The sequence below is a fragment of the Camellia sinensis genome, chromosome 3 (genome assembly GCF_055761805.1).
Source record: "Camellia sinensis isolate YWXY chromosome 3, ASM5576180v1, whole genome shotgun sequence".
Taxonomy (NCBI): Eukaryota; Viridiplantae; Streptophyta; class Magnoliopsida; order Ericales; family Theaceae; genus Camellia; species Camellia sinensis.
The window spans coordinates 23,974,816-24,046,904 of NC_138963.1; the positions used below are offsets into that span (position 1 = coordinate 23,974,816).

The following is a 72,089-nucleotide window of genomic DNA, read 5'->3' on the forward strand; positions in this document are numbered from 1 at the left end:
GTTTTCGTGGACGATATCCTTATCTATTCGTCTTCTGAGGAGGAGCACGAGGCACACTTGAGAGTGGTGCTTGAGTTACTTAGAGCCCATAGGCTGTATGCCAAGTTTGGGAAGTGTGAGTTCTGGCTGGGGGAAGTCAAATTCTTAGGCCACGTGGTATCCGGGGAAGGGGTGTCTGTTGATACATCCAAGGTTGAGGCAGTGCAAGATTGGGCACAGCCTAAGAGTGTGTTTGAGATCCGCAGTTTTCTGGGATTGGCTGGGTATTACCGTCGGTTTGTGAAAGATTTCTCCAGGTTAGCGTCACCGTTGACTAGACTGACTCGGAAGGGAGTCAAGTTTGTGTGGAGTGAGACTTGTGAAAAGTCGTTCCAAGAGTTGAAAATTAGATTGACCACCGCTCCGGTGTTGATTATTCCGGAGAGAGGGTTGGGTTATGCGGTTTATTGTGATGCTTCACGAGAGGGTTTGGGTTGTGTGTTGATGCAAGAGGGAAAAGTGGTAGCTTATGGCTCACGTCAGTTGAAAATACACGAGAAGAATTACCCCACACACGACCTAGAGTTAGCAGCTGTGATCGTTGCCTTGAAAATCTGGAGGCACTACCTTTATGGTGAGAGGTTCGAGGTATTCTCGGATCACAAGAGTTTGAAGTATCTGTTTACACAGAGAGACTTGAATCTGAGGCAGAGGAGATGGATGGAGTTCATCGAGGATTATGATTTTGAGTTGCATTATCATCCGGGAAAGGCCAATGTTGTGGCCGATGCCCTTAGTAGGAAAACCATTAGTGATGTAGCTTGTATAGCCATCCGGGAATGGGTGATGTTGGGAGCACTTGGCGAGTTTGATTTGCTACTGGGCGAATCTGTTGAGGCTGCGGCCTTGTTTTCTGTTGTTGCGCAGCCTACACTTGTGACTAGAGTGTTAGAGGCACAGAGAGGTGACCTTGAGGTAGAATCCCTCCGAGAGAAGATCTCCAGTGGGAAAGTTGAGAAGGGTTTGACGGTGTATCCCGACCTGAGTGTGAGATACCGAGACCGTTTGTTTGTACCGGAGTCTTGCCGAGAGGAAGTACTCCGAGAGTTTCACCATTCGCGCCTTGCGGTGCATCCGGGAGGTACTAAGATGTATCAGGATTTGGGTCGCCAGTTTTGGTGGCGGGGTATGAAAAGAGATGTGGCTGTTTTCGTATCGAAGTGCCTTACTTGCCAGCAAGTGAAGGCCGAGCATCAGAGGCCAGCGGGTTTGTTGCAACCCTTGCCTATTGCCGAGTGGAAGTGGGAGCATGTCACTATGGACTTCGTTATAGGTCTTCCGAGGACTCAGCGGGGTAGTGATGCTATTTGGGTGGTTGTAGACCGGTTGACTAAGTCGGCGCACTTTATTCCTATGCGCGTGAGAGATTCGGTAGATCATCTTGCCGATTTGTATATTCGGGATGTAGTGAGATTGCACGGGGTCCCAGTGACAATCGTCTCAGATAGAGATCCTCGTTTTACTGCTAGGTTGTGGCAGAGTTTGCAGAGTGCACTGGGCACTAAGTTGACCTTTAGTACGGCTTATCATCCTCAGACTGACGGGCAGTCCGAGCGTACTATTCAGATCCTCGAGGATATGCTTCGGGGTTGTGTCCTGGACTTCAGTGGGACGTGGGAGAGGCACTTGCCATTGGTAGAGTTTGCCTACAACAATAGTTTTCAGTCTAGCATCGGTATGGCACCGTTTGAGGCCTTGTATGGCCGACCGTGTAGGTCTCCAGTTTGTTGGGCCGAGGTGGGTGATGCACCTTTGTTGGGTCCGGAGTTGGTTAGGGAGACGACGGAGAAAGTTGAGCTTATCCGTAGGAGGCTTGTTACAGCCCAGAGTCGACAAAAGAGTTATGCCGACCGTAGGAGGAGGCCTTTGGCGTTTGAGGTAGGTGATCATGTCTTTCTGAAAATATCACCTAGGCGAGGCCTGATGAGGTTTGGGAAGAGTGGGAAGTTATCCCCTCGGTTTATTGGTCCTTTTGAGATCCTTGAGAAGATAGGCGAGGTTGCTTATCGGTTAGCCTTACCGCCACAGTTGTCCGGAGTGCATGACGTGTTTCATGTGAGTATGCTTCGGAAGTATGAGCCAGATCCATCACATGTGCTGGATTGGAGCGATTTAGAGGTAGATGAGGATGCCTCGTATGAGGAGAGACCGGTTCGGGTCTTGGATAGGCGAGATCAGGTCCTGCGTGGTAAGACCATTCCTTTGGTGAAAGTCTTGTGAAAACATCACGGAGTGGAGGAAGCCACTTGGGAACGTGAGTTGGAAGTCCGTGAGAAATATCCGGACTTGTTTGTTGATGTGTGATCTTGTATTTAAATTTTACATTATGTTGAACTTAAGAGCTTTTATATATGTCTTAAGTTGTAAAACATTGAGAATGTTTTGATTATTGGAAGCATGTTTTGGAACTTGCCTCATATGGTAGTTGGATGTAACACTATATATGTTGAATATATTGTTGACATTGGAAAGTTAGTGCATAATGTTGGTGCATGTTAATAATACATATGTTGTTTACATATTGTGATATGTCTCTTGTTAAAGGGATGGGATGACCGGTAATGGGTCGAATTGTTGAATGTTAAAATGTAACATTGTTTAAAATGGAGGAAAACTTGTTTTTGAAAACTTGTGTTTAATTTCGGGGACGAAATTCTTTAAGGGGGGGAGGTTATAGCGATCCCGGGTTTACCCTTGTTGTATAGTGATCCGGACATGTGTCCGTGGATGTTGGTAGTTGTTTATTATCTTGTTTGCATCCTTTCTTACTTTGTATTTGAGTTATAGGATGTGTTGAGCGGGTTTGTTACAGGTTGGTTGAGTTTAGAAACCAAAACTAGTTGCCCAGATTTTTGGCCTGTACGCTCGAGCGGAGGTGTTGGCGCTCGAGCGTAGATTACACCCATTCAGTATTTTCCTGTGCAGCGTTGTACGCTCGAGCGTGGTATTGGCCGCTCGAGCGGAGTTGTCTGAGTGCCGCTCGAGCGTAGGGTTGGGAGCTCGAGCGGAGGCCTGGTTCTGCAAAAGTGCTGGGCGAGTGCATTCTGCGCTCGAGCGAGAGGTTGGCCGCTCGAGCGGAAGTCTGTGAGTGGCCGCTCGAGCGGGGTGTTTTACGCTCGAGCGGAGACCTGGGTTAAAGTCCCGAATTTGTGACTCTTTAAATCACTTTTTCACTTTATCTTCTCTCTCTTACTTTTCCAAAATCACCATTGTTGAGCCTCTCACTCTAGACTCTACCTTCTCTCTAGGTTTTGATCTAGTAGGAGTGATTTACTCACCTTTGGCCTTTACAAAAAAGTTGTTGATCGTCGAGGGCTTCATTTTAATCTGAAAATCTCGGGTTTTGGAGCACGTTGGGTTTTGTCGTCTTCTCCTTTGGGACTCCGAATTTGAGGTAGGGATAACCTACTCCTCTCTATGGGTTTTGTCTTTAAATTTTGGTATTTTGAGATGTTGGGCTTGGTTTGGTAATTTTGTGAAAGTTTGGGGCTTTTGTGTAATTTTACAAAAGTTGGGGTTTTATTCATAATAAACCTAGATGCATGTTTGGCATAGAAAAATGGAATGATTGTTGAATCATTGATGAAAATGGGACCTAAGGGTTGAAATGGTAATTATGGAAAATGGCCTAATTACATTGTTTAATTAATTGGGATAATTAATTGGTGAGAAATGAGGAAATGAAATGTTGATTGAATATCCATTTGTGCATTTATTTTCTGTTTTAGAAATAACTGCTTTGGGCTATCGGTGGAGGATAGTCGAGATTGTTGTAGACAATGCATGATGATTAGGTAAACGGAAACTAATCAATGGAATGTGTCATGGAACTTGACGGTTGATAGAATACATTAATTGTGTGTATTGTGTAATTGTATATAGAACCAATGTGTTTATATACGTTATGTGTAGAGGAGGAGATAGGGGATGTACTCCGCGATTTAGGGGAAGATAGGGGATGTACCTCTAAACCGGATAGGTATTGGGAGGAGATAGGGGATGAACTCCGTAGACAGAGCTCATATGCTTGTCTAGAGAAGTGAAGATAGAGCTCATATGCTTATCTTTGTGAAGTGTGGATACAGCTTGTATGCTTATCTGTGGATATTGTTGATATACATATCTGTTGAGAATGTGGATATAGCTTTTATGCTTATCTGAATGTGAGATATAGTTTTTATACATATCTGTGGAAATGATGATAGAGCTAGCATGCTTATCTGTTGAAAAAGGGAAAATGAAAAGTAATTGGGACTTGTAAGTCGTTGACATAAATATGTAATTTATGTGATTGTATCAGTGTTGACCAACTATCAATTGCTAATGTTTTAGTCATTGTCCATGGTTGGTTTAGTGTATTTCTACTGGGCTGTGGCTCACCCTATATGGGAATATCATTTTCAGGTACAGGAAGCATGCCACCTCCAAGGACATAGCTTGGGAGGCTAGAGGCGGACATAGTGTAGTTGTTTTACTTTTGATGTATTACATGTAACTTCAAGCCAAGGGCTTAATGTGTAAACGAGTTAGTACTCTTTTGTTGAAACCAAGTGTTAACTTGGAAAGCTGTAAGCCCGTAGGGCATTTTGTTTTGATGTTAACATGTAATACTTATGTAATGAAACTCAATGAAATAAAGGAATGTGGTTAGTTTATATGTAAATGCTTGTCTTATCTGATGGGTTTAATGTTATTATTTTGAGGGCGTTACAACGACCTTATTAATAAGTGTTCTTAACATTTAAATTATAAAAAATATAATATTTGAAAGATACGATTTCAATAGTTTTTCATTGATTTTAAAAGTTGTTTACATTTTTATTTATTTTGAAAATAATTTTGCGAAGAATTCTAATATTAAATAATGTTCTGTTAGGATTTAAGATTTGTGACTTTTAATATTTGTACAATAGTAACCTAATCACCTTGAGATAAGGAATGTTGTTAATGTGAATCACCTTCTTCCATATAGGAGAGTATATCTCTTGTTTAACCAAGTATTAAAAGCTTGTCTGTCCTGTTCTAGCCAGGAACTGGATTTAAGATGGCTACGATTATTTATTTGGTAGTTATACATTGTTAATTTTTACATTTTGACAAAAATTTATTTGTTGCAATCTTATAAAATGAAGTGAAATTTTCACTATATGTATGAATTGGAGATGATCAAGATCTATGATGACCTAACTATATGTATGAAATTTTTACATTTTGACAAAAATTTATTTGTTTCAATGCTGGTTTTTCAATCACGGTTTAGTGTTGATTCTGTATGTGGCTCAAAAGATGAAATTATATACCAAAGAAATAATCAAAATTAAAAAAACCACAAAAAGAGTACGCAAAAGCCATTTTACCAAGACAACTCGATACTCACCATTTTACCAAGCCGTGATACTGTTTTAGCTAATCATAATGTGTGTTTTGTTCATCGATTATTATATGATTGTATGATATTTGGTAATGTTTTTTCTATACTTATTAGTTACTCATGTCTTAATTTCTGTTGAGACTCAATTCATTTTAATATATTCTAATGTATAAAATATTAGAATTGTTGTTATGGTTAATTAATATGCATGTTCAGGTGTACAAAATATATATTTAGGAGAAGTAAACAAAATGGACAAGAGTTGGATTGATTTGCCAAATAGGATGTCGAGAGAATACATGAATGGGATCGACCAATTTCTAGTGTTTGCATACACCAATAGGGCTACAAGTTCGATGATTTGTTGTCCATGTAGGAAATGCGAGAATTGCTATCATCTTGTCCGAGATAGTGTGCGAGAGCACTTGATTTCAAATGGCTTTCTAAACAAATACAAACATTGGATTAATCATGGAGAGTCGTATACTTCTGTGCATGGTAACCGAGATAATAAAGCCTTAGTGAATGAAAACATTAGGGATGATATGGTCGGAATGATACACGATGTTACTGGTATTCTGCTTCCTAGTACAAATGCTGTAGGTGATGAACCACAAGCACCAACTAATTCCAATGTAGCAGAACCACTTGTAACTGATCCGCAGTTAGGTCCAGATGTAGAGACTGCAAATTATTTTAAACTTTTAGAGGATGCTCAGAGTGAATTGTATCCGGGTTGTCAGAAGTTCACATCTTAGTCATTTATTGTTCGACTTTTACATATGAAGGTGCTAAATCAGTGGAGTGACACTTCTGTTACCATGTTACTTGAGTTGTTGAATGAAGCTTTCCCTGAGGGTGCAAAACTTCCTAATTCTTACTATAAAGCTCAAAAAATCACTACAGATTTGGGCTTCACATATGAAATATGGGATGCATGCCCCAATAGTTGTATGTTGTTCCGAAATGAATACATCAATCTTATTGAATGTGTCATATGCAAAAATTCTAGGTGGAAACAAAATGGAGTTAATAGTTCAAATGTTCCTCATAGAGGCAGTAAACGGATACCCTCTAAACAGATGAGATATTTCCCTTTGAAGCAAAGATTGTAGAGGTTGTTTATGTCATCGAAAACGACCAAGCTCATGAGATGGCATGCAGAGGAATGACAAGATGATGGTGTCTTAAGACATCCTGAAGACTCCCTTGCATGGAAAGATTTTGACCGTCGAAATACTAACTTTGCAGATGATTGTTGAAGTATAAGGCTTGGGTTAGCATATGATGTTTTCAACCCATTTAGATTGATGAACATAGTTTATAGCACCTGGCCTGTTGTTCTCATTCCATACAACTTACCGCCATGGATGTGCATGAAACAACCATTTTTGATTTTGTTTACACTTATCGATGGCCCAAAAGGACCTGGTGACAAAATTGATGTGTATATGTAACTGTTGATTGAGGAGTTGAAGGAACTATGGACTGACAGTGTCTCTACATTTGATGCATCAACAAATCAAATGTTTCAAATGCACGCAGCTTTGTTATTGACAATTAGTGGTTTTCTAGCATATGCAAACTTGTTAGGATGGAGCACGAAAGAAGAATACATATGTCCATGTTGCAATAAGGAAGCTAGATCATGCTGGTTGAAACATGGTAGGAAACATTCATATTTAGGTCATTGCTGATTTCTATCTAGTGGTCATAAATTTTGAAAGGATAAAGTATCATTTGATGGTACTCGGGAATTGAGTCTCAAATTGAGATTGTTATCTAGATCAGAGATTTTGCTACAAGTAGAATCTGAGGGTATCTTAGAAGACAAGTGGAAAGGGAGAAAGCTGGACCTCACACTCATGGTTGGAAAAAAAAGAGTATATTTTTTGAACTGCCATATTGGGAGCACAATCTAATAAGACATAATCTTGATGTGATGCATATAGAGAAGAATGTGTGTGACAATGTATTGTGGACAATACTGGGGGTTGCAGGAAAATCCAAGGATAATGTCAATGCTCGGCACGATCTGCAAGAAATGAATATTAGAAAACCCTTACACTTGCAGTCAAGAGGGACGAATAAAGCTTATTTTCCACTAGCACAATTCACAATGACCAAGGATGAGAAATATTTGTTCTTGCAAATGCTTAAGGAAATTAGAGTTCCTGATGGGCATTCATCCAATATCTCTCGTCGTGTATGGTTACAAGATAGAGGCATTTCGGGTCTAAAGAGCCACGATAGTCATATTCTGATGCAACAACTCATTCCTTTGGGTGTACGAGGATTGTTGCCTAAGAATGTTGCTCAAGCCTTGATTGAATTGAGTAATTTCTTCAGACAATTGTGTTCCAAAGTAAATCATCAAACGGATCTAGGATATATCCAAGGTCGTATAGCACTAACACTTTGTCATTTGGGGAAAATATTTCCACCAACTTTTTTTTGATATAATGGAGCATCTGCCTATACACCTAGGTGATGAAGCATTGGTGGCTGGAGCGATTCAATTTCGATGGATATATCCAATTGAGAGATATCTTCTTACTTTAAAGCAATATGTACGTAATCGGGCTCATCCAAAAGGTTTAATGGCTAAAGGTTATCTTATGGAAGAATGCATGAATTTTGCGCTCAATATCTGAATGATGTGGAAACTAAATTGAATCGGCCTGTAAGGAACTACAATGGTGCGGATAATATGGGTCGTGCTGTTGGTGAACCCATAACTTTCAACCTTGGTCATACTTCTTATGTACAGTGTCATTGATATATCTTGTTCAATACGAGAGTAGTTGAACCATTCCTAAGGTAGGTACCTCATACTCAATATTTGTCAAGTTTTGTTTTTTCATTACATTTCAAATATTAATTTGTAATTGATAATTTTTCAACTTATATAGGAAACACCTTGAAGTACTTAAGATGAAAATGCCTCATGTTGATGAGCATCAACTCCAAAGTGAACATTTCAAAACTTTTCACACTTGGTTTAAAGAACACGTATGTACGGACAAATCTAGATATATATTACAACTTAGGTTGATTTGCGTTTTGAATTTGCTTTCATGTTTTAAATAGGTTCACACTTTGCAAAGGACTGATAACGCCACATTTTCTGAAGAGATTCATACATTGGCAAATGGTCCTCATAACGGAGCAAGAAGGTTCACCGGTTACATAACTAATGGGTTCCGTTTTCGGGTCAAGGCTATGGATGACCGTCGAGCTAGTCAAAATTCTGGTGTAGCTTTGAAAGCAGATACTATTAGTTATGTTAGCCGGAAGGACAAAAATCCTCGTGTGGGGGCTATGTACTATTATGGACAAGTGACAGATATCATTGAAATCCGGTACAGCAATGCAATGAAGTATGTATTGTTCAAGTGTGACTAGATTGACAATGTTCGGGGGAAGAAAGAAGATAATTTCAAGTTCACGTTGATTAACTTCAACCATTCGTTGTATCGAGATGATCAAATCACCAATGAACCTTTCATCTTGGCATCCTAAGCTAATCAAGTTTGGTATGTTGCAGACCTTATAGAATCAGATTGGCAAGTGGTTGTGAAGATGTCTCAAAGGGGTTTATTTGATATGTATTCTACTGATCCAGAAACTAAGCCATATATGAGTCAACAATTAGAAGAAAATATAATGGTTCGTGATGAAGAAGTTGGCTGGGTGAGGGAAGTCGCAGAAGGAGAAACTGTTGATGTTGAAATGAGAGAGGATTAAGATATTTTGTAATAATTGTTGGGATTCTGTAATGACATAGTAAATTTTCATGCTTTAATGACCTACATATTTGGGCATGTTACTTTATTTAACAATTTTATGTGCTTCCAATTTATTTATTATGTTTGTATTGTATTTATATTATTAACTCCAAACTATTCCCTATATTTTCAATTGTATTTCTTACAGATTGTTATGGCATGGAAGAGGAAGCTTAATTATCCCTCTCGTACTATGGCTGATGTTTTGTGTATGTAGACACAATCACCACCACCATCACAGCCACCACCACCATCACAGCCACCGATACAGCCACCACCACCATTACAGCGACCGATACATCCACCATCATCATCACAATTGTCTCGACCAATGTCGTCTTCATAGGCCACCAGGCATACAAATTTGTTATGTACTTAAATTATATTAATTAAATTATTTAATTTTCACTATACATAAACTTCCTAATTTCATATGCTAGGATCGACGACTTCTTCATATCCCACCCCAGGTACAAGTTTGCTTTCATGTATTTAATTTATGCTTTAATTTATATGTTGTTTATTATATTCTTACATAATTTGTTTATTCTTATAATGTGTTCCAAATCCAGCGGCCGATTCACAAGCCAACTCAGGTATAACAAATGGTTATGTATCTAATTACGTTAATTCAACTACAAGTTATTTATTATCAATTTCTATAATATGTGTTTTTTTTTCATAGTTCCTCACATGCCCTATAGTTTCTTTATCTTCCACTCGAGGTCGAGGATCTACGAAAGGCATTAAAGATTGGGGTACGAGCAAGAAGTTGGCCATTGATTTTGATGCCGACTTCAATCCTATGAGAGATAATCAGTCTAAGTTAACTAGCTAACTTGGGTTCATGATACGTAATCGGAACATTGTTTCTTTTATGTACGTTGATTGGACCGAAGTGTCTATTGATGTTCTTGAGTCAATATGGGTGGACGTTAAGATAAAAGCATATTTATTAAATTGTTTAATCATATTATTAATTGAACTAATGATTTAAATTGTACTATATGATAATTTACAAATTTGTCCGGAGGGGTACAAACCACGTTGCTTGAAAAAGTGCAATGACTTGTGGAAGGATCACAAAAACAAGATCAAGAATAAGTATTTTAAGCCTAACAAGGATCATCATAATATTAAAGACATGGTACCTCCGCAAATTGTTCCAGAACAGTGGTATGATCTTGTTGATTATTGGAAGACTAAGAAAGTAGAGATATATAAAATAAGTTAATTACAAAGCACATAGCTTTAGAAAAATTAATAACTTTGTATACTTGTGACTTACATTTATGGAAACTTTATAGGACATTGCAGTACACAATGCTAGAAGTCGTTCCTTTCGTTATACTAATCATACGACAGAACGTACTTCATTCACTCAGATTCGAAGGAAGGTATATATTATTTAGGTAGATATCAATATGCATGTAAATTACTTGGATAATAATTAATTTTTGAATTTTCAGATGATTGCTGAAGGGTTGCCCACGGATAAAATGAGTGTTTGGAAATATACACGCAATCAAACTGACACTGATGTCAGGCAAACCATGGTATTTTCAAATCCTTAAATTTGTATTTATATTTGATTTTGTTTGAACTACCTAATTATGTATATATACTTGTTATTTTAATTTATAGGATAAGTTTGAGCGCCAACTGTCCATGTTGCTTGAAGATTACCGTACTACTGAAGATGCTCGAGATAGTGTTTTCCACAACGTGGTTGGTGAAGATGGGCATGGATATTGTTGTACTTATAGCAAGGATGTGCCTTGGAGCATGGTGTATGGAGATAAATCTAAGTCATCACAGTCAGGATCTCAGTCATCGACTGTTGCTGAGATCACCAAGCAGGTTCGTATGGAGTTGAGACAAGAGCTGAGGGATAAGATTAGAGAGGAATTGAGGGAGGAGATGCGAGCAGAGCTTTCGACCCAGATACAATAAATGAAAGCTGAAATGTTGGCTATTGTGTCCCGCGAAGGGAGTACAAATCACAACAAACAGGTTTGCTGTAAATAAATGTTTTATAAATATCTAATTGTCGCACAATTGTATCATTGAATATAAATACGATTAACAAGGAATGTCACGAATATCATAGGTACCGGATGCATTGAGTGGCCACCGTGAACCTACGGATTATGAGGCCGATGAGAACCTATATACATCACCACCAGATGGTGAGGTGAAATTTTAAACAATTTGACAACTTGTCATTTGTGAAAACTTGTCGTTTAGTAACTTTTTTTAACATAAAACCTCCAAGAATATCCTCATGTTATAGGGCCTCTGTGTTGATTCCCTTTGTTTTTGCTCACTATGTGCCCAAATTTGCCTTCATTTTACTACACAATGAAAGCTTCACAAAGATAATAATTTGGTGCAACCATAAAATAGTTTATGAAACTTCACACGCGCAACATACTAGGCAAACATGACTTATATGAGAAGACGGGGCGCGAAATCGATTGCCTATTTTGAATCTAGAGCCTAATTTCCGTTTATGAAAACTAATTACTTAATAACTATTTTTCAAACCGATTGACACACTAAATACTCAAATGGATTCGGCTGTCAACGAAACTTGACACGCACAACATACTAGGCACACATGACTTGTAGGAGAAGATGGAACTCAAAACTGATCCCCGATTTTGAATCTAGAGCCTAATTTTCGTTTATGAAAACTTATTATTTAGGTAGCGTTTGGTAACGTTTACATTTTTTGTTTATGTTTACAAAATTTTTATAAACTGATTTTTGTTTATTTTTAAAAAAACATAAATTACAAACGCGTTTGGCTTGAACAAAATGTTTAAAAAATTTTAAAAACATAAACTAAAAACTATGTTTGTTCAGGCCTAAAATATTTATATATATTTTTATTACTTATGACAATAGGATCACACACATTATAATTGAAAAAAAATAATTTAAAAAAATAATTGAAAAAAAATTTAATTGGAAAAAAAACTAGTTTGAAAAAAAATTAATTGAAAAAAAATTAATTGCAAAAAAAATTATTTGAAAAAAAATTAATTGAAGAAAATAATTGAAAAAAAATAATTTGAAAAAAATTTAATTGAAAAAAAAAATTATTTGAAAAAATAATTAATTGAAAAAAAAATTGAAAACTGAAAATGTAAACTCATTTTTTGAGTTTACATTTTTTCCTCAAATTAATAAACTGAGACAATCATTTATAAACTAAAAAAATTATCAAACAAGTTTTTATGACAATATTTTAAATTTTTGTAAATATAAACCGAAAACTAAAAACAAAATGGTTACCAAACAGACCCTTAATAACTCTTTTTCAAATCGATTGACATACTAAAGTGCTCAAACGGGTTCGGATGTCAACAAAACTTGACACGCACAACATACTAGGCACACATGACTTATAGGACAAGACAAAACTCGAAACCGATTCTCGGTTTTGAATCTGGAGCCTAATTTCTGTTTATGAAAACTTATTCTTTACAAACTCTTTTTCGAACTGGATGACACACTAAAATGCTCAAACAGGCTCGGATGTCAACGAAACTTGAGACGCACAACATACTAGGCACACATGACTTGCAGGAGAAGACAGAACTCGAAACCGATTTTCGATTTTGAATCTAGAGCCTTCTTTCCGTTTATCAAAACTTATTATTTACAAACTCTTTCCGAACCGAATGACATGCTAAAATGCCCAAACAGACTCGGATGTCAATGAAACATGACATGTACAACCTAGTAGGCACACATGACTTGTAGGAGAAGACAAGACTTGAAACCGATTTCCGATTTTGAATGTAGAGTCTAATTTCTGTTTATGAAAACTTATTTCTTAATAATTCTTTTTCAAACTAGATGACACACTAAAATACTCAAACGGATTCGGATGTCAACGAAACTTGACATGCATAACATACTAGGCTCACATGACTTGTAGGATAAGATGGAACTCGAAACCGATTCCCGGTTCTAAATGTGGAGCCTAATTTCTGTATATGAAAACTTATTACTTAATGACTCCATTTCAAACCGGTTGACACACTAATATGCTTAAACGGTTTTGGATGTCAATGAAACTTGACAAGCACAACAAACTAGGCACACATGACTTGTAGGAGAAGACGAAACTCGAAACCGATTCCCGGTTTTGAATCTAGAGCCTAATTTCCGTTTATGAAAACTTATTCTTTACAAACTCTTTTTCGAACCGGTTGACATACTAAAATGCTCAAACGAGCTCGGATGTCACCGAAACTTGACAAGCACAACATATTAGGCACACATGACTTGTAGGAGAAGACAGAACTCGAAACCGATTTCCGGTTTCGAATCTAGAGCCTTCTTTCCGTTTATCAAAACTTATTCTTTAAAAACTCTTTTACGAACCAGATGACATACTAAAATGCTCAAACAGGCTCGGATGTTAACGAAACTTCACATGCACAACAAAGTAGGCACACATGACTTGTAGGAGAAGATGGGACTCGAAACCCATTCTCGGATTTGAATGTAGAGCCTAATTTCCATTTATGAAAACTTATTACTTAATAACTCTTTTTCAAACCAGATGACACACTAAAATGCTCAAACGTGTCCGGATGTCAACTATACTTGACATGCACAACATACTAGGCACACATGACTTGTAGGAGAAGGCAGAACTTTAAACCGATTCCCTATTTTAAATCTAAAGCCTAATTTCCATTTATGAAAACTTATTACATAATAACTCTTTTTCAAATCGGTTGACACACTAATATGCTAAAACGGTTTCGGATGTCAACGAAACTTGAGACACACAACATACTAGGCACACATGACTTGTAAGAGAAGACAAAACTTGAAACCAATTCCCGGTTTTGAACCCATAGCCTAATTTCCATTTATGAAAACTTATTCTTTACAAACTCATTTTCAAACCGGTTGACACACTAAAATGCTCAACCGAGCTCAGATGTCAACGAAACTTGACATGCACAACATACTAGGCACACATGACTTGTAGGAGAAGACGAAACTCGAAACCGATTCCCGGCTTTGAATCTAGAGCCTAATTTCTGTTTATGAAAACTTATTACTTAATAACTCTTTTCCAAACAAGATGACACACTAAAATGCTCAAACGGGCTCGGAGGTCAACGAAACATGACACGCACAACATACTAGGCACACAAGACTTCCAGGAGAAGACGAAAGTCGAAACCGATTCCCGTTTTTGAACCTAGAGCCTAATTTCCATCTATGAAAACTTATTCTTTACAAACTCTTTTTCGAACTGGTTGACACACTGAAATGCTCAAACAGGCTCAGATGACAACGAAACTTGACATGCACAACATACGAGGCACACATGACTTGTAAGAGAAGATAGAACTCGAAACCGTTTCCCAGTTTTGAATCTAGAGCCTTCTTTGCGTTTTTGAAAATTTATTCTTGACAAACTCTTTTTCAAACCGGTTGACACACTAAAATGCTCAAACGGGTTCGGATGTCAATGAAACTTGATACGCGCAATATATTAGGCAAACATGACTTGTAGGTGAAGACAAGACTCGAAACTGAATCTCGGTTTTGAATCTAGAGCCTAATTTCCGTTTATGAAAACTTATTACTTAATAACTCTTTTTCAAACTGATTGACACACTAAAATTCTTAAACGGGTTCAGATGTCAACGAAACATGACACGCACAACATACTAGGCACACATGACTTGTAGGAGAAGACGGAACTTGAAACCAATTTCCGATTTTAAATCTAGAGCCTAATTTCCGTTTATGAAAACTTATTACTTAATAACACTTTTTCAAACCAGTTGACACACTAAAATGCCCAAATGGGTTCGGATGTCAATGAAACTTGACACACACAACATACTAGGAACACATGACTTGTAGAAGAAGACAGAACTCGAAACCAATTCCTGGATTTGAATCTAGAGCCTAATTTCTGTTTATGAGATCTTATTCTTTACAAACTCTTTTTCGAACCGGATGACACACTAAAATGCTCAAACAGGCTCGGAGGTCAACGAAATTGGACACGCACAACATACTAGGCACACATGACTTGTAGGAGAAGACAGAACTCGAAATCGATTTCTGATTTTGAATCTAAAGCCTTCTTTCCTTTTATCAAAACTTATTCTTTACAAAGTCTTTTCCGAACCGGATGACATACTAAAATGCTCAAACAAGCTCGGGTGTCAACGAAACTTGACGTACACAACATAGTAGGCACACATGACTTGTAGGAGAAGACGAAACTCGAAACCGATTCCGGTTTTGAATCTAGAGCCTAATTTCTGTTTATGAAAACTTTTACTTAATAACTCTTTTTCAAACAAGATGACACACTAAAATGCTCAAACGGATTCGGCTGTCAACGAAATTTGACATGCACAACATACTAGGCACACATGACTTGTAGGAGAATACCGAACTCGAAACCAATTCCCGGTTTTAAATCTAGAGCCTAATTTTCATTTATGAAAACTTATTACTTAATAACTCTTTTCCAAACCGGTTGGCACACTAAAATGCTGAAACGGTTTCGGATGTCAACGAAACTTGACACGCACAACAAAATTGGCACACATGACTTGTAGGAGAAGACGAAATTCGAAACCGATTTCCTGTTTTGAATCTAGAGCCTAATTTTCGTTTATGAAAACTTATTCTTTGCAAACTCTTTTTCAAACCGGTTGACACACGAAAATGCTCAAACGGGCTTGGATGTCAACGTAACTTGACATGCCTAACATACTAGGCACACATGACTTGTAGGAGAAGACAGAACTCGAAACTGATTTCCGGTTTTGAATCTAGAGCCTTCTTTCCGTTTATCAAAAGTTATTCTTTACAAACTCTTTTCCGAACCAGATGACATACTAAAATGCTCAAACAAGCTCGGATGTCGACAAAACTTGACATACACATGATAGTAGGCATGCACGACTAGTAGGAGAAGACGGGACTCAAAACCGATTCTCGGTTTTGAATGTAGAGCCTAATTTCCATTTATGAAAACTTATTACTTAATAACTTTTTTTCAAACCAGATGACACACTAAAATTCTCAAACGAGTTCGGATGTCAACGAAACTTGACATGCACAACGTACTAGGCAAACATGAATTGTAAGAGAAGACGAGACTCGAAAACAATTCCCGGTTTTAACTCTAGAGCCTAATTTCCATTTATGAAAACTTATTACTTAATAGCTCTTTTTCAAACCGGTTGACACACTAATATGCTCAAACGGTTTCGGATGTCAGCGAAACCTGACACGCACAACATACATGGCACACATGACTTGCAAGAGAAGACTAAACTCGAAATCGATTCTCGATTTTGAATCTAGAGTCTAATTTTCGTTTATGAAAACGTATTCTTTACAAACTTTTTTTCGAACTGATTGACACACTAAAATGCTCAAGCGGGTTTAGATGTCAATGAAACTTCACATGCCCAACATACCAGGCACACATGACTTTTAGGAGAAGATAAAACTCGAAACCGATTCTCAATTTTGAATCTAGAGCCTTCTTTGCGTTTATGAAAATTTATTATTTACAAACTCTTTTTCAAACCGGTTGACACACTAAAATGCTCAAACAGGTTCGGATGTAAATGAAACTTGACAGCCACAACATACTAGGCAAACATGACTTGTAGGAGAAGACGGGAGTCGAAACTGATTCTCGATTTTGAATCTAGAGCCTAATTTTCATTTATGAAAACTTATTACTTAATGACTCTTTTTCAAACCGATTGACATAGTAAAATGGTCAAACGGGTTCGGATGTCACCAAAACTTGACACGCACAACATACTAGGCACACATGACTTGTAGGAGAAGACGAAACTCAAAACCAATTCCCGGTTTTGAATCTAGAGCTTAATTTCCATTTATGAAAACTTATTACTTAACTTTTTCAAACCGGTTGACATACTAATATGCTCAAACGGTTTCGGATGTCAACGAAACTTGACACGCACAATATACTAGGCACACATGACTTGTAGGAAAATATGATACTCAAATCTAATTTTTTGTTTTGAATCTAGAGCCTAATTTCCGTTTATGAAAACTCATTCTTTACAAACTCTTTTCCAAAGCGGTTGCCACACTAAAATGCTCAAACGGGCTTGAATGTCAACAAAAGTTGACACGCACAATATAGTAGGCACACATGACTTGCAGGAGAAGACGGGACTTGAAACCGTTTCCCGGTTTAGAATCTAGAGCCTAATTTCTGTTTATGAAAACTTATTCTTTACAAACTCTTTTTCGAACCGGTTGACATACTAAAATGCTCACATGGGCTCAGATGTCAACAAAACTTGACATGTACAACATGCTAGGCACACATGACTTGTAGGAGAAAACAGAACTTGAAACCTATTCCCGGTTTTGAATCCAGAGCCTTCTTTCTGTTTGTGAAAATTTATTTTTTACAAACTCTTTTTTGAATCGGTTGACACACTAAAATGCTCAAACGGGCTTGAATGTCAACGAAACTTGACACGCACAACATACTAGGCACACATGACTTGTAGGAGAAGACGGGACTCGAAACTGAGTCCCGATTTTGAATCTAGAGCTTAATTTCCATTTATGTAATCTTATTACTTAATAACTCTTTTTCAAACCAGTTGACACACTAAAATGCCCAAACGGGTTTGGATGTCAACGAAACTTAACACGCACAACATACTAGGCACGTATGACTTGTAGGAGAAGACGGGACTTGAAACTGTTTTCCGGATTTGAATCTAGAGCCTAATTTCTGTTTATGAAAACTTATTCTTTACAAGCTCTTTTTCGAACCGATTGACACACTAATATGCTCAAACGAGCTCGGATGTTAACGAAACTTGACATGCACAACATGCTAGGCACACATGACTTGTAGGAGAAGACAGAACTCAAAATTGATTCCTGGTTTTGAATCTAGAGCCTAATTTCCGTTTATGAAACTTATTACTTAACTTTTTCGAATTGGTTGACATACTAATATGCTCAAACGGGCTCGAATGTCAACAAAACTTGGCACGTACAACATACTAGGCACACATGACTTGTAAGAGAAGACAGTATTCGAAACTAAATCCCAATTTTGAATTTAGAGCTTAATTTTCGTTTATGAAATCTTATTACTTAACAACTCTTTTTCGAATCGATTGACACACTAAAATGCTCAAACAGGTTTTGATGTGAATGAAATTTGACACACAACATACTAGGCACACATGACTTGTAGGAGAACACGGGACTTGAAACCGTTTCCTGGTTTTTAATCTGGAGCCTAATTTCCTTTTATGAAAACTTATTCTTTACAAACACTTTTTCAAACCGATTTACACACTAATATCCTCAAACGAGCTCAGATGTCTACGAAACTTGACATGCACAACATGCTAGGCACACATGACTTGTAGGAGAAGATAGAACTCTAAACCGATTCCCGGTTTTGAATCTAGAGCCTTCTTTTTGTTTATGAAAACTTATTCTTTACAAACTCTTTTCCAAATTGGTTAACACACTAAAATGCTCAAACGGGCTTGAATGTCAACGAAACTTGACACGCATAACATACTAGGCACACATGACTTGTAGGAGAAGACGAGACTCAAAACCGATTCCGGGTTTTGAATCTAGAGCTTAATTTCCATTTATGAAATCTTATTACTTAATAACTTTTTTTCGAACCGGTTGACACACTAAAATGCTCAAACGGGTTCGGATGTCAACGAAATTTGGCACACACAACATACTCGGCACACATGACTTGTAGGAGACGACGGAACTCGATGAAAATTTCTTCTTTACAAACTCTTTTTGTGTTTATTCGATTATTTTTAGATTATAGCACTATGTGTACAATCGTTGCCTGTTTTTAATAGTATTATCATCATTGTATGATGTAATTAAAGTTTCTTTAGAGAGTTCTGTATTACCAAGAGTCCAATTGGTGGAGGGACTTCTTATTAGCGTTGATCCGTTGTGTGAAATTGATGGAGTTCTAATTGGCCCTGAATATTGCAAAGTTTTTGTCTTAAAAGCGAACAAGCCAAACGCTCTTTTAGAAACAACGTCCTGATGTCTAAGAACAATTGGAGAAGTTATGGGAAGATACATTGTGTGGCGCTCGATTCATGTATATGTTGCAATCTTATTTATTTATTTATTGAAATAAATATCAAATGTTTTACATTTTTAGTAAGCTTGAAATTAATTATATTGTAAATGATTTTTTTTTTTTTGGTTTTTTTTGCTGGTGCAATCCTTTTGAGTACGTGATGATATCTTCGCATATCGCTATTGGAGTTTACAATCTTATTTATTTATTGAAAAACATATCAAATGTTTTATATTTTCTGTAAGCTTGAAAATAATTACGTTGTAAATGATGATTTTTTTTTTGTTTCTTTTTGTAGATGCAAACCTTTTGAGTACGTGATATCTTTGCATATCGATATTGGAGCTTACTATTGATATCAAAACAAGCTACACTATATATGATTTTTTTTTTAATTTCCATTGCCAATACTAAAAATTTGAGTTCTTGAATATCAAAAATTATTAGCATTGTTAGAGGTTGTTTTATATATTTTTGTAAAGAATATTTGGTTGACAATTGTTACAAGGTACATATATATTATTTTTGGTATATAATTTTTTGAATGTGAATTTGGATGTGGATATGGATATGGATGCGGATATGGATATGGATATGGATGTGGATGTATTTTAGAAAATATTAATAATTTGTATAGGGAATATTTAATAAAATATGATTTTATAAAAAATAATTTTATCGCGACAATAATAAACCGTCACTAATGTAATCCACATTCCCTTATATTTTATTAGCGACGGGTTAACCTATCGCATATACATATTAGTTCCAATCTTTTGCGACGGTTTCAACAGTCGCAAAATAAATCTTTTGTGACGGTTTAAACTGTTGTCAATACAGTATTAATTTAATACTACTTTTTTGGAGACGTTTTAGACCGTCGCTAATAATACTTTTTGCGACGGCAAATACCGTCGCTAAAAAAGGTTTTTGGCAACGACAATCAACATCGTTACTAAAAATGACATTTTTTCCCCCTTTTTTGTGTCAAGAGAAACCGTCGCAAAAACCATTGATTAGTCGTCGCTACAAGAAAGCGACGATTTGTAACTGTCGGAAATACTTTTTGTCACGCCCCTTTCCGCCACCTCCCATTTTCCGTCGCTGCTCTGTCACAAAAAGTGTCACGACCCTATTCCACCCCTAGTAGAATGGTGCCGTGATGGCCAGTAATCCGAGATTACCGAAGGCCAACTTTCAAAATTCACACACAATCAGAGTATTACATATGGGGCTAACATGTGTGGAAGCAATATATATACAAATCTAATTAGTCCATAAGAGCTGTGCGTAAGTCAAATGAAATGGCATACATCTTTACATAGCTTTACAACTTGAATATGAGCAAAATAAAATACATATTACATCTTGACTAAAAGGCTTCTCAAGCCGACATATACAAAATACATAAACTACAAGTCAAGTAACATAATCTTCCAGATTGTCGACATCATCACTGCCAACATAACATACATACAAAACACACATCTCGGCGTAGCCGACTTCTTGCTTGTTACCTACATATATACATAGGGAGGGTGAGCTTGGATACTCAGTGAATGGTACAAGTAATAAAGGTTTTAAATGAATGATATCCGAGATCTTTGCAAAACATACATATCATAGCTTGTACAAAACATGAGATGAATCTAGTTCATCAAACTTGATCTTACAAAACTTACTTACTTACTTTGGATGTTAATAGCATCTACGTAATACAAGGGATGACATTCCGGACTTACAAAACCCACGCGGTAAACCGTCAGTGGCAAAATAAGACAAAGCAAGGGAGATATCTCAAACAATGGTGCAGTTGCATTATAGTCCCCTGGCACTAAGGACTCTCAAAACAAGATGTGCAGTTGCATTATAGTCCCTTGGCACTAAGGACTCTCAAAACAAGATGTGTAGTTGCATTATAGTCCCCTGGCACTAAGAACTTTCCAAGAATGTCATCAAAACAAGATAATACTTGATATACAAAATAGGGATAATCATTCATGCTTGATCAAATACTTTTCAAAACAAGGTAGAGCAAAGCTTATCAAAACATGATAACATAGCTTTATTAAAAATACCACTCACTTAGCTCTTCGGACGTCGAGATCAAGGCAAAGGTCCAAGTCCTACAAACACATGGCAAAGTCTACTGAACGTACTTCTCAAAACAAGTCTCACATGCATGCAAATGATCTCGGGGAAAACATGCTGGAAGTCAAAACACTGTTTTACATGTCAGGAGGACATGCTGGGTACCAAGCAGGTCTTTGTCGAGGTCCCACACCTCCTGGCCGAGGTGTGGTTACCTAGGCTTCAGCGTGCGGCTGCATGTCGAGGTGCGCACAAGACAAACTAAAGGTGTAAGTGATCATGCAAGGTAAGCCAAGGTGAGATACGATGCTTGGCCTAAGTGTGAGGTCTAAGCAAGAGTGATCTCGATGACTACACTTGGGAAAGTGAGGTCTGGAGATCTGGGTTTCCATCCGTGAAGAACAAGAGCATGAAGAACATGAAGAACATGAATGCTAAAATCATAACTTATTTATTACAAAATTTGGGATTTCATGCTATGAGTTCGAAAACATGGACCTGGGTTTCTATACTTGAAGATCATAAGGAAACAAACACAAAAACACGGATCTTGGCATGAACTTTCGGATCAAAACATGACTTTTCTTGAAGAACACATGAATACTATTTTCTCTTTCTAAAATCGAACTTCAAAGCAATGCATGGCTTACAAATCATATTTAATCATGCAATGCAATAACATGAACATAACGAACAACATGAGCAGATCAAGAATCTAACCTTAGAACACGGATCTAACGGTTCGATCTCTAGGGATCAAGCTTGGAAATCTACTCTCCCTCAAGAACTCCTCTTCCTCTCCTAGAGCTTCTCTCTCCTCTTCAAAACAAGGATATAACAAATGATAGGTTTCTCTCTCTGCCGGCTGATTTAACACTCAACTCGGACACGTGGCAACGGCTGGTTGGTTCTCCTAAAAAAGGTGATAGATTGACAAGACATGTGTAAGGCAAAGCGTATCTAACAAGCTACCTGGCAAGGCACTCCGACAAGTGATGACATCGGCTAAGGACAAAGCTTCGGCAACTAAGGTGGCGATGACCTCGGCTAGGAAGGACAACACTTGACTAAGCTGTGCCACACCTTGGCCTAGATGTGCCACACCTCGGTCTAGGTCATACCACTCCAGGACAAGATCACTTAGGTGCAAAGGTAACATCTCGGCCTAGATAATACACATCTCGGCCTAGATAATGACATCTCGGTCAATATGTCAGGGTGAAGGCGGAGGTCAAACAAAGTGGTTCCAAGATAAATTCTAGACTGAAGATGACCTCGGCTTGGAATGATCTAGGCTTAACATAACTTAGGCTTGAGACACCAAGGAAGGAACAAAGCATGCAAGCAACACATAAGCAAAACAAGACAAGATTCATGAATGCAAACTTAACAAGACAAAGTTATGTAAATGCACATGAACATGACTAAGACATGAATATGGGTTGTTACAAAAAGTCTTCTGCGACAATATATGGACCTTTTGCGACGTTTGAGATCGTCACAAAAAGTGCGATTTGTAGTAGTGTGATATGATAATTTATAATAACCTTTCAATTTTTTAACTAAAATATATAATTGAGAAACCCAGTTAAACTGGCAAAAACTAATAATCAAATCTGCCAAAAACTAAAAACTAAGAAAAAATCATCCCATGAACATGATGTCAGCGTCAAATTGGGATTAGGAAAGACTTAACTCAACGTATTTATCTTACTACTATAATATAAAAGCATTCTTAGCGGATTATCTAAATTTTATCTTAAAATATTATTGAAGAATTTATTTTTTATTTTAGGAAGTTACTTTTTTATCTACTTTTTTAACAAATTTTCTACTCTTTTTCTATTCTATTAAAATATTTTTTTAATTATGAATTTTGAAAAAAAAATTCCAAAATGTGTACAACACATAGTTAAAAAAAAAAAATTTGGAAGAGCTACGGTGACTCCCTACAAATATGGAGTCACTATAGCGAAAATTAATTTAGAAAATTGTTTGGAGAAGTTGATGGGCGTGTATAAAGGGCCTTCAACCTCCTAAAATAGGTAAGAAGTGGGTTTAGAGAAACTATTAGGAATGCTCTAAGTGGGAGTTGGGAGAGATATAGTAACCATGGCCCTCTTTTTACTTTTCGTTTTTGTCCCTCACCTTTATTCAACTCAACTTTTGGCCTCTTTTGACAAAGAGATTAAAAGTAGTTTTTTGATTTTTAATCTCTTTTGAGTCAAATTATTTCTTTACTTTTTTATACGTTTTTTTTTTTTAAAATAAAAAATTAATTTTTAACCTACTTCTTAAATATTTGAGATTTTCGGATTATTTGGTAAATTGACACTGCCATCCTTTAGAGCATCTCTAATGGTGTTTGCTAAAATAGCATTGTCATTATTATAATTTGGCAATGAATAGTGTTATTTTGCCAAATTATAGTAATAGTGTTCCAATGATCACATGTTATTTTGGAAAATCTCAACCAATTTTTCCTCCAAGTTTGTAGGTGTTGTTTAGATATAGGTTTTTTAGTATTTTTTTTTTAATTTTAAATTTTGTCTTTTGTGACCTTTTTTTAACTGCTTGTAAAAAAAATTAGAGAAAATTATTTATAAGTCCTATTAGGGAGACTTATGCTACATATGCTTCTGTTAAAAAAACTTATGTTTCCATAAGTCATGTGGGAAGTTTGTTGACACATTTACCCTCAGTATTAGTTGTTAATATCATAAATAATGGCAAAACCATATACAGAAAATTGAATGTTATCATAGATCATATCTATATGAATGTGAATGTGAATTTGAATTTCAAAATACACATTTACCCTCAATATTAGTTGTTAATATCATAAATAATGGCAAAATCATATATAGAAAATTGAATGTTACCATAGATCATATCTATATAAATGTGAATTTGAATTTCAAAATACACGAACAAGCAACATTTTCACATTCAATTTAAAAAATCAAAAACCTGGTAAGTTTGCAAAATGTAATGTGACATGTACGTAAACATTGAATATAATAACAACGTCACAACACAAATTCAAAGAAAAAATACAACCGAACGTAACACGCACAAAATATGACAACATTATAGATGTGGATTAACATTACAACCTAAATGTAACGTCATTGGAGGGTAATGAAAGTATGCCAATGTATGGATGTACCATTTTTCATAAACCAGTAACATTTTCACATTAAAGTAAAAAAATTAAAAACCCATTAAGTTTGTGAAACGTAATGTGACACATACATATAACAACATCACAACACAAATTCAAAGACAAATACAACCGAATGTAACACGCACAAAACATGACAATATTGTAGATGTGGGTTAACATTACAACCTAAATGTAACGTCATTGGAGGCTAATGAAAGTGTGCCAATGTATGGATGTACCATTTTTCATAAATCAACAATATTTTCACATTCAATTAAAAAAATTAAAAACCCATTAAGTTTACGAAACGTAACGTGACACCCACATAAACTTAACGTAATGTGACCATATCAAATGCAACATTCAGATGCAAAAAAAAAACACATTTGCATTGTAAAATGGTACATCCATACATTATCACACATTCATTAGCCTCCAATGACGTTATATTTAGGTTGTAATGTTAACCCATATCTGTAATGTTGTCATGTTTGTGCGTGTTACATTCAGTTGTATTATACCCGAGTAGACAAATATAAAAAATTTAAAAATTGGAAAAAAAAAAATTAAATACTCAAAATTGCACTAGAACATAGAAACGACATTGCAAATAAAGACTAAAAATTACATTAAAAAATAAATGACATTGCAAAATTAAAAAATACATTCTCCCATAATTATTCATCAGGAGGTAAGGGAAAATAATAATTTGGGTTGCTGACATTTGCTAACCACTAGGCAAAAATCTCATTTTTTTGCATTATGTAATACACTTTTGTCTGAGGGTCCAAATAAGAAATGTCTGTAATCATTATCAAATGTTCTTCCTTTTTGATTTCATCTTCTTGTCTTTTGATCTCAAGTTCTTTCATCTCCTGTAGTGCTTGAATCCTTTTTTCTTCTTTTTCATCTTTTTTCTTTTCCTTCTCAGCAGGGTGTTGGTTAAATGTCTCCAATTGTATGCTCATTTTTTGGACTTCAACTTCAATGACTTGATTTCTCCAAAATAATTCTTTTGCACCTTTCGTACCCATAGGCCTTTTACCGCTTGCAGAGACACTACCCTCACCAATTGCATTACTACCAACAGTTGGATTATTACCAACAGTTGGACTGCTGTCGTCTTCAAGAGAAATACAGTTATCCATAGGGGAATGGGGGCTGAATTAGGGAAAAATGGTATATGTATCTTTGACTTCACCGTGTTCGTAGGAATTACATCTTGCCACCTGATATTGTTTTGCAAGATTGGCCAACAATGTTCAAAAGAAAATTGTTTGTTTTCATCTTGATGGTATAACAATTTTGCTTGAAGCATTTGTATCAATAAAATATTAAATTTATTAATTAGTTAATTTTTGTATAAGACAAAAAGAAAAAAACTAACATAATAAATGAAGATGAAATCTTACTATATCAACTGGTGACATCCCACTTGGATATAGACTTTTGACTTACGCTAGACACCTGTGGGTGTTGATTTTCAACCACACAGCCAAACAGGGAACTCAGCTAGAGAGCACCGGCAGAATAGATTAAGCCCAACAACCTGTACAAGAAGATGAAAATCCGGTGGTGGTTCGTCCACCCGGGGGCACTTCGACGATCAAGTAAGTAATCAATATCTCTCAAAGATAGCAAATTGTGCTTAAACTCACAAGAAAGAACTTACCTTAGTCCCACGAGGGTGCCTTGCTTTTATAGCCAACAGTGATTTGATCCCATTAAAAGCCTCACTTCAATGGACTCAAGCTTAATGCTCATCTTGGACCTTAATCTAGATAGAGATAAACCCTTCTTGAGCCTTATCTATATCCAGACTAAGATCCTCTCCTGTTATAGGACTCGTGTCCCTTATCCGCTTATTTCGGATTTCGGTATGCAATTAGTGCCTCATACTCTGCTTCATTGTTTGAGGCCTTAAACTCCAAAGGAATTGACTGCTCTATCATTTGCCCATCTGGTGATACTAACATTGTTCCTGCCCCTGCTCTTTGCCGATTTGAGCTTCCGTCAACAAAGAACTAGAAGAAGTCTCTGATGTAAATATCACAGAGCTTTTGGCTTCTCTTCCTTCTTCTATTTTGCTGGAGTGGGGTCCTTTGGCTCCAGTTGGGTCTCTTCTTACTTCCATAGGCATCCCAAGCCGCAGCTCACCGGAGTCTGATGTGGGATTGCACCAGGGGTGAACTCAGCCATAAAGTCGGCCAGAACCTGGCCTTTAATTGCTGTTCTGGGCCTAAACTCCAAGTCATATTGACCCAACATTACTGTCCATCTGGCTACCCTACCTGTCAGATCTCCTTGCTACAACAGAGATTTCAAAGGATGCTCAGTCAGCACCATAATCTTGTGGGCTTCGAAGTAGTGATTCAGTTTTTTTGAAGCCATCACCAGGGCTAGTGTCAATTTCTCCAAGGGCAAGTACTTGGTTTCTGTAGGGTCTTACTTACATAGTATATCGCCTTTTGTTCTCCTTCCTCTTCTCAGAGTACTGTGCTTACTGTGTGTTCTGAAACTGCCAAGTATAGGAACAATTCTTCTCCAGGTACTTGATTTGACAAAACTGGAGTTGTTGTCAAGTACTTTTTCAAGTCGACCAAGGCGACTTCGTACTTTTCTGTCCACAAAAAATCTGTGGCCTTCTTTAACAAATTAAAAAATAGTTTACACTTATCTAAACTTCGACTAATGAACCTGTTTAAGGCTGCTGCCTTGCTGGTCAAAATTTGGACCTGTTTGGCTAACGTTAGGTTCTTTAAGTCAAGAATGGCCTCAATTTGTTCTGGGCTTGCCTCAATGCCCCTTTTGGTGACCAGGTATCCTAGGAACTTACCAGACCCGACTCCAAATGCGCATTTTGAAGAATTAAGTTGGAGCCAATATGTTCTTAGGATATCAAAAACTGCCTTCAAGTCGGCCAATGATTTCCAAGTTCTTTGGTCTTCACGACCATATCATCAATGTACACTTCTACTGTCTTGCCAATCAGATGTTTGAACATCTTGGTCACTAACCTCTGGTAGGTTGCTCCTGCATTTTTCAACTCGAAAGACATCACTCTGTAGGAGTACAACCCTTTTGGGGTGATGAATGCAGTCTTCTCCTCGTTGGGAAGATACATTGCTATCTGGTGGTATCCCATGTAAGTATCCAGGAAGCTCATCCTCCCATGCCTTGAAATGGAATCTACCAGCTGATCAATTTTGGACAGAGGGAAGCTATCTTTAGGACAAGCTTTATTTAAGCTGGTGAAGTCCATGTACACCCTCCACTTCTCATTCTTCTTTTTCACAACTACTGTGTTGGACAGCTAGGTTGGGTAGTTCACCTCCCAAATGGCCTTGGCTTCCAACAGCTTGTCCACTTCTTCTTTTATTGCCTCTACATGAATTAATGTCGGCCTTCTTACCTGCTGAATGATAGGCTTTGCCGACCTGTCTACATTGAGCTTGTGGCAGGTGACCTCGGGGTCGATGCTTGGCATCTCATAAGGCATCCAGGTGAACAGTTCTATGTTTGCTCGTAAGAAAGCTTCTAACTCATTTTCTTCCTCTTCGGCTAAACTTGAGCCAAGAAGAAAGAAGCGTTTTTCGTCACCTTCTTGAACCAGAATTTTCTTCAAAGCCTCCTCACTTTTGTCGGCTGGTTCTTTACCGATATCATCTAGGACCTCCATGTCCTCATCTTCAATTTCTACTATTTCTGCCTCTCGCACATTGTAAGTGGATTTCATTGCTACCATGGAGTAATTTTTTTCTTGCATTTGATCCCCTCTGACCTTCTCAATTCCATGCTCCATTGGGAACCGTAACAGCTGGTTCAGCGTTAAGGGAACAACCCTCATTGCGTGCAACCACAATCTTTTCAAGATAACATTGCAAGGGGAGGGGGTGTCAATGACTGCAAACTCTATGCTTATCTTCTTCATGCTTGCCTGCACCTTCAAATTCGTGGCTCCTAGAAGCTACGTCGGCGTTCCGTTGAATCCAACCATCAGGTTATTGGATTGTTCCAGATCATCTAGGTGGAGGCCAAGCTCCTTGTAACATCTAACATACATGATGTCATAAGAACTGTCTTGATCAACCAGTATGCACCTTACCTGGCACTCCTCAATTTTCAACGTTATCACCAAGGCATCATTGTGTGGATGTTGTACCATATCCAGGTCTGCCTCGGTAAAAGAGACCATTGGTCCCTGGTACTCATTGGTCCTAGGCTTCTTTTGTTGGACTTGGTACACATGCTGCAGGTACCTCACTCTCTGAGTCTCTCCACGCACCTCATTCTCATTGACCTTTGAGTGAATCATATTGATCACCCCGAGGTCTTTCTGCTTGCTATGGTGGTGGTGGCGGAGGTAGTGTTATCAGTGCCTGGGGCAACCTTGCCTACTTTTCCCTTGTTCTGGCCTCATTTACTAGGTCTCTTAGATGACCCTGTTTGACCAGATCCTCCAAGTGTGTCTTCAAAGCCCTGCACCCCTGAGTCAAGTGTCCATCCTCATTATGGTAGGCACAGTGCTTCCCAAGGCTTTTTCTCATAAACTCACCAGGGATCTTCTCTGGCACTCTATAATATGGCTGGTTCCTGATTCTTTCTAGAACTTTGTAAATCGAGATCCGAAACACAGTGGTGACTGCATGTGCAGCCCTCAAGCCTGTCTCCTACCTGTTAAAACCAGTGTTACCTTAGCCTCACTTCGGCAAGCCGTTTCTTTTCTTCTGCTTTGGTGCCTTTGCTCCGTGAGTATCTTCCTCTGCTCTGCCATATTTCTCAATTCGTGCCATGAGCTCTTTCATACTCTTTGGTAGAGTTTTTACAAGTGACTTTCGAAGCGGGCATTTATTCTCTAGGCCATTTTTGAAATATACGGCTGTCTGCTCCTGGTTGCATGTCGGTATTCGATTGAACACCTCATAATACCGTTTGACATAAGCCCTGAGGCTTTCGCCCTTGCTAATGTTCAAAGCCAACAGGGAGTCTACCCTTAGTGGATGCAATTTATTTGTTAGAAACCTGGCCACAAACATTTCGGCCAGGCCCTCCCAACTCTTCACAATCCCTTTTGACAACTTGTGGAACCAATCTGATGTAATTTCCCTAAAGGATGAAGGAAACATCTTACACAGCAGCTGCTCATTCCCATTATACAAAGTCATTGAATTCAAATGTAAGCTAGAGCCTCGGCATATGAAACCTCTTCGGGGCCTCAAACCTATCCAACTCCACTAAGAACAACGTTCTCGGCTTGACGGGAGATGTGACCTCGGCGTTGAGTCGTTTCCTCTAGAGGTAGTCTCTCAGGTCCTCCTTTGTTCAATCGGGAGCTCGGCTATTGATAGATTTCGGCCTTTTTGGTGCGTTGCTCCCAGCGTCATGGTGTGTCCTCTTGGAGTTTTCTTTATTCATTTTATCAAAGCAAAGTCCCTTCCCCTGGACATGTCGATGTTCTTTGACATAGGTTCCCTTGTTCCAAGGCATCCTCTGCGACTCACCTCTCACTGACTCAGCTCACTCGACATCTAGTGAAGGCCAATGCAAATGTTCCTTCTCCGTGTCATGCTGAGGAACTACTGGGATTGCTTTTTGCTCCCCTTTTTGGGCGTCAGTCTTAGCTGCTACTATCGACGTGTCCTACAATGAGTACGGTGGTTACATTACGTTGTTCTGCATCATGAAGTTGACAACTGATTGTAGGTTTGACAACTTGTTTGCATCCCCTTCATCTTGCCATCCCTTTTCAGGCATCTGTCCTTCTATACTTAGAGGTTGCTTTCGTTGTAATATTCATCTCGGCCTACTTTTTTCGAGGTGTCTCCCTCTTTGCCTACGTCCTTCTCTCCAAGATTTTAATTCCATGCTCCTCCATTATGGTTTTCTTCCTCGATGTTAGGATCAGCATGTTTACCACTCCCACTTTGGACGTCGTCCCCGATCTTTTCTCCCTACCTGTTGTTAGCCATCTATTTTCCTTAAGTTCCCATAGACAGCGCCAAATTATAGGTGTTGATTTCGAACCACACAACCAAACAGGGAACTCAGCTGGAGAGCACGGGTAGAATAGATTAAGCCCAACAACCTCCAGAAGAAGATGAGAATTCGGCGGTGGTTCGTCCACCCGGGGACACTTCGACGATCAAGTCAGTAATCAATATCTCTCAAAGATAGCAAATTGTGCTTAAACTCACAAGAAAAAACTTACCTCATACCCACGAGCGTGTCTTGCTTTTATAACCAGCAGTGACCTGATCCTATTAGAAGCCTCACTTCAATGGACTCAAGCTCAATGCACATCTTGGACCTTCATCTAAATAGAGACAAACTCTTCTTAAGCTTTATCTTTATCCAAACTAAGATCCTCTTCTATTCTAGGACTTTTGTCCCTTATCAGCTCATCTTAGATTTCGGTATCTCCGCAGATAACCCTGACCTAGCCGAGATCACTTCAGCGCATGACCAAGCCACATGGCACCTCGGCTGACACTTTGGTGTCACCTTAGCCACGTGCTGTCATTCACAAAATACGTCCCCACAACACCCACGAAATTTGTTGCAACATTTCATGATTATACCCTATCAAGATGAGATAAACACTTATGTTCTTGAGTGATCATTCTGCAGCGAGCAATAATTTTCAAATTTTTTTCCCCAAAAATGAGCATAAGATTGCGAATTCCCAACAATTAGATCTTCAGTAATGTGACACCAAGCTCTACAAATTGCCACATCTTCTTAAGTGGTGAATGATTTTCCTCTCTTTGTTTTTGATAAACCTTGCATAGTGATTGTGTGAAAAAACTAAAAAAAAAAATTTGTGAGGTTTGCTGTGAAATGAAATTGAGATAAAGAAAGGAGAAAAGAAAAATGAAATTTGAAATGTTTGGTGTGAAATGAAATTGAGATTGAGGGTTTCTATTTATAGAAATACAAAATATGACCATTTGTAGAAAATGACTGATAATTTATAGATGTTGTTTGTACCTTCTTTTTTTCTTCTTTTTTTTCAAGCAAAAGAGCACAATAGCTCTTTTGCATTTCCAAGACAAGATCACCACCATCTATGTACCCAGGTTCCAACGGTTGAGATGAATGATCTAAAATCATCCAACCCATTCCAAGCTAAAAGTGAAGTCTGTCTTTACTCTCACTCTGTCTTTCTACCATCCTACAAATACTTAAAAGTGTGGGGGTGTTTGGCTAAAGTGGCTATTCCTAGTCTTAAAAAGACTAAGATAGGTCCTAAGACTATTGATTGCATTTTCATTGGTTATGCCAAGAATAGTAGTGCATATCGGTTTTTGATTTATAAATCAAAACATACCGAAATGCATGTAAATACTATTATTGAGTCTCGAAATGCATCATTCTTTGAACATGTATTTCCAAATAAGACTGGACAAGAGACTAGTACTAATAAAAGATATTTTGATGCTATTACTAGTAATGATCAAGAACATGATCAAGAGCAAGAGTAAGATCAAGATAAGGAAGAGGAACCTAGGCGTAGTAAACGTGCTAGAACCTCAAAATCTTTTGGTTCAGATTTTCTAACTTTTTTGTTAGAAAATGAGCCTTTAACTTTTAAAGAGGCAATGTCCAATCCTGAAACTCCTTTATGGAAAGAAGCTGTCAATAGTGAAGTTGAATCCATCTTGCAAAATCACACTTGAGATTTGGTGGATTTGCCACTAGGTTGTAAACCTCTTGGATATAAGTGGATTTTCAAAAAAAAAAATGAAAGCAGATGGATCAATTGACAAATACAAGGCAAGACTTGTGGTCAAAGGGTATAGACAAAAAGAAGGTCTTGATTATTTTGACACATACTCACTAGTTACTAGAATAACATCCATTAGAATGCTAATTGCTATTGCGTCTTTGTACAATCTAAAAATTCATCAAATGGATGTGAAAAACACTTTCTTAAATGGTGAGTTAGATGAAGAAATTTACATAGAACAACCAGAAGGTTTTTCTGTTCCAGGAAAAGAAAAGAAAGTGTGTAAATTGGTTAACTCATTATATGGTTTAAAACAAGCGCCAAAGTAATGGCATGAGAAATTTGACAAGGCAATGATGTCAAATGGATTTAAAATTAATGAGTGTGACAAATGTGTTTATATTAAAAACACAGACAAACGTTATGTCATAGTATGTCTTTATGTGGATGATATGTTCATCATAGGTAGTAATAATGATATGATTAAAACTACAAAGAATATGTTGAATAAATATTTTGACACAAAGGACATGGGCATTGCTGATGTAATTCTTGGTATGAAAATTACCAAAACATCAAAAGGTTATGCTTTGTCACAATCTCATTACATTGAGAAAATACTTGACAAATTTGATCATCTTGCTAGAACACTTGTAGATGTTAATTTGTTTATATCTAAGAATGTACAGGAAAGTATTTCTCAATTAGAGTATGCCCAAATTATTGGAAGCTTAATGTACTTGATGAACTGCACTCGCCCAGATATAGCTTATGCAGGAAGTAAATTAAGTAGATATACGAGTAATCTAGGAGTAGAACACTGGAAAACAATTATAAGGGTTCTAAGATATCTCCGATTTACTCGTAACATTGGCCTGAATTGTACTAAATATCCAGCAGTACTTGAAGGTTACTGTGATGCAAACTGGATATCAGATACTAGAGACTCAAAGACCACCAGTGGGTATGTCTTTACTCTTGGTAGGGCGGCTGCATCTTGGAAATTTTCCAAACAGACTTGCATTGCTAGGTCTACTATGGAACCAGAATTCATAGCTTTAGACAAAGCTAGGGAAGAAGCAGAATGGCTTCGCCACTTCCTTGAAGATATTCCAATATGGCCAAAACCGATGCCTGCTATTTGCATACATTGTGATAGTCAATCAGCAATTAGTAGAGCACAGAGTCATATGTATAACGGTAAGTCACGTCACATTCGTCGTCGACATAACACCGTGAGACAACTACTCTCTAATAGAATTATTTCCATTGAATATGTGAAGTCTAAAGACAACATAGCGGATCCACTAACCAAAGGGTTAGCAAGAGAGTTAGTTGAGAATTCATCGAGGGGAATGGGACTAAAGCCTATTAAATAAGAGTTACCACAACGGCAACTCAACCTAGTTGACTGGAGATCCCAAGATCTAGGTTCAAAGGGACAACCGAGTTGTAAATGACTCAGAATGATCACTAGGGAGTCCAACTCCTACCCATTTCTAGGATGAAATAATGATGTCTGCAGCATTTTAGGTTAAGTACAATTTTAATGATTCTTATATCTAGGTAAACCTAGTGGAGTATAGCAGGATACTCTTCATAAGAATCACCTATGTGAGTGTGAACTGGACCGGCTCTATGAGATTTGTGAATGACTACAATTCTCTAGAACACTCATGAAAGACTAAGTTGTTCAGGGCCAAAATGAACACAATAGTGAGAACTAAACGGTGTCTGGGGATATACTGTGTGAGTTTTATTGTCTTGGTTTACACAAACGGTTGAACAGTTCAAGACATCATGTTCACTGGTTAGCTAGTAAATCCGATAGTATCTCACAAGGGAAGGCTCAAAGCCAAAAGTTACCTGTCCTTTGCAGAATATTTCCAATTTCTGTACTCTCTATAATTAGATTATGTTGTTGCATTTTTTCTTCGTCAAATTCCATTCATGTGGGGGATTGTTGGAAAATGGGTTTTATATAGGCTTATTTTGAGCCAACTTTGAGCCCAAAATTGAGTGGGCCCCAAACGTCTTTTGGGGTGGGTCCGAAGAGGTGACGTGTTCCTTGCCGCATGGCAAGTCACACGGTCAAGACGGATCGTCAAAACCATTTTTAAGTGAATGGGAACTTGATGCCGTTTTCGGGTTCGTGGAATGAACATTTATAGAAGTTAATATGGGTTTTCTTGAAATGGTTATCCTACATTGAAATTTTAAGAGAGTTTGTGTATGTATATAAACTCTAGGTGGCAACACTTAGGTTGGGCCCAAGGGGCACCCCAAGTTTGTAGAAGGGAGGAGTTATGGACAAATGGAACTTTGGCTCAAACCACCACACGCGAGCGCGCACATCGTCCGGCCTGGCCGGGTGCGGGTTGTGGATTGTGGGTCAGGTTGGTTCTTATATTAATTTTTTGGACAAAATTCATTTGAATTTTGTCTAAAAATTATTACGGGAAATTAATTCAAATTTGAATTCAAAATTTCTGTCTAAACTGTGCCCGAATTTTAGTCATTTACCAGTAGTTCAAAAGATTCAAACTGTTTATAGATTACCCGAACAAATCCAAACTGCTAGGCAGTTATCTGTCCTAAACAGCCAGCAGTTACAGATTGAAACTGCCACTGAATCTGTTTGAATTTCAAAACTGTATTTGTTGACACAACGTTGCACCTGTTCAATGACAAACAACACCTGTTCGGGGCTGTCAATTTTGCCTATAAATACTAACATTTCCAGCAGTGTTCAAGCATCCAAAAACAATTTGAAAATTACATTTTGCTGTCTAATTTTCTCCTTTGCATTATTTATTCTTCATTCTAGTTTTAGAGGAAATTAAAGAGAGTATAGAACACAAGGTTCTAGTTCGCCGAACAAATTTGTTTGGAGTGCTACTACAAATTTGTGAAGATCATTGTATCCTGGGAGATAGACGCCACTTTACCGTAAACACTATAGCGGGGCGAATCTGTCTTAAGGACAGAGTGTCACACACTCGACTTGGTGTTTAATTATTCATTCGGTTCGGTAAAAATAAATTCAGTACGTAATTTATTTTATTTTGTTTCTATTTATTTATTGTACACAGAAAATTGTTCCAACGCACGGTCTGGATGACGATCTCTAAAATCTGATGGGTTCAATTAGATTGATTAGTTCGACTACGGTTTCAAGTAGGTTTTATTTTCTTCTTCCTTTTTTTTTTGGGCAATTTTCTTTTACTTTTTTTTCTTCTTACTTTGGTTTGTCCATCTCCATTGTGATTTGTTTTTCTGAAAGTAAGCATTTTTTGTGTTTGTTCGGGTAAAGCTTTTTTCTTTGTTGTTCTGAAAGTAAGAATTTTGTGTTTGTACAAGGAAATTTTCAATCTTTGCAAAGTCAAGGTACCTTCTATTTGTTTTTTTATTATTTATTTATTTATTTATTTTCTTTAGAGAAATTACACCCGTAGTTAGTTCATACACTGACCTTGTAATCGATTACAACTATTAGTATTATTTTATAAAAAAAAAAATGGGCATATGGGTGGATGTCATGTTTTTGAGAGCAAAATTATAAACCAATCAATTTAGTGAACTCAATGATATTTTTTGTAAAAAAAATCCTAATGGCATTGTCTTGGACCAATTTCACAAAAAATTTAAAATTCAGTTAATTAAAAATGTAGAGACCACAATAACACGAGATATGGGGAATACCAGTCTAATTTGCCTTTTTTATTTTAGTTTCCTTGTTTGTCACTTTTGTTCTTATTTTTCTTTCCTTTCATTGTTAAATTTTCCTTCTTTTTCTTTTTTAGGTTTGGCAATGTGTATATATATATATATTTATATACATTTTTACAGTTGTAAAAATAAACATCTTTAGATTGCAAAATGGTTGTTTTTTCCTTCATTTATTTGGATCTTCCTTCTTCTTCTTCTTCTTTTTTTTTTTTTTTTTTTGGTTAAGGTTCAGAGAAGACACTTGCTCAGATTTTTGTTAATTTCCCCCTTTTTACTACTCTAAAAATATCTGCAAATGCATTTGAGTTTCATGAGTGGATCTGGTAGTGAAAACTCTCTGTTAATGGTTGTGAAAATTTTCATTAACGATTTCTATTTCTGGTGTATCAAATTTAACATTTTGTTTACATGCCTTAAGGTTCGAAAATACATCAAAGGTATTTTGAAGCTTGAAGTATTAATGTTTGACTTATATGTGCAACCCTGGAGAATATTTAGTCTGCAAGCAGGCATTGCATTCCCCACAAGACGCTCTTTGAATTGGTAAAATTCTCCTTCAGAGTTCTTTTTTTGCTTATTGTTTTTTTGTTAATTTAAAAATAAATATTTCTAGACTGACTCCGAATTCTGGAGATAAAAGTGTGTTTCTGTTAGCACCATAAATCTGCAATTATTATTATTATTTATTATTTATATAATTGCAGGACACGTGGCATCCTCTTATTCATTTGGAAGTTAAAAGAAGTTATAGAGATAATGGAGAATATGAAGGACAAAGTGGATGAGTGGGAGGACAAAGTGGATGAGTGGAAGGACACATGGCATGTAACGCCCTCAAAATAAACCCATTATATATATATCATTAACATGCAATATTAAAAGAAAACAATCCATTCTCTCATTCATCAGAGTATTACTAAATGAAAACATTACATGTAATATCAAATTAAATGCCCTATGGGCTTACATCTTTCCAAGTCAACACTTGGTCTCAAAAATACGAGTTCTAACTCAAATACAAATAAAGCCCTAGGCTTGAGTGTTTACATGTACTAACAAATAAAAGCAAACAAATGAAAATAGTCTTCAAAATCCAAGTCCTTCCAAGCTAAGTCCTTGGAGGTAGCTTATCACCTGAACCTGAAAATGATGTTCCCATAAAGGGTGAGCCACAGCCCAGTAGAAATATACTAAACCACATATAAGCGATGAATAAAGCAATAGCATTCAACAAATGGTTAACCAAGATAATCAATTACTTCATTTTACAGTCTCATGACACTATTGTCTAAGACACGTTTTACTTTCCAACTTTATCAACATGGCTCAGAACCTGGCCAAACTCACAACAGTGAATTATATATATCATATTCACATCCTTCCAATATCAACAAACAAATGAGACTCAAGCTCAAATCAAAACACTTCATACTTCCAGATTGATACACATTTTAGTGCTGTATCAATAAAACACTTCTATATAAATAAGCACACATAAAAGTGATGCTAATGGAGTCCATCCCCTATCTCCTCCCAAACAAAATCCGGTTTAGAGGTCCATCCCCTATCTTCCCCTAAACCGTGGAGTACATCCCCTATCTCCTCCCACACAAAACAATGTATGCAAATGCAATGCTCAATCAATACACGTATTTTCTGTATCAATGCAATAATCAAAATTAATGACTTAACCAATGTGATTAGTTTCAGTTATTCCTAATCCACATGCAATGTCTACAACAATTACGACTATCCTCCACCGATAGCCCAAAACAGTTATTTCTAGACTGGAAATAAATATATCAACAATTCAATGGGCGAGTGATTTACATTATCCAACTACACCATTTAATCAATAAATTTCCCAATTTCATGAATTTAACCAAATTCCCCAATTTCCCTTAAATTAATTATACAAATTAATTAATTTAAACAACTAGGGTTTTTCCCAAAATTATCAAAGTAACCCCAATTTATCAAAATACCAAAACTTAGAACAAAACTTATAAAATAGAGTAGGAAATCCCTACCTTGAAGAAAATAACCCGAATGGAGAAGACGAAGATGAAGACTCAAATTCCAAAGTGCTCCAGACCCAAGATTGCTCAGATTAAACGGAAGCCCTCGACCCACTCTATCTTTTTAACAAAGGACTTAGGGTAGAAATACACTCCAAGTAGATCAAACCTAAGAGAGAAGGTGTGTAGGGAGAGGGAGAAGACGGTTCTAGGGTTTTAAAATAAAAAAGGAGATGAAAAATGACCCAGAAAGTCGGATCTCGGATTTTTATACCAATCGCCCCGCTCGAGCGTGGAAACCCCCGCTCGAGCGCCACTCACAGACTCCCGCTCGAGCGACCAAACTCTCGCTCGAGCGGCGAATGCACACTCCCAGAAGTTTTTGCAGACAGGTCCCCGCTCGAGCGCCCAACTCCCCGCTCGAGCGTAACTCACGACTTCCCGCTCGAGCGTCCAACACTACACAGGACATACTGGATGGGTGTATTCCCCGCTCGAGCGTCCAAACCCTCGCTCGAGCGGACAAGCCAAAATCTGGGCAACTAGACTTGATTCCTAAGCTCAACCAACCTGCTCCAAATCTTCCCAACACAACCCAAGACTCAAAATAAGGATTAAAGGGTGCAAACAACATACTCTCAACAACCAGCTCCACGGAACCCAAGTCTGTATATAACAAGTAAAGAAAAGGGAAACCGGGATCGTTATATGGCAAGACAAGAATGAAGATGGAAGAAATGTGTAGTTACTAAGTAGTTATTGCTATATTTTTTCTTCTATAAATAGCCATTAATGGCAACATTGTAAAGGATCCAGAATTCATAATCAAAGACACTTGATTTCAATATTTCTTGTCATTTTCCTTATCTTAGGAGTAGTTCAACATAGATTTATATTTCGAGGCATTTATTTTCAGCATTTCCATTTCGAAGCATTTTATGCACTTTCTTTTCGAAGCATAGGAGTAGAGGTAAGTAATTATTACTTTGATTGTTCACTCAATCATCTTTCTCCGTCCCTTTTTCTTCTTTTACTTTTTCTTTTCTCTACACTTGACAATTTTGAAGTCCTCTTTGTTGAGGCAAAAGAACCGTCAACGCAATCGCTTGATAATTGGCTTGAATTTAATCTGTAAGGATTTTTCAATCCTTGCTGGCACGCTCGCATTTATGATATTTTCTTTCGTAGGAAAAATAAGCCAACATTTTTTGGCACGCCCGGTGGGACGTCAAGTGTAATAAATGAAAAATGAATTGGATTTGTCCATTTCAAATAGCCTAGATGAAATTTATTGGCGTAAACAAGAACTTTTGGATCTTCAAGAAGAGATCCATTTTCTTGATGAAATAAATTTTCATCCCTTACAATATTATTTGGTGGAAGAAAAAAGACACCATTTAATTGGAGAAATTCATCAACTTGATATGGAAATTCGCCAATGGAATGATGAGTTATCAATTCTCACTACCAAGGCTTTAACTGAGGCCTTAATGGCCGGAATTGGTGAATATTTTCAGAATTTTTCCATGGTTAAAAATAGCAAAAGCAAAGAGTTGATTTCATCAATGGCTCGGGGGGTTCAAGAATCCGTTTTTGAAAAGCCAAATTATGAAATTAACATAACGAAAGAGCATGTTCTTGAGCCAAATTTGGCTAAGAATGATGTTCCATGCATGACTCGAGAGGTCTCAAAACCAATTTTTAGAGAGTCAAGTCATGAAAATAACATATCTATGAGTGATTTTCATAAGCCATTAATGACTAACATGGAAAAACAACCCACTTTGCCAAATAATTATGAAAATCTATTTGGCAAAAGTCATATTTTTAAAACAAACATGGTCAAGAATAATGAACAAGCCGCTGTTCATGAATTCAAAATTTTTGACATTTTTCAAAATGTCAAAAAGTATGAATTTTCATGGTCACACCATACCATGACTTTTGGTGTTCAAAATCCTTTTTGGATTTGTGGTTCACATCAAAATATAATTTTGATGATGTGGCTAATAAAATTAACAAATTGTTCTTATGAGTTCGAAGCACTAAGAACAAGGGATGACCATTTAAAATGCATGAATTTGGCTAGAAAAAGCCTGTGAATTTAAATAAATGGTTGAGAATGGCTTATCTTTTCAAATTGATGGCCAGTTGTTTGTATGTACACAATCAAAGCATCGAAGATACATTTGAAGCATTAAGAGTTGTTTCGAAGGTTGATTACTTCACCTTCGAAGCTGTATAAAGTTTTGAAGATACATTCGAAACATCAAGAGTTGTTTCGAAGGTTGATTACTTCCTTCGAAACTGTATAAAGCTTTGAAAACTTTCGAAATGTGTACATCTCTTCAAATATATGTAAAATGACAATTAATTAGTTGTCGAATAATGTCTGTTTTTGGCATGATAAGTTGGTTCGAAGAACAACAGTTTTGGTGTCTTCGAAGAATTAATAACTGGTTCGAAGCACAAAATTAATATTTTCATTAATTATGTATGAACCAGAATACACAAAATGTGAATAACTACAATGTTGGCCAAAAGCTGCTTCGAAGGCTCTTTTGCCATAATTTTGGAAGCTCCGAAGCACTTCATCTTGCATTAACAGCTTCGAAGAAACAATAATGGTGGTTGTGAACCTTCGAAACTTTGCCGAGTATTTCTAAAGATGTAATTTGTCCTTTGTCGGCACATTCAACCTTCGAAAGATGATTTTTGTCCTTTGTACCACCTTCGAAGCTTGTTACTAGTCCGTAATAGCTAGCATTCGAGACATCTAGTCATAATTTCATACTCATTCAAAACACTTCATTGGTGCTATTATATCATTTGAAGCACTTAGTTGATATTATTCGAAGCATTTTATTACTTGGATTAGTCATGTGCTTGGTTCGGCCCTTCAAAAATTCAAGTAAACATCATTTTTAAGGGCCGCGAGGGGTAATGTTAGCACCATAAATCTGCAATTTTTATTATTATTTATTATTTATATAATTGCAGGACACGTGGCATCATCTTATTCATTTGGAAGTTAAAAGAAGTTATAGAGATAATGGAGAATATGAAGGACAAAGTGGATGAGTGGGAGGACAAAGTGGATGAGTGGAAGGACACATGGCAAGACAAGAATGAAGATGGAAGAAATGTGTAGTTACTAAGTAGTTATTGCTGTATTTTTTCTTCTATAAATAGCCATTAATGGCTACATTGTAAAGGATCCAGAATTCATAATCAAAGACACTTGATTTCAATATTTCTTGTCATTTTCCTTATCTTAGGAGTAGTTCAACATAGATTTATATTTCGAGGCATTTATTTTCAGCATTTCCATTTCGAAGCATTTTATGCACTTTCTTTTCGAAGCATAGGAGTAGAGGTAAGTAATTATTACTTTGATTGTTCACTCAATCATCTTTCTCCGTCCCTTTTTCTTCTTTTACTTTTTCTTTTCTTTACACTTGACAATTTTGAAGTCCTCTTTGTTGAGGCAAAAGAACCGTCAACGCAATCGCTTGATAATTGGCTTGAATTTAATCTGTAAGGATTTTTCAATCCTTGCTGGCACGCTCGCATTTATGATATTTTCTTTCATAGGAAAAATAAGCCAACAGTTTCATTATGACAATGTGATAAAATTGGATTTTGAAACTCATGTTGATGCTTTAATCCCTATATTATTGGCAGATTTTAAAATTACAATGGAATGTGTAACTTTTTCTTTTCCTTGGTTACTTGCAGGACGAATAGTTGACTATGCTTTTACAGTGGCATTCAATCCTATGTTTGATCATTTGCTTGAAGCGTCACAGGAAGCCACGAACGTGGGAATCCTGGTGATTGAGCTTATCCATAACAATACTAATTTATCTAGTGTGTCAAAAATTGTAGCCAGATTGTGGTAAATCTTTTACTATACGCCAACATGGATGGATGATAAGTGACATATTTTTTTTCCTCCTCGAGTTGTTTATATTAGGTATATGGATCGGTCTTCATACATGAATTATTGCTTTGATAACACACTAGTATGGATAGAATTAGGTTGGCTGAAGCAGTATAATATATATTTTTTTTGATCGGCAAAAAATATTTTATTGATGAATAACGAAGTACATCATACATCAATAAAGAAGATGGATGCAAAAGCATCCTAGCAAAGCAAAATGATCCCAATTAGGTTGGCACCATAGAGCAACCCCAATCATTTGTAAGCATCACATAAAATTGGTGAGCAACCAACCTAAAACAAAACAAAACCGATAAAAATAAAGAAACAAAAATAGAACCAGCATAGCTCCTCTGATTCCACCCAAGCAGCTAACCCATGTTCCATGTGTACTCCAGCCAACCCTTGCCTGGCATAACCACTGAAGAACATATCATCACCTATAAGAAATAGCTATACTTTCCAAGGTCCCAATGTAGAAACAACCATGGTAAATCATATGAACACCATAGCAGCACCATAAGACAATGCTAACAAACGAGCCACTACCTTCACCTGCTACTAAACCGAATCTGTTGTTAGTTCGAGATAAAATCATTGACCGAATAGAAAAGCCCGTGCGAATGAGCCTTCACCCAAATCACCACTCAAACTTTCACCATCTCACATAGATCCTCAAAGATTGGTTGTTTTCCATTAAAAACACAATCATTTCTGGTTTTTCACACAGACCATGACAGAATACTAGGAATGGAGCTCCAAATCTGCCGTTCCAATTTCCGAAACTTGAAGCTCTTCCACCATTCCAGTAGTGAATGCACCGAGTGTGGAGATACCCAGCCAAAGCAGTATAATAATGATATAGTTATGCAATAGCATTAATTGAACACGATTTAATCTTGTGGATTTGTTGTTTGATTCTAGAGTTATCTTCATCTTGTATAAATATAGCTTCCAAAAGATTATGCAATCTACACTATAAGACACTCTTTAATTAGAGCGAACTCAATCCTAAATGTTCTTGGATCTAAAGTTTCATGTGATATTAACATTGGTGGAACCAAGTGAGAAAATAATTATGAAGTAATATTTGAAAAGAAATGAAAAATATATCCAAAAATAAAGGTAAACTACACCGTCTTAGGATAAAGTTTGGGATGATGATCTATATGTGAGTAAACTACCTCATATCACACCTAAGTGAACTATTGATATGATTGGCCTTGGGTGAATTTTGATTTGAATTTGATTGTTGAAAAGGTGAATAGGTTTCATGGCTTTAGCTGGAAGTGTAATCTCAACTGACTATTATTACTCTTTAGATGTCAAACTATTGGGTTAGATTTTACAATGGTTTCCTCTTTTTACCGTTCTGATTTCTTATGCTGTGTTTGGTTGGGGGATTTGGGAAGGGATTTGGAAAGGGAAATGGAAAAGGTAGGTGAAATGTGAATAAATCATGCCTATATTTCACATAGTTTCACATACCTTTTCCCTTTCCCTTTCCAAATCCCTCCCCAAATCCCCCAACCAAACACAGCATTAGAGTCTTCATGTTAATAGATGTTAAGGACCCACCATTTGTATCCTTTTGGTGACAACCTCATTATATTGCTTTGATTGTTCGTTGCCTTTGATATTATTAGGGATGGCAATTTAAACCCGGCCTGACGGGGACCCGCCTCTTTGATCCCGATTCGAGCGGTTTTTTCCCGAAAAATACCCCCGACGGGCCGGGGATGGTATTTAAAAATGAATCCTCGATCACTTTCGGGCCGGGGACGGTGATACGTTTTCTAACCCCGTCCCCGTCCTCGACCCCCGGCCCGACCCCCCGCCCCGCTTCTCCCCGAAACAAAATTACTACTTTACCCCCGTGTATATATATGTATGCGTGTCTTTATCTTGGCAGAGCCACAGCCACTTCGCTGCTGAGTGAGAAAAATAGAGTGAGAGGGAGCTGAGCGAGAAAAATGGAGTGAGAGAGAGGGAAGGAGGGAGAGAGAGAGAGCCGATCTCCTCCGACGAGAGAAGAGAGCCGTCCTCTTGACAGCGCCGATCTCCGATCTACCTACTCCTTCGCCGATCTCCTCCTCCGCCCTCCTTCGATGATCTCCTCCGCCGCCCTCCTCTGCCGATCTCCTCTTCACAGCGTCGCCGATCTCTATCCCCCTCTCTTTCTGTGTTATACACACATTATATATGTATACATATTATAGATTGAAGCTTAGATGCTGATCTCTATCCCCCTCTCTTTCTGTGTTATACACACATATATATGTATACATATTATAGATTGAAGCTTAGATCTTGAGATCTATTCTATGATGAATCGATGATGATAATGTCGTTGATCTGTTTTTTTTTTTTTTTGGATCTGTTGGTTTTTTTTCTCTGTTCTGTTCTTTTTTTTATGTTGTTGATGATGATACATGATGATGATGATGATCTGTTGGTGTTCATCTCTCTGTTTGTCCATGTTGATCTTCTTTTTTTTTGATCCTCCAGCTTCAAAGCAGTTTTTCAAAAAAAAAAAAAAAAAAAAAAGGTCGGGGGTTGTTCGAGGTCGGGGAAACCCGATCCCCGTTAGGGGGCGGGGGTGGGAGTGGATATAGGTTCCCCGTCGGGGATCGGGGCCGGGGACGGGGGGGATTTCCACCATTGGGGATCGGGGACGGGGAGTGTAATCCCCGGCCCCGCCTCACCCCGTTGCCATTCCTAGATATTATACAGTTGCTATGGGGACTGCACAAAAAATTCTCTTCCTTTTGTTTTGACTACCCAAAAAATGTATAATCTCATAAGAGAAGCAACACTAATGATTTAAAACTCGGACCGGTCCGGCTGATTGGACCGGTGAAACCGGTACCCGGGCTTACTTCCAGTCCGGAAGAACCCCAAAACCTGGACTAAGCTAAAAACCGCCTTAGATTGCGAAAACCCGGAAGAACCGTCGGATCGACCAGAAAAACCGGCGACCCAGTACCAGTTTTTAAACATCCCACCGATTGGAAAAAATTTGGATTTTTTTTAAAAAATTTTCTTCTTTTCTTTTCTTCTTCTTATATATTTATATATAAATAAATATATTTCAAAATTTTAACTAAAAACTCTTACTTCAAGAGTCTCCTCTCATGAGGGGGAGTCTTATTGGAAGCTTAAGGAGTTTATAAAAGTTTATTATTATTTATAAGAAAAGATTTTTCAAAGAGTATCTACAAAATTCTATGTGAGATTCAATCAAATTATTTGAATCATATTGATTGGAGGAAGAGTTGAAAATTTTATTTCCCTCCAAAATTAAATCTAGCATTCAATCAATATATTTGGAGAGAATGTTAAAAAAAATTAATTTCTTTAAAACAAGTGACTTTTTCTTATCAATTATGACTTTATTAAAAACTATTAATAAATACTATGCAACAATTTTTATTTTTATTTGAGTATTTATATATATTTTTATTTATTTATAAATTTTAATTATATGATATTAATTATGACTTCACGGTTCGATCGCTTGACCTGACGGTTGAACCGTTAACCTGTCCATCTAATCCTTTTTTCGGTTCGCTCACCAGTCCGATTTTTAAAACGTTAAGCAACACACAATAAAGAGAAAAGAAGCATTAGACCAATGCACAAATGATATTATACTTGTAGTTAATCGTTGTGTGGTTGCCTTATATTGTGAATGTAATGATGTGCGAAAAATTGCATATTATACTATTTGTGAACCTGGTTCTACATTTGTGTGCTTAATGTAGGTTTTTTTTATTGGTTTTTTATTATTTAGAGCATGATTTTTAGCTTGTTTGAAAACTTAACGATGGATGATGTGATTTGAACAATGGAAGCACCAAGCGGAAAAATTAGACAGACCACTAATAACAAGGCAATATATTTTCACTTTGTGTTGGGGAGATTTTTGTACTATCATGGAGACTAGAGAGGGGTTTTTTTTTTTTTTTTTTTTTTTTGTAGCATTTGTTTGTGATTATAAAGGCATTGCTATTAGTGGCTTGTGTCTTGATGATGTGAAGTTGCTATAACTATTATTGATTGGTTGACTTGCTTGTAGGTTTTGCCAAAAATATTGAAGGCAGGAATGATTTTGTTATGGTGCATTATGCATTCAAGCAGTACACACATCAATTACTATTATTTTCTTCAATGTAATCTATGGCTCAATTATAAATGATATACTATAGGACATTTTAATGTTGGATATATTAATGCATGGAACTAAAAAAATTTTCAATTGAGCCTTGAAGGAAACTGGAACAAAATCCACGTGGGAATCTCGAAATTCATTGGGTTTGAACAAATCGAGTTTGCTTGTTACCAAGTTTTGGGTGTGGGATTAGTTATTTCTTCTTCTTGAGACAATTTTTCTAATTGCTCTTCATATATTCTTTTTCCCTGTTGTTTCTTGGTTTGGTTTTATACCTCCAAAGATTGAAAGTGTTGAGAAGCAATATAATTATGCTCCAAGGCGGAAAAAATTGGGTTAACCGGTCGTCCTCTCGGACGTCCAGCCGATTGATCGGAACAATGTATTTTTTTTATAATTTTTTTTTTCAATTGCCACCTGTTATTTTTTATATTTTAAATATAAAAAAAAATCAAAATTTTTTAAAATTTTGTATGAGTTTTGAATAGAATTTTGAGTCGTGTGTTTGGTTATGAGTTGTAAGTTTTTGTATCAAATATTATATGTCACATCAAAAATTTCTTACTTAATTCAAAACTCTTTTCAAAACTCATTCACCAAACAAATTTTTCACACTCAAATCATAATTTCAATACTCACAAACTCAAAATACAACTTCTATTCACAAATCATATTTAGAAAACTCTACCAAACGCTACCTGGGAGTTGCCATTATTTTGCTCTTTGTTCTGATGAGTAGCTTCTAACTATATTCTTTTTTTTTTTTTCCCCTTTTCAAGGTTGTTAGGTTTTTGTAATTTGCAATCTCATTTGACAAAACTCTTTTCAGTTGTAATTATATTCGCTCTTTATTTCAGTGAGGCTATGAGTGTTTAGATGTGAATCCAACTTGAATTGTGCCTATGCAAAGGAGTTTGTGAGCTTAATCCTTTCATGTTTGCCACTTCGCTGACTAAGTCGAGGATTGAGCTGCCCGGTCAGCCATGGCGGGTCCGGGGTAGTGCCCTAAAAGCAAAAAGCAAAAATGCAATCAAAATTGTTTGATTGCTCAAGTGGTCATTTGTTTGCTCGAGCAAAGAAAAAGATCATTTAGTATTTTTGCAAAACGCCTGAACTTTTGGGAAAAAAGTTTCATTGCTCGAGCGATGAAAGTTGCACTCAAGCGGTTAGGCTATATGTTTCGCATCGCCTTTAGTCATATCGCTTGAGCGGTGAAAAGTGCAACTAGCGGTCTGCGCGATTCAGTTTTCTATAAAATACATTGTTCTCTATTGGTAGGGCTAGAGCCGTCCAGATTTTCAGAGAGGAAGACAAAACAAAGTGTTTTATATTTGAGGGTGCTTTATGAGTATTTCATTGATAATTTAAGAGTGATTACTGGATTCGTGAACTTCATATCAATATCATCAAGAGTTTGTTTATTTGCTTTTATTCACAAAAGAGAGAGTTGTTCTTTGTTGGATTCCGAGGAACATGAGCTTGAAGCTTTGGTGGATTCCGGAGTGACTTATCGTCGTGGATTCTACATCAGCGTTGTAGATTCAACGTTGGACAAGGCAATTCCAAGGTGAAGACAGTGGTGAAATAGGCACATGGGGGTCGATTCAATTCGGGCATGAATTCGTTAGGTAATTGAGAGTACACTTGTATAATCTTTGTTTATCTTCTTAGTTGTTTTGTAATTTTGACACATAATTTTTTTATCACATTTGGAGGCGCTCCAATTGTGATTTTTTTATCACATTCTGGGCCACTAGATCTAAAATCAACAACTAAGGGCTATTTTGGGAAGTTGACTTTTAACCACTTTTTTTGGTTTGTAGCAAAAGCTAAAAGTTGGCTTTTTTGTCTTTTTTTTCATTTAGGAAGTTGGTTTTTAGCCAACGGTAAAATTACAATTTTACCCTCATGGGTCAAAATGTGTTACATAGGTGAAGTTGTGAATATTTTAAATAAATGGGGGTAATTTGGTCATTTTATTATGATTTGACATCCCGAATAATTTGTCTAAAAAAAGCCCCATTAATCAAACGAGTCAAATCATTTGTCTAAAACAAACATTAATCAAAAAAGTCAAAAGTCACTTTTTACCAACTTTCCGAATCATTTATCTAAAAAAATCAAAAACTTAATTAAAAGTCAAAAAATCACTTTTTATCATCTTCCTAAAATAAGCCTAAATGTTGATGTAAATAAATGATTAGGATTATCAGAGGCTGCTCAATCCTTCCACTCCAAATTTTATGTCCCTGGTAGTAATTGAGTAGAAGGAACAAATACGCAATACAAACCTATATGCATGTAGAGATGAGACTATGTATATTTGACTAGGCCCTACAGTGATAGAAGTCTTGTGTATTGGGATTGAGACTGCCCTTTAGAATACATGATATGGAACCATATCTTTCTAGATTTTTGTAAGATCTATCTAAATAATAAGCGCCGGCGATGTTTTTCTTTTTAGAAAGATAATTTCGCTAAAAATTTTTATGGTGCAAAAATGAAAATTTTGACTTACCACCATTGTATTCTTCAAGATATAAATTCAATTCAACACTATGACACATTTGACATTGGAAGTGAATCAAGGTTGTTTGTGTATCACATCACATGGAAATTCAACTCTGATTATTAATCTCGGTATTATTACATGGTTAATAGATTTTTTTTATTTAATATTATTTTTTTTTGATAAATAATAAAATTTTATTAAAAAAGTATCAAGATGATACAAAGAAAAATAATAGAAGAAGAAAGTAAGAATCTTTCATTATACTAGTTTCAAAGTATATGAGATTCGTGTCATTCGTCTTTAAAGTATGAAAATTTTCATATCAATTTGATCTTCAAAGTATGTTGCTAGCGGTCTCACATCTACTAGGAACCATTAATTTCTCTTTCATTTTTTTTTTCCTATTCCCCCACATTTTAGAAATTTTGAATTGCAATAAATAATGATAATCTTTTCTCAACACAAGATTTTAAAAAGTTTTAAAATATATATATATTTTTTAAAATTCCTCAAAAGATTTTTTTTTCCTCCCCCCCCCCCCCCAAGGATAAGAACATATGAATTGTGGATATAAAATTATAGTTTTGTTTTTAAACCTTCATATTGCAATTTTTTCCCCCACAGTTTATATGCCACATCAATTTCAAACAATATAGCAATAACATTGCTATTAAAATCACACAAATGACATCCGGATGAGTTAGGTAAATCATAGGAATATTGTGTTTTTTAGCTTGCATGTGTAGATGTCCCTTTCTCAAGCACTATGGTTTGTAAATGACATTTGGATGAACCAACTAGGTTTCATTTTTGGAAATAAAAAAGTTTGGTCTCTAAAATGTTTTTTTTTTTGGGTAAACTATAAATACATTCTTTAAGGTTTGCTTAAAACCTTATAATTTAAAAATTTACAAATACCCCCTTATTAAAATTTTTTATTTAACAGAACTAACTGAAAAAATAAAATTCATAATTACTCTCCTATATAATAATAAAATTATCTAAATTATTAATTGAAACATATTTTTTATATCATTAAAAACTGTGAATTGACTTGATGATTTATTTATAAAATGGGCAATTTGTTATGAAATTAGAAATTCCGAGAGAATAGAATGTAATTTTCAAAATCACAGGGAGCAATTCATATTTTAATAAAATTTCAAGGGGTTTGTAATTTACCCTTTCTTTTTCATCAATAATTCATTAGTTAGAGGAATAGAAAATAATAATATTGACATCTATTTTACATTATGATATTTTTCCTTTTTTTACAAACATCTATATTTAGTCTTACTAAAATAGAAGTTGATATAACTATCCCAAACTTATGAGATGTTACCATGTTTGGTTCTTAAAAATTGAGTTTTTTTATTTTTTGTATTTTTTTTATTTTTAGTGAAATTTTTAAATATTTTACTCAAATTTTTTTTTTTTGGATACACATAATCTATATACACTTAAAAAGTATAATATTTGTGAAAAAAAAATTTTAAAAAATTCATCAAATACAAAAAAATCCAAAAGAAATAAGAAAATTCAATATAGTTTGGTATTTTGCTGTATTCAATGATTTTTTAAAAAGATTTTAGTACAATTTTTTTTTCTTTTTAAGTATATTAAAATTAAATAAATCTAAAAATTTATAAAATCAATAAAATATTTTTAAAAATCATGAAAAATACATATAAAAAAATGAATTGAAATCTCATAAAACTATTTTTAAAAACTTAAAAGAAAATATTTTTCTTTGTTTTTTTTAAATTTAAAGAATGATTAGTGTAATTTACGTACCCAGAAAAAAAAAAAGAAAAGAAAAACGAAAATAGAGGGTAGATCATGCTACTTGTATTCTTAAATTGATTCAGTATTCGTCCAAACAAATTTTTTTTTTTTTCAATATGCTATAAATTGATTCATTCTTCAATAGTATCCCAACACTTTTATTTATTACCATGAATTGCTTATGCATTTTGTTTGTATTTGTCATTCTCTTTCCTGGTTATACACAATTTTTAGTTTCATAGAGATTTTCTATTTTAATAATTGACTTTGTATACTTTCTAAATTAGCCAAATAGGTTGTAGATCAATCCGTAAGAATTCAAAATCTATGACCTATTTAGCAATGACAATAATGGTCGTAATTGACATGTTCTATATGACCACCATGAATCAAACTTAAGTAAATTTATTATTTTCACTTTAATTTTTTTTTTCTCATGAGCAACAATTATATCTATGAAAAATAGAGCTATTTTACTATGGTGAGCATAACAATACAAAAAGTAAAATAAATTAAAATAATTGTGGCCCATTACTAAATTCTAGGTTACTCAATTGACCTATCTTCTTCCTAAGATGTCAATAGACTGGCCTAATCTCTTAGCTGACAAGACGAGATTCTAGAGCTATGAATGGGGTAAACATGCCTCTTGCTTTAATATACAATCTTACACATATTTCTCTCTTGCACTTTTCATGAAAGTGCAAATTGAATGGGCTATTAGAATAAATATATATCTTCCAGTACCAAGAACTCCTAAATATTGATCCTATCCAGGCAGCTCTTTTATTATTGGATGGTACACATTCAATACTTTCCTGCATTTGTATTTCGTTTTCGTTTTTTTAATTTTGATGAACTTTGTTTATGAAAGACTATGAACTTTTGATGACAGCATCAAATGACTTGTTTTATGCTCCATATCAATTTATAGAAGCAATTGATAGATGGAGGTTAAGTTTGGCAACTCTAAAATAATTCATCTTTTTATTTTTTTATTTTTTTTATCACATCACCTCTTTACTTTTCTGCACATCTTTTCGTAAAAAGATAAAAAGTGCACTTATTTAGGTCATTCCAAACAACCCCTGATTGTATGTGTGAACTTGTGATGGCACGTGTATTAATGGAAAATTATTTAATAATTCCGGAACACCAACGTAATCATACTCCAATTCAATCACCAATTACTTAGCTTCATGTTATTCCTACATCCCAACATAAATCGTAAGTCTCTACCCCACTTTACCAATTAAAACCTTATGGAGCACTACGTATCCATACTCCAAGAATACTGAATAAACACTCCATATTAATTTATGGAGCCATTGATAGATTAATTGTATGTAATTTTGATGGTTTTATGGACAATCAAATGGTTGAAATTCATTTTTGTGCAATGTTTTGTGGACAGCTCATTCCTTGCAACTCACGTGTTTGTTTTTAGTGATTCACTGCAGATCAAAATCCAACGTAAGTCATTAATTTAAAAATTCAATATCATTTTAAAAGTAAATTAATATAAAATCATTTAGATATAATCATTGCACAAAAATGAATTTCAACCATTTGATTGTCCATTAAATCACCAAAATCACAAACGATCAATCTATCAATTGCTCCCATAAATTGATATAGAGTGTAAAACAAGTCATTTGGTGCAACACGTATTATCAAAAGTTCATAGTCTTCATAAACAAAGTTTATCAAAATTTAAAAAGGGAAAACGGAATACAAATACAGGAAAAAATATTAAATGCGTACCATCTAATAATGGAAGAGCTGCTTGGATAGGATCAATATTTAATGGAAGAGCTGCTTGGATAGGATCAATATTTAGGAGTTCTTTGTGTAAGATTGTATAAGCAAGAGGCATGTTTGCCCCATTTATAGCTCTAGAATCTCGTGTTGCCAGCTAAGAGATTGGGCCATTTTATTGACTTCATAGGAAGAAGATACGTCAATGCCGTAACCTACAAAATATTAGAATTTAGTAATGGGCCACAATTTTGTACTATTACATTATATTTTAATTTATTTTATATTTTGTATTGTCATGCTCACCATAGAAAAATAGCTCTATTTTTCATAGATATAATTGTTGTTCATGAGATCACAAAAAAATAACAAAAATTAAAGTGAAAATAATAAATTTACTTAGGCTTGATTCATGGTGGCCATGTAGAGCATGTCAATTACGACCATTATTGTCATTGCTAAATAGGCCGTGGATTTTGAATTCTTACGAGATTCAAATTCGAAGCTAATTTAGGAAGCATATAAAGTCAATTATCAAAATAGAACGAATCAGACCACCATAGAAAAATAGCTCTATCTTTCCTAAATATAATTGTTACTCATTAGATCAAAAAATAATAAAACTAATAAACTTACTTGGACTTGATTTATGGTGGCCACGTAGAGCATGTCAATTGACGACTTGTCATGACTAAATAGGCCATGGATTTTGAATTCTTATAGGATTGAATTCTTATGGGATAGATATTCCACAAGAATTCAAATTCACAACTAATTTAGGAAGTATACAAAGTCGATTATTAGAGTAGAATGAATCAGACCATTGTATGGCCAATTTATATGAAGCTAAAAGTTGCGCATTACCAGGAATGAGAATGACAAATACAAACAAAATGTATAAGCAATTCATAGTAGTAAATAAAAATGTTGGCTACTATTGAAGAGAATGAATCAATTTATAGAGCAATTCCGGCAACTCAGATAATTTGGGTTTCATTCAGATTGAGTTTGGACGGACAATCTCATATTACCATTCGAATTTAAATGAACATATACATCTTTCAGCACAATTTGGGTTAAATTTAAACAATTGCACCCCTAAATTCAACTGATTCTTGAAACATTCATTTCATGTTCCGAGATAGTTTCGGAAACAACTACTGGATGAAATAATTAATTTAATCATTCATTTCGTGCTCCCCATCAAGTTCGGATCGTCTTTTAGTGTTATTGTTTAGTGCATTCTTGTAGTTCCTCGATTTGGAGCAAAATTTTTAAATATATATATATATATATTTAATAAAGCAGAAGGGTTTTTTAAAATGTGTCAAAATGTATTAGAGATTTATTTTGTTTCAAGGGTTAAAATTAATTCTCAAATTCAATAAGGGGTTAAGATTTTTTTAATTCTCACTCACCCACCTTCTTTTCCCCCCTCTTTTTGTTCACTCATGCAATCTCTTTCTATCCCGCCCACCTTGGTCCTCTTACCCTTTTATTTATTTTTTATTTTTTATTTTTCTTCCTATTTCTTTATTTATTTAATTTTTTTTTCTCCTTTTTGCTCACTTATTTTATTTACACTGTGTAAACAAAAATAAAAATAGGAAGAAAATAAAAAAGGTGATACTATTGAAGAGAATGAATCAATTTATAGTACAATTCGGATAACTTAGATAATTTGGATTTCATTTAAATTGGGTTTGGATAGACAATCCCATATTACAATTTGAATTTAGACGGACATATACAATTTTCAGCACAATTTGCGTTAAATTTAAACAACTTCTCCTCTGCCCGAATCGGTCCAAATTACACCCCTAAATTCAACTGGTTTTTGAAACATTCATTTCATGCTCCAATATAGTTTCGGAAACAACTACTAGATGAATTAATTAATTTAATCATTCATTTCGTGCTCCCCATCAAGTCCGGATCGTCTTTTGGTGCTATTGTTTAGTGCATTCTTGTAGTTCCTCGTTCTGGAGCAAAACTCTTTAAAAAAATATATATATATATATATAATAAAGTAGGAGGCTTTTTGAAAATTTATCAAAATGTCTTAAAGATACCTTTTGTTTTAAGTGTTAAGATTAATTCCCAAATTCATTAAGGGTCAAGATTTTTTTAATTCTCACTCTAGCAAAGATCCTCTAGAGTTTTTTTTCTCTAAAATTTCCTAAAATGGTGCATTGCATGGTTGAGATTTAATGACAAGTCACATCAATTTTTTAACATTAAATCTCAACCACACAATACACCACTTTAGGAAACTTTAAGAAAAAAACACTCTAAAGGATCCTTGGTGTTCTCACTCACCCACCTTCTTTTTCTCCCTCTTTTTGTTTACTCATGCAATCTCTCTCTCTCTCCACCTTCGTTCCTCTTTCCCTTTTATTTTTTTATTTTTTATTTTCCTTCTTATTTCTTTATTTATTTTTTTATTTTTCTTCTTTTTGCTCACTTATTTTATTTACACTTTAAATAAAAATAAAAATAGGGAGGGAAAAAAAAAGGGATACTATTGAAGAGAATGAATCAATTTATAGTGCAATTCGAGTAACTCAAGTAATTTGGGTTTCATTCAGATTAGGTTTGGACAGACAATCTGATATTACAATTCAAATTTAGACGGAATATACAGCTCTTAACATAATTTGGGTTAAATTTAAACTTCTTCTCCTCTATCCCAACCGGTCCAAATTACATCCCTAAATTCAATTGATTCTTGAAACATTCATTTCATGCTCTTTAAAATATATATATATATATATATATATCTAATAAAAAAGAAGAAAGAAAGTACCACCATCGCCACTCTCCAGCAACTCACACCACCACTACTCCACAACCCACCCCACTGTGACCCGTACTCTCTGGCACCACTCTCCGCCCCTAAGATTATTTAACCTCATAAAACCTTGTAAAAAAAAAAAAAATCTAGGGAAATTTTTTTTTAAAAACAAAATCTTAAGATTTTAGTTTTGTAATAAAATAAATCTTTAAATTTAAATTTTATCATTTAAATTTTAATCTTTTGATTTGTTTTCAGATTTAACCGTCGTTTGTTCTATTAACTAAAACTAACCAAAAAAAAAAAAATTGATATTTTAGTCATTAGGATATTTTAGGTAATTTCGGTTAATGTATACCGACATTAAGATTAATAACTAAAATATATAAATTGTTTAAAATATCATTTTTATTGGGTTTAATTACTAAAATATATAAAAAAAATTCAATTTTACTTAACGAAAATAAATTAATAATTTATATTAAAAATAAATTAAAAGATTAAAATTTAAATTGATAAAATTAAAAACTCAAATTTTATTTTGTCACATAAAATTTGTTTTTATAATTTTTCCATTTTTTTTTTTTTTTTTAAAAAGGCATATTTGTTTGGCTGCATGAGTGATGTATTTATTGTGTAAAAAGTGGAAGCCACTCACAGCATCTCTGAGTAGGGGTGTGCACGGTGCGATTTAGGAGAAAAACAGAAATCGTATGATGGGTGGTGAATTGATAAAAATGTCATTAGAATTTACCATTTTTTTTATCAAAAATCGACGGTTCGGTTGGCAAATAATGACGGATTTGCCTTAACGGTTCGGACGGATTGACGGTTTTTAAAAAATATAATTGAAATTACAAAACTTTGTGTAGGGTTTCCACCAACATTTGTATTTTCCTCATCTATTTCCTATTACAAAAATAAAAAAAGTATATGAATGAGAAGTAAATAAATAAAAATTATAAATATAAGAGAGAGCACAGACAGGTCACAGGGGTCAGCCGGGCAAAACTTTTTTTTTTTTTGAACAAGGTCAGTGGGCAAAACTATCACTTGAGTGTATATATCTATTATTGTATATAGAGCAAGATATATTATATGAATAATGTTTGAGAGCCACAATTTGTGTGGCTCAAATGGCTCAAAACTACCAAAACGATGTCGTTTTGGCATGTTTTGTGCTTAAAACAACGTCGTTTTGACAGTTTTGAGCCATTTGAGCCACAAAAATTGTGGCCCTCTACCATTGCCCATATTATATATATTTAATGTATATAGAATAGAGGGACAGCAACAAAATAAAAAAGAGACAGAGAGCATCGAGAGAAAAGAGAAGAGAGAGAGAGACTAACAACGGTGACTCGGTGAGTCTATCGGCACGGCAGCGGCGGTGAGGAGAGGAGAGGCTAACAGATCGGCGGCTGTAAAGAGAAGCTAGTGGCAGTGAGGAGAGGCTAAGCCGATTGGCACAACAGCGGAGCGGCGATGAATCTCTATGGCTCTGTGTGTGAATGAGATGAAATTGAAATGTGTGGGTGGGTGTAGGTTTAATTGAGAAATTATTGTGTGTGTGAGAGTATATGTATGGTAGATATAACCTGTGGTTGGATCTGTATGTGTATAACAGGGGATGTTTTTTTTTTTTTTTTTTAAACATAGACGGGTCGGGTCAGTTAGACCTGCGGGTTGGAAGATTTCACCCGCCACCCGCGCTGACCCGCCACTGCTGGACCTCCACCCACCTAACCCGCCTGCCAGAGTTGAAATTTTGTGCGGTCCGATGTAATTCGGAGCGATTCGGTGCAGTTTTAACAGTATTATGCGCACTCCTATATGTGAGTAGGGAATGTATTAGAGGATTAGCACTCTGGAATCTAGCACTCAAGCCAGACTACCTCAACTGGGGACCTAGGATTGAAAATCAATCCAAGGAGATTAATGTTTCAAATACAATTTTGCCATTTCCCCTAAATCAGTCTTCTAACCGCATCTGCATGAGACTCAATAAATTTGAGTCAAATTATAACTTGGGAAATGCTATGTATCCTAAATATTCTATCAAGATTTTTATCAAATCTCTCATATGAGATTCACACAAATTCACATGTATGTGGGTCTCATACCCATGTGAGAGGTTTGGTAGAATATTTGGACTCCTTAGCATAACTCTTATAACTAAAATTTTATTTTTATATTTTAATTAGTATTTTTTTTATGTATATACTTCATCAACTTTTTTATTCTAAAATTTAATTTTATAAAATATTCATTTTTTATTGGATGGTCAACCGAGTGGATGATTGGGTGGTCGATCACTTGGTGAAAATTATCCACTTTTGGGAGATATTGGGTGGTCGATTGGGTGGATGACCGGTATCACTTGGTGAAATTTTATCTAGAATAAATAATAAAATAGTGTATAACTTGTGAACAATACATTGCTACGTCAAGCAATATACTGTAGCAATGTCAAAATTTGTTTTGTTGTAGATTGATGCAATGGTTTGTTTGTACCTTGCCTGACTAATATATCTTCAAAACTAATATAGCAAGCATGATGCGAATACTCTAATGAAAAAGGAGTAATTGTGAAATTTCATATATTAATACTATCCAAAGATAGTATAATAAAATTCAAAAAAATAAAATTAGTATCATGTTATTACTAATTCGGTGATATACAAACAAGAACCGACCTCTACTCCAATCACCCATCTAAACTGGAGGGTGTTGTCTAAGTTCATGAGACCTATCACAAGCTCTGTTTCAATGATCTGAACTGTTCATTTTGGAAGATTTTTCATTTTGAATTAGAGGATGTTGTTCGAGTTTGTGATACCTATCACATGCTTGGTTTCAATGACTCAAACCATATATTTTATAAGATTTTTTTTATATTATCTATACAAAAAAATAGGTAGATCTGATGATCATGATCTATTTAATTTATTGAGTTTATTACCACAAAAATGAATGACTTATTTTTAAAAACACATTTATTGTTCTTTTTTTGGAGACAGATGTTATAAATTAAATAAGTTACGATTATCAAGTTAACTTAATTTTTTTTGCTTTATGAATTATTGGAATAATTTTCTGTGTAAAATAAATAACTTGAAACCAAATCAAACAAATAAAAATAAATTATTTACAAAACTTATTTACCAAACCGAATAAGTACAAAAAGATCAAGTCGAGTGTGTGACACTCTGTCCTTAAGACAAATTTACCTCGTTCTGGTGCTTATGCTTAAATGGCGTCTATCTCTTAAGATACAATGATCTACACAGATTATAGTAATAATCCAAACAATATGTACGGCGAACCAAACCTGTGTTCTATACTCTCAAAATCTTTTCCTAAATAACTAATTTGAAGAATAATGCAAACAGAGCGCAAAAATGGGAGAGTATCAATTTTTTGAATGTGAAAAACTACTAGAAATGATCTCTATATATAGGCAACTTGGTGGCAATTTGAACAGATCCGAACAGGTATGAAAATGAACTGAACAGGTGGAATAAACCTGAACAGATATAGTTTGAATTTTGAACAGATCTGCTGGCAGTTTAAATCTTTCCATAACCGTTGGGCAGTTTTAAAACTGTTAAAAAATAGTTTGAATCTGTTAGAAATTTGGACAGGAGGAGACTTGTTTGTACAGAAAATTTGAATTTAAATTTGATGCACAATTTGAATTAATTTCCCGCAAGAATTTTTGGAAAAAAATCAAATAAATTTTGTCCAAGAAATTAATATTAGAATTGACCCGACCCACAACCCACACACGTACCCGATACGGCCGGTCGGATGACTGCAGCGCGCGGGCGCATGTATGGTGGTTTGAACCAAAGGCCAATTTGTCCACAACTCCTCCCTGCTATAAACTTGGGGTGCCCCTTAAGGCCTAACCCAAGTGTTGTCACCTAAAACTTATATACACATACAAGTTCTCTTAAGTTTCCAATGTGGGATAACCATTTCAAGGAAACTCACATTTTACTTATTTAATAGTCCATTCCACGAACTCGAAAATGACGTCAACTTCTCATTCACTCGTAAGTGGTTTGACGAACCATCTTTACCGTGTGACTTACCATGCAGCAAGGAATACGTCACCTCTTTGGACCTACCCCAAAAAACGTTTGGGATCCACTCAAATTTGGCCCAAAATAAGCCTATAAAAAATCATAATTCCAACAATCTCCCACATGAATGGAATTTGACGGAGAGAAAATGCAACAACATGATTTAATTACAGAGAGTACAAGAATTTGGAATGTTCTGCAAAGGATATGTAGCTTTTGGCTTTAAATCTTCCCTTATAAGATACAATCGGATTTACTAGCTAACTAGTGAACATGATGTCTTGAACTGTTCAATCATTTGTGCAAACCAAGACAATAGAACTCACATAGGATATTACCAGACACGGTTTAGTTCTCACTATTGTGTTTATTTTGGCTCTGAACAACCTAGCTTTTCATGAGTGTTCTAAAGAATTGTAGCCTTTCACAAATCTCATAAAACCAGTACAGTTCACACTCATATAGGTGATTCTTATGAAGAGTATCATGCCATACTCCACTAGATATTCCTAGATATAAGAATTATTAAAAGTATTACTTAACCTAAAACACTGCAAACATCACTATTTCATTATAAAAATTGGTAGGAGTTTGACTCCCCAGTGATCCTTATGAGTTATCCACAACTCGGTTGTCCCTTTGAACCTAGATCTTGGGATCTCCAGTCAACTAGGTTGGATTGCCGTTGTGGTAACTATTATTTAATAGGCTTGAGTCCCATTCCTCTCAATGAATTCTCAACTAACTCTCTTGCTAACCTTTTGGTTAGTGGATCCGCTATGTTGTCTTTAGACTTCATATATTCAATGGAAATAATTTCATTAGAGAGTAATTGTCACACGTTGTTATGCCAACGACGAATGTGTCGTGACTTTCCGTTATATATATAACTCTGTACTCTATCTATTGTTGATTGACTATCACAATGTATGCATATAGTAGGCACTGGTTTTGGCCATATTGGAATATCTTCAAGGAAGTGACGAAGTCATTCTGCTTCTTCCCCAACTTTATCTAAAGCTATAAATTTTGATTCCATAGTAGACTTAGCAATGCAAGTCTGTTTGGAAGATTTTCAAGATACAGCCGCCCTACCAAGTGTAAAGACATACCCACTAGTAGATTTTGAGTCTCTAGTATCCGATATCCAGTTTGCATCATAGTATCCTTCAAGTACTGCTGGATATCTAGTATAATTTAGCCCAATGTAATGAGCAAATCAGAGATATGTTAGAACCCTTATAATTGTTTTCCAGTGTTCTACTCCTGGATTACTCATATATCTACTTAATTTACTTACTGCATAAGTTATATCCAGCCGAGTGCAATTCATCAAGTACATTAAGCTTCCAATAATTTGGGCATACCCTAATTGAGAAATATTTTCCTATACACTCTTAGAAAGGAACAAATTAACATCCACAGTTGTTCTAGCAAGATGATGATCATCTTTGCCAAATTTTTTAGTATTTTCTCAATGTAATGGGATTGTGACAAAGCATAACCTTCTGATATCTTGATAATTTTCATACCAAGAATTACATCAGCAATCCCCATGTCCTTCATGTCAAAATGTTTATTCAACATTTTCTTGGTAGTTTTAATCATGTCATTATTACTACCTATGATGAGCATATCATCCACATAAGGACATATTATAACTGTAACAACCCGCACTTCATCTTAGTCATGCTCTCATGCATTTATACGATTTTGTCTTGTTAAGCTTGCATTTCAAATCTTGTCTTTGTTTTGCTAAGTGTTACTACATGCTTTGTTCCTTGCTTGGTGTGAGTTTAGCCGAGGTCATCCTAAGCCTGGGTCGCACCTTTGAGTCTTTTATACCTAGGACTATCTTGGAATCTTTTAGTTAACCTCCACTCGCACCTTGGCATCTTGGCCGAGATGTCACTATCTAGGCCGAGGTGTTCATCACCAAGGCCGAGATGTGAATTATCTAGGCGGAGATGTTACCTTTGTGCCTAAGTGATCTTGTTCCTGGATTGGTGCAACCTAGACCGAGGTGTGACACATCTAGGCCGAGGTGTGGCACAGCTAGGCCAAGTGTTGTCCTTCTTAGCCGAGATCATTACCTGCCGGAGTGCCTATGCTGTCTTGCTTGTTGAACACACTTTGTCATAGTCTTGTCTTTTCACTCAGTCACCTTTTTGAGAAGAGCCAACCAGCCGGTGCCACGTGTCCCTACAGTGGGTTAACTCAGTGAGCTGTTGAGAAACACATCATTTTGTATCATATCCTTGTCTTTTAGAGAGAGAGGCTCTAGGAAGAAGGAGGAGTTCTTAGAAAGGGAATAGATTTCCAAGCTTGATGTTCACACCTTAAGCCGTTAGATTCGTGTCTTGAGGTTGGAATCTTGATCTACTCTCGTTGTTCTTATTGTTCATCTAGCCGCATTGCATGATCGAGCACGATTTGTAAGCCATGCATCGATTTAAAGTTGGGTTTAGAAAGAGAAAGTGGTATTCATGTGTTCTTGGAGAGAAAGCCTTGTATGATCCGAAAGTTTGCATTAAGATTCATGTTTTGTGTTTGTTTTCATAAAATCTTCGAGTATGGGTGCCTAGGTCCATGTTTTTGAATTCATAGCATGAAATCTCAGATTTTGTAATGATAAGTTATGATCTTTGCATCCATGTTCTTCATGTTCTTCAAAAAAAGGGAAACCCAGATTTTCCCGACTTCGTTTCCTTGAATGTGGCCATCGGGACCACACCTCGGCAAGGGAGGTGTGGGACCTTGGCCAAGACCTGGATGGTGCCCATTATGTTTTCCCGAGATGAGGAACAGTGTTTTGTTTTGGATCGACTTAATTTTGAAAGAATGCCGAGATCATTTGCATTCATGTAAAGCTTGTTTGATAGTGCATTCAATGGGATTTGTTATGTGCTTGTAGGCCTTGGATCCTTGCATGTAGCCCCGACGTTTGAAGAACTATGTGAGTGGTATCTTTAATAAAGCTATGTTATAATGTTTTGATAAGCCTTCTTTGCTTTGTTTGAAAAGTATTTAATCAAGCATGAATGATTATCCCTGTTTTGTGTGCCAAGTATAAGTTTTGTTTTGGATGACATTCTCGGGAAGTCCATACGTGTCAGGGGACTTTAAGCATTTGTGGCACTAGTCCGTACGTGCTAAGGGACTATAACCATTTGTAGCACAACCTTTGAAAGTCTGTACGTGCTAGGGGACTATAAGCATTTGTAGCACAATCTTTGAAAGTCCTTACGTGCTAGAGGACTCTAAGCTTTTGTAGCACCTTTGTTAATGTCACCCCTTGAAACTTGAAAGCCTTGAAAGACTTTGATTGATGAAGCTTGAAAGACTTGTTAGATGAACTTGTTTTGTCTTTGATTTTGTGCAAGATATAATGTGTATCGCTTTGATAAAGATCTCGGATATTATTTATGCAAACCCTTTATTACTTGTACCATTCACTGAGTATCCAAGCTCACCCTCTCTATATATATGTAGGTGATAAGCAGGACGGCAGTGACGCCTAGATGTGCTTTGCAACTTGTTTTGGACTCGCATTTTGTAGCATCTTGAAGATCATGCTTCTTAGCTTGTAATTCATTGTGTTTTGTATATGATAGCTTGAGAAGCCTTTTGGTCAAGATGTATTTTTGTATTTCATTTTATTGTATCCAAGTTGTAAGACCTTGATAAGATGTATGACATTCCATTCGATCTATGCACAGCTCTTATGGATTAATTAGATTTAAATTTATTACTTCCGCATATGTTAGTCCCATATGTATACTCTGATTGTGTGTGAATCCTTGTAAGTTGGCCTTTGGTAATCTCAGATTACTGGCCATCACGGCACCATTCTATTAGGGGCGGAATGGGGTTGTGACAATAACATAACCGTTGTTTGTGTTTTTAATACAAACATATTTGTCACATTCATTAATTTTGAATCCATTTGACATCATTTCTTTGTCAAATTTCTCATGCCATTGTTTTAAACCATATAATGATTTAACCAATTTATACACTTTCTTTTCTTTTCTTTCCTTGGAACAGAAAAACCTTCTGGTTGCTTCATGTAAATTTCTTCATCTAACTCACCATTTAAGAGAGTTATTTTAACATTCATTTGATGAATTTCTAGATTGTACAAAGATGCAATGACAATTAGCATTTTAATAGATGTTATTCTAGTAATTGGTGAGTGTAGACACCCCATTTTTGACCGACCTCAAGACTTGGACGTCACCGTTTGAACACTCGGTGATTATCCATGTTTGTGTTCGTTTGGAGTTCCCGGAGGTCTCGGCTCGCGCGCCTTGCCTCAGGATCTCCGAACTTGACTGTTTAGTGTCTGGTTTCACACCAAACACTTGTGTTTTGCCTTTGAGAGGCAGGGTAGGGCTTGTAGACCATCCCCACCCACCACTGGCAGTGGCTAGAGGCCACCGGCTGGTTTTTGCTGCCACCGGCAATGTATATTGCTGGCCGGCACTATTTGTTGCCGGTCAGCACTATTTAGTGCCGGCCGGCACTCTTTTTGGTCAAGATGGCATTTTTGGCCGGCCGATTACTGTGCATCTGCTTTTGCAGATATTTTAAGACAGCTGTCTTGCTTTTGCTCCCCTCCATACACGTGTATGGAGGGATCTCCCTCTTATGAAGCTTGTCTTGTAAGCTTTACAAGACAAGAAGTGCCATATAGAGAGAGGTGGTCTCTTGGCTTAAGGGGTGAGACATTTTAAGATATTTGGAGAGCTTAGACAGCCATTGTTAGGGTTTGAGATCTAGGGTTAGGGTTTGTTACACCTTATCTCTCTCTTTTTCCCTCTTGTGTGTGTTTTAGTATGTTTAGTCCATACTATTGCACACAAACACATAGTGTTTCACCTTCCTCTTGGAACTGAGGTTCTAAGGGACTGATTTTGAAGTTTTGGTGTTGGATTCAAGCTAAAGGAGGCCATTGGAGCATCATTTGTGAAGGGGTCTTCAAGGGTGAGAACCTAGTCTCCTTTTTCTCCATTTTTGCATTGATTTTCTACCTATCTTAGAGCTGTTTTTGTGCTTATTGTATAATACAAAAAAGTTCTGTATTTAGGCCCTCTTTATTGTTTATTAAGAGTGTTTTGTTGTTTGAGGGTGGTTGACCCCCCTTAGGCCTTGAAAGGCCTCATTTTGAGCCATTTTGTGCTAGCTCCGGGATTTTGGTGTTGGGGTCTCTTCACCATTGAAATCTTGAGGGATTTCAGTGGTGAAGATGATGCCTTGAAATCTCAAGAAGGAGAGGGCCACCCCCTCTCCTTGTTGTCCTTGAAAAGGGCATGTTTTGGCCTCTTGAGAGAGCATTATGCTTGAGTGTGTGTTGAGCATGTTTAGGCTGTTTTTCATGCTTATATATCCATAATATAACATGACTTTAAATTTGTTTTGGTACTCCATGCATGCTTAGCATAGTTGCCTTGTAATGCCTTGTTATGCCTTAATATGCTTTAGGTTGTTAGCCTTTGTTGGAGCATGTTTTAGGCTTAGTCTTGTGAAGATTATGTGCTTATTTTGCCATGTTCTAGGTCTGTCCTAGGTTGTTTGGGTTGATTTTGGCATGCATCATATGGCTCCTTTGTATTTGGGCTTGTTGGCCTTGAGTATGTGCATGTGTAGCATGACATCTTTGCATCGATTTGGTGATTTGGGGTCCCCCCACATGTTATTTCAGTCCCATTTCCATGCTTGTTTGATTGCCTTGCATGCCTCTTTAATGCTTTGGAAGCTTGTGTAGCAATGCTCCATGTTTTGGTGTTTATGCATGCCTTTGTTTTTGAGTCATTTAGATGCCATCTAAGTGGTCCTTAGGCCTTGTATTAATGTCCCAAAACTCTGTTTTTGGTCAATGAGCTCATGCCATGTTTGGTCTTGCTTAGTGTAGTCCAATGCTCCATTGGTTTGTTTTGAGCACTTAGGCCATTTGTTGCATATTTGGCTTGATGTATTGCTTGGTTTGGCACCATGTTTTAGCATGATTTCAATGCTTATGTTGCATGCTAATTAGTCCATGATTCCCCCTTTCAAATGTGTTTGAGGGTTGTTCAATTTGTGCTTAAGTGTTGGCCTTTCAACATGTGTATGTGTGCATGTGTATTTGGCCCCTCATTTTAGCATTATGGCTACTGTTTTAGGCCTATTTAGAGCTGCCTAATTCATGTTTAAGTCCATCTTTCCATCTATTTGCATTGCCATATGTATGCTTGTATGCTTGCATAAGCTTGTCCCCATGCCATGTTGCATCCTTAGCTTGTATGCTTAGGTTGCATTGCATCTTGCATGCATGCCTTGTTCCTTGACTTGATGATAGGAATTGGGCCTTGTTTGGTTTGATTGGCTTGCATTGCATTTGAAATCAAAGTTGCATACTTGGTTCTTTGGGCCATCATGCATGGAAGTGCGTGATTGGTGGTCCGAGAATCGAGGCACATGCCCCTTTGAGTCATTATCATGATAAGGGACATGGTTGGTGCATATATGCCTTGAATTGTGCTGCCATGCTTTGCCTTGCCCTTTGTTGCTGTCATTTGCAGATTCTGCAGGAATACTCTGCCGACCGGCAGTATAAGATGCTGACCGGCAACAACTCCCCTGCCGACAGCTTCATTTTGTGCCGATGGCCACACACCACTGCCGGTGGTAATTCCACTCAGCCGGTGGCACTCCCCAGTGCCCAAGGACGCAGTCTTGAGGTTTTGACAGCCTCCAGAGGAGTGAAGGAAGGAAAACAGAGGCAGCCTATGCATGGCGGCGCGTTTCTCGAGGCGATTTATCTGTTTTCTTAGCTTAATTTAATTTGTTAATTAAATTAATTAATTTGTAATATTTAATTAGCTTGCGTAGTTAATTAATTTGTAATATTTATTTGGTCCCTCCGAGTGAGGGCAAATCTGTAATAAGTGTGCGTGAGTGCGTGTATGTCTTCCAACCTCACGTCTTTCTTCCCTTTTATTTACCTGCTTATGATGGTAGATTAGGGCACGTTTAAATTAGCATACCTCATGCTATGCATGTGTGCATCCATTTGTATTGCATGCATTATGCTCGGTACATCACGCTAACTGCATTTGTACTTCAATTCACAAATTGAATATGTGATAGTTGATCGCATTTCACATGCCATGTTTAGGGTTAGCCGAGCCTGCCTAGATTGCATTTTTGCATGTGATGCATTAGCCATTTTTAACATGAACTAGGACATGCATGTTTGCTAACTAGTTTACTGTTTTGGCACGGAGTACGATGTAAGTATTTATGCTTTAGCATCCCGCATGCGTGTGAGTGTTGCCATGACAGTATGCCTGCCATGCGGCTAAGTGCTTATGTGTTAAATTGTTTGAATGCCTGTGGGTGAAGGTTGGATTGTTTGAGTTGGGAAAACTCATTGAAATCCGTGTTTTAGCCTACTTGTGAGTAGCAAATTCCAAAGCATTTTCAAAACAAACGGATATGCAATGTTCCTTTCCAAATTAGGCAATCTAGTCTATACTTGTTTGTTGTGCACATAACATAGTAATTCTAGGCTAATAAATGGAATAAGAACACATAACGTTTTCAAAATCAGATATCATGGTTAGTAGAGGCCGGTCTTCGGACCGGGCGAAAGGGGGTGCTCATAGCTGACCTTCCCCGATCGTACCCAAGCTCCCGAGCCGAGACAACTCCGGTGATGACGGACATGTGGCCTTCGGCACTGAGTTAGGGTTTCCTAAATTCTCCCATAAAAAATATTTAGGTGGCGACTCTGTATCTGGCAAAGCAGTCCATGTTTGGCACTACTTTTTCAAAAATCTGTTTCTCAAAACGATTTGTCAGATTTGGACTCTTTGGTTCAGATTAAGAACCGCGACAACAAAAAATCGCGAGTCCGAACCGTAACTGTAGCAGCGAGGCCCCCCTCTGCGGGCGCGTCTACAGTGAGTATGTGTCAAAGTAATCAAGACCTTCTTTTTGTCTAAATCCTTTGATCACTAGTCTTGCCTTATATTTGTCAATTAATCCATCCGCTTTCACTTTTCTCTTGAAAATCCACTTATACCCAAGCGGTTTACAACCTGGTGGTAAATCCACCAATTCCCAAGTATGGTTTTCCAAGATGGATTCAACTTCATTATTTACAGCTTCTTTCCATAAAGGAGCCTCAGGACTGGACATAGCTTCTTTAAAAGTTAAAGGATCATTTTCTAACAAAAATGTTAAAAATTTTGGACCAAAAGATTTTAAGGTTCTAACACGCTTACTACGCCTAGGTTTCTCTTCCTCATTTTAATCTATCTCTTGCTTTTGTTCTTGATCATAACAAGTAATAGCATTATAAAATCTTTTATTAGTAATAGTCTATTGTCCAGTTTTATTCGAAAATACATGTTCAAAGAATGATGCATTCCGATGTTCAATAATAGTATTTACATGTATTTCGAAATGTTCTAACTTATGAATAAAAAACTGATATGCACTACTATTCTTGGCATAACCAATGAATATGCAATCAATAGTTTTAGGACCTATCTTAGTCTTTTTAAGACTAGGAATAGCTACTTTAGCCAAACACCCCCACACTTTTAAGTATTTGTAGGATGGTACTCTTCCATGCCACATTTCATAATGTGTTTGATTCACTTTCTTTCGGGATGCTTTATTAAGAATATAATTAGCAGAAAATATTGTTTCCCCTCACAAGTTTTGAGGTAATCCAGAACTTATCAACATGGCATTCATCATTTCTTTGAAAGTCTTATTTTTCCTTTAAGCAATTCCATTTTGTTGAGGTGAGTAAGGAGCGGTGATTTGATGAGTTATTCCATATTCTTTACAAAACTCACCAAAAGGTGATTTATATTCACTACCTCTATCACTTTTTAGTTTTTTAATTTTCTTATAAAGTTGATTTTCAACCTCATTCTTAAATTGAATGAAAGTTTCCAAAGCTTCATCCTTTATTCGAATTAAATAAACATAACTATATCTAGTATAGTCATTTATGAAAGTGATAAAATATTTTTTTCCCACCTCTAATTTGAATTGATTTAAAATCACAAATGTGACTATGAATTAATTCAAGTGGTTCCGTACTTTCAATTGAATGAAAATGAGTTTTAGTTAATTTTGCCTCAACACAATTTTTATATTTATGATTTAATCAATATCAAATTTAGGTAAACATTCCATATTAATTAATCTACGCAAAGATTTATAATTAACATGTCTTAGTCTACCATGCCACAAATTTGAAGACTCAAGCAAGTAAGAAAAATATGTATTATTATTAATAACAGAGAGTACAACAGTCATTACATTTATTTTGAAAAGGCCATCAGACATGTAATATTTTCTTATATACATCCCATTTTTGGTAAGTACAAATTAGTCACTTTCAAAAACTAGCCTAAACCCATTTTTACTCAACAAAGATCCGGACACTAGATTCTTGTGAATGTTCAGTACATGCAGCACATTATTGAGAGTGAGTTCCTTTCCAAATGTCATCTTTAGAACAATCTTTCCTTGTCCTTCAACTTTAGAAGTCAAGGAGCTGCCTATAAAGAGTTGTTCACCGTTGTCCGCCGTTGAATAAGATGTGAACATCTCTTTGTCGGCATAGATGTGGCGAGTAGCACTAGTGTCCATCCAACATTCTTTAGGATTTCTGACAAGATTTGCCTCAGAAACAACTGCAGAAAGATTTATGTCCTCAACACCATTAGAAATTTTGTCCACATCGGTCATATTGGCTTGAGCAAGCTTCTTGCTTAATCTTTCTTTGCCTTTGCGCTTACTACGACAATCTTTAGCCCGATGTCCCTCTTTGTCACAGATGTAACATTTTCCATTGAACTTGTATTTCTTAGTTTCCCCTCCTTTAGAGCCTTGTGCGGAACTTTCTCCAGAATACTTCCGTTTCTTTGTTTTTGGAGCATGTTCCACCACATTTGCCTTAAACTCCATTGGATGCTTACCAAGGTTATAGCGACCCCGGTCTTTTCTCTTTAGATTATTGTATCCGGACTTAGGCTCCGTAGATCCTGTCATTATTTATTGGTTGTTGTTGTCCTTTAATCTCTTTGTATTTGAAGTATAGGTTGTGTTGGACGGGTCTGGTACAGGTTGGTTGAATTTTGATGCCAATAGGTGATGCCCAGATTTTGGCCTTCACGCTCGAGCGGAGGTTTTAACGCTCGAGCGGGCCCTTCGTTGTTGCTTCTCCGCTCGAGCGGGAGTTTTGACGCTCGAGCGGGATTTTCCATCTCCCAGTATTTTGCTCTGCAGTTCTTCCGCTCGAGCAGTAGTTTTTACGCTCGAGCGTGATCCCTTGTTTTTGCTCCTCCGCTCGAGCGGGGAGTTTGACGCTCGAGCGGGTGCAGCGCCTGCAAAACTTCTGGAAGGGTGCAATCGACGCTCGAGCGGCTTTCTTCACGCTCGAGCATGATTCTGTGTCTTACGCTCGAGCGGGGCTTTCTACGCTCGAGCGTAGAGTCGACTACATCAGTCCGTGATTTCACTTTTCTGATCACTTTTTGACCTACTTTTCATCTCTTAACTTTTAAAAAAACCGCCCCTTGAGAGTTTCTCTCTCTACTCTTACCTTCTCTCCAAGATTTGATCTATTTCCGGTGGTCTTCTACCCTAGTTCCTTTGGAAGAAAGGTAGAGCTTCGCGAGAGCTTTGTTTTAATCTGAGAAACTTGGGATTTGGAGCACGTGGGTCTTTGGTCTTCATCTCCGTCTTCTCCATTCGGGTTATTTTCTTCGAGGTAGGGATTTCCTACTCCAATTTATAAGTTTTGTTCTAAGTTTTGGTATAATGATATGTTGGGGTTACTTTGATAATTTTGGGAGAAACCCTAGTTGTGTTAATTAATTAATTTGTATAATTAATTTAAGGGAATTGGGGAATTTGGTTAAATTCATGAAATTGGGAAAGTTATTGGTTAAATGGTGTAGTTGGATAATGTAAATCACTCGCCTATTGAATTGATGGTATATTTATTTCCAAATCTAGAAATAACTGTTGTGGGCTATCGGTGGAGGATAGTCATGCTTGTTGTAGACACTGCATGTGGATTAGGGATAACTGAAACTAATCATTGATTAAGTCATCAATATTGACTGCTGAATTAATACAGACATTATGTGTATTGATTGTGTGTTGTATATGTTATGTGTATGCATACATTGTTTTGTGTGGGAGGAGATAGGGGATGTACTCCACGGTTTAGGGGAAGATAGGGGATGGACCTCTAAACCGGATTTTGTTTGGGAGGAGATAGGGGATGGACTCCATTAGCATCACTTTTATGTGTGCTTATCTTTATTGAAGTGTTTAATTGATACAGCACTAAAATGTGTATCAAACTGGAAGTATGAAGTGTTTTGATTTGAGCCTGAGTCTCAATTGTTTGTTGACATTGGAAGAATGTGAATATGATATGTATAGTTCACTGTTGTAAGTTTGGCCAGGTTCTGAGCCAGATTGATAATGTTGGAAAGTGAAACGTGTTTTAGACATTAGTGTCATGAGACTGGATAGTAATGTAATTGATTATCTTGGTTAACCATCTATTAAATACTAATGCTTTATTCAATGCTTATATTTGGTTTAGTATATTTCTACTGGGCTGTGGCTCACCCTTATGGGAACATCATTTTCAGGTCCAGGTGATAAGCTACCTCCCAGGACTTAGCTTGGAAGGATTTGGATTTTGAAGACTAGCTTTAGTTGTTTGCTTTTATTTGATGAATAATCAAGCCTAGGGCTTTATTTGTATTTGAGTTAGAACTCATATTTTGTGTCCAAGTGATGGCTTGGAAAGATGTAAGCCCATAGGGCATTTAATTTGATGTTACATGTAATGTTTTTATTTAGTAATACTCTGATGAATGAATGAATAAATTGTTTTCTTTAAATAATGCATGTCAATGATATACATATAATGGGTTTATTTTGAGGGCGTGACAACTTGGTATCAGAGCGTACCGGGTTCGAATACTTTGGGTACGTGGGAAGTGATTAGTATCACAATGGGTTCGTCTCGCTTGATAGAGACTTAGATGTACTGTTATGTGCTTATATGATAGCATGTTTATGTGATTATATGGGTATGGAACGTAGTTTCTAGGATGTTAATTGGACCCTTGAGTTTCTAGTAGTCTTGTTGGAAAGGCACTTGATCAATGCTGTTTCCAACCGGAACTATAGTAACGCTTCGGGACTATTATTATCCAGGAATGAAATTCGTAGGTGCTTATGTGATTATGTGCTTACGTGGAATGAATTATTTTTGTCCAATGCATTAGGACGCGAGTGTTTAGTTTCGGCACATTTATTAATGTGCTAACGTCTTTGTTTGTTTCCTTTATTAGGATGTCAGGGCGAGGACGAGGACGCGGTAGGCGTGGTAGGCCGGGTAGGCAGGAGGTACCGGTGCCAGAGGAGATTCCGGCAGTTCATGAGGGAATTGGCCAGGCCAATGTGGCCGAGCCAGTAGGCCAGCAGGCTATGGGCGCTTTAGCCCGAGAGATAGCAGAGGCATTCAGAGAGTCAGTAGGCATTCTTAGGGCTGAGAATCAAGCCCAGGTTGTTGTTGCGGATGCAGGACCTTCCTTTCTGAAGAGGGAATTCTTCCGGTCTAATCCGGATGAATTTGTGGGTGATCCTAAAGAGCCGCTTAAGGCAGACGAATGGCTCGAACAGACAACGAAGACGTTTGAGATGCTTGGCATCGAAGACGAGGGGTTGAAGGTGACTTTGGCATCATTCCAGTTGAAGGGGGATGCGGGTCAGTGGTGGAAGTTCACTAAGGGGCGTATAGGAGGTACATGGGAGGCTTTTGTGAATGCTTTCCAGGAGAAGTTCTTATCTCCAGCAGTTAGGGAGAAGCTGAGAGACCAGTTCTGCCAGCTTAAGCAGTCGAGTTCTTCAGTGGCC

At 36.3% G+C, this 72,089-nt stretch overlaps 2 protein-coding genes and 1 long non-coding RNA gene across 3 annotated transcripts; 1 reads left to right on the top strand and 2 right to left on the bottom strand.

The window, feature by feature from the left end:
• The first annotated feature begins 9,415 nt into the window (after window positions 1-9,415).
• Window positions 9,416-11,359, top strand: LOC114278110 (uncharacterized). Its single transcript, XM_082917605.1, has 4 exons — window positions 9,416-10,374; window positions 10,506-10,595; window positions 10,668-10,754; window positions 10,843-11,359. The coding sequence occupies exons 3-4, from the start codon at window positions 10,668-10,670 to the stop codon at window positions 11,149-11,151; spliced, it is 396 nt and encodes a 131-aa protein (XP_082773731.1). The 5' UTR covers window positions 9,416-10,374; window positions 10,506-10,595; the 3' UTR covers window positions 11,152-11,359.
• A 17,949-nt stretch (window positions 11,360-29,308) lies between these two features.
• Window positions 29,309-29,773, bottom strand: LOC145821376 (uncharacterized). The gene has a single exon (XM_082917887.1). The coding sequence runs from the start codon at window positions 29,771-29,773 to the stop codon at window positions 29,309-29,311; it is 465 nt and encodes a 154-aa protein (XP_082774013.1).
• A 12,374-nt stretch (window positions 29,774-42,147) lies between these two features.
• LOC145822400 (uncharacterized) lies at window positions 42,148-56,692 on the bottom strand. The gene is made up of 2 exons (XR_014363623.1): window positions 56,400-56,692; window positions 42,148-42,585 (listed from the first exon to the last, which is right to left on the bottom strand). It is a non-coding gene; the product is annotated as an uncharacterized LOC145822400 (long non-coding RNA).
• Window positions 56,693-72,089: the final 15,397 nt, after the last annotated feature.

Coding starts and splice junctions, on each gene's coding strand:
- LOC145821376 (XM_082917887.1), bottom strand. CDS start 29,773: ATGACTTTGTATAATGGGAATGAGCAGCTGCTGTGTAAGATGTTTCCT.
- LOC114278110 (XM_082917605.1), top strand. CDS start 10,668: ATGATTGCTGAAGGGTTGCCCACGGATAAAATGAGTGTTTGGAAATAT. Junction 10,755..10,842: donor CTGATGTCAGGCAAACCATG/GTATTTTCAAAT, acceptor TTTAATTTATAG/GATAAGTTTGAGCGCCAACT.